The sequence below is a fragment of the Gymnoscopelus microlampas genome (assembly GCF_963454915.1).
Source record: "Gymnoscopelus microlampas genome assembly, chromosome: 1".
Classification (NCBI taxonomy): domain Eukaryota; kingdom Metazoa; phylum Chordata; class Actinopteri; order Myctophiformes; family Myctophidae; genus Gymnoscopelus; species Gymnoscopelus microlampas.
In genome coordinates this window covers 57,014,888-57,086,976 of record NC_139962.1, presented here as the reverse complement: position 1 = coordinate 57,086,976, position 72,089 = coordinate 57,014,888, and the positions used below count along the sequence as shown (strand labels likewise).

Here is a 72,089-nt window from a genome sequence, read left to right as displayed (position 1 = left end):
AGGAGCATACTGTGCACAGTATGTGCCAACGTACAGAATGTATGCATATAAATGATGTGAACATTTGGTAGGCCTACCATTATGTGTACACTAGTCTAAGAGTTAAATTAACACTGGCTTTTGACCATGTAGATCGTGGTCCCAAATGGAGGTCAGTAGTGGCCGAGGCTAATTCTAGCCTTGTAGAGACTAGGTGAGAGATACAATTATCTCTCCTTCATTGCGGGACATTGCAGGACTCTGCAGATAGTAGTCAACAAAAATATACGTCAAGTGAATGTCCATCTTCATAGAGGAAACCGTGCAGTGTTTAGTTTGTACCTGGAGTTTGTGTGTTATCTCCGCCGTGCACAGGGGCATCATGCGCGCACACACACACACACACACACACACACACACACACACACACACACACACACACACACACACACACACACACACACACACACGTTTAAATGTGTGTCCTGTCTGGTTCAAATGGACTTTGTTGCTGCTTTTTTTGTAGTTTAGTAAAGTTTCAAATCAATTCTTGAATTATTCTGTTAACAAATAATTCATGAGTAGTATAGTTGCTCGTCAAACTTATTTAGATATGTATGTTTTTATGTGGAGTTCTCGCCCTGATGAAGACCTTCGAGACCGGTCGAAACACGTTGGCATTTTTATAGATAAAAATGTCTTTATTCCTCTCCTCCACATTTTTTGAGTGCTCGGATCTCCTATTCCTTTTTAAGTCTATTCCCGCTGATCCTAGAAGCATACACTTTTATTATTATTATATTATTGAGCACCTGGTTGGCCTCTGTGTTTTTTCCTTGTATTGTGTATTTTTTCATATTAATGTTACATTATCAATAATAATAGTGTTGCCCAGGCCCGCAGGCTGAGAACCCTTGCTTTATTCTCCAGGGCTGGTTAAAAAAAAAACTTCCTAGGGGTGGTAAAGGTCAGGAACTCCAACTTGATTCAACAGGCTCCTCATGCAGGGCCCTTGGGAAAATCACATGCTCCTCTCTGCCTCCTGGACAACCCTGGACCCTGCCTGTCTCTGTGTCAAACACCTCACACTGTGCTTATAAATAAAATCACACTTCCGCACGCCATGTGCTTTAGGAAATGTGGTCCGTAGTTTCCAGTTGCCTCCCTTTTCCTCCTGACCACCCCTTGACTCTGCCTCTGGCCCTTTCCTTATAAATTATATGATGTGTTGATTCCCAAAAGTTTCCTTGCCAAGGACCATAGCCATAGCCTCTGGTTATTGGTAAATGAATGGAAAAAAACGTATATCAATTGGAAAAATAGACAATCTACAAGCGTTGTGATACCAATCTTTGACCATTTTTGGACAACGACGTGGTCAAGTTGTGTCTATACACTCCCAGTCACATTGGTGACATCAGGGATCATCATATGGGCATAAAAGGGACACAGACAAACAAACACAGAGATTTAGGACAACGGCTGATCGGACCGACTTCACACTGGGCACGGGTCAGGCTACATCAGAGCCTATGGGGTACGTGCCTTAACCACTCGGCCATCGTCTCCTTTCTAATTGGCCCCCCACTTTGAAAACCACTGGTATAGAGCTATACATGTACTGTAATGTGGCACCACCAAATGCATGTGCCCATAGTTCCCCATTTATCCCTCTTTTCGCCCAGTGTAGAGCATTGGTTCTCAAAGTGGGGTCCGGGGACCCCCAGTGGTCCTTGAGGGGGTTCAAGGAGGTCCCCAGCTAAATGATGGATTGTTAGGAACCAAATGGACCCTTATGGGTCTGTAACTCTGAAGGTCCTTACACACCGGGGCGATTTTTTCGTGCGAATAATGTGTTTTTTTTTAAACCTTATAAAGTCAATGGCTCCGTACATGGAGCGAAAAAGCGAAGCGAAAAAGCATATTTTAATTATTCGGAACGAGTCCGAATTTTGCGTATATTCGCTATATTCGCCGGTATGTAAGGACCTTAAGAGTGTATTAATGGAACCGGTGCACCTCGCAAATTAACATTGATTTTACAATATCAGTTGGGGTCCCAGAGATAGAAATGCCATTAAATGGTGGTCCATAGCCTAATGCATGTCAAACTGGGGGTCCTTGAAATTAAAATGGTTGAGAATCTCTGCTAGAGCAATAAAACACAAGCTTGTACATATAATTGACAACAAGTAGGCAAGGCTAAGAGGAAGGGTCAGGGTAGTGTTTCCTGAATACGTTTAAAAAAAATATATATATATATTATTATTTGCTGAAATTTGTGTATTTATATTTGTATGTTTTATTTTTGCATTGTTTTCTATATGCTGTTATGACTTATGATGCTCCATTCGTTCTGAAATTGACATTGTTCTTTGTATTTCTTACTATAATGCACACTGAGTTGCTTTGTACATGAACTCTGCAAAGTTTGACGGCTGACCTCAGCATGAGAATTTCCGTTCTAGCCAACTGTCGGGTGGAGTAGCTATTTCTGCATGGTTCACTTACTGAACGGGTTTAAAACCATCAGCCGCCTTCACACCTGATTTATCAAACCCCCTCGCACAAATCCCCCAGTCCTAACCTCCCTGATGTACTCCAAATGGCTCTGGGAATCTGTTTACTTTTTAAAACATCAGCCGGCTCCTCCTTACTTACTGTGGTTAGGTTGAATTCTGCCTTGATCTCCTTCTCGCTTCTATTTATTTCTCTCTTTCTCTCTCTTCTAAATTCCTTCCACTAGTGCCTGCCCCCCCACACACACACACACACACACACACACACACACACACACACACACACACACACACACACACACACACACACACACACACACACACACACACACACACACACATTTGCTGTGCAAATCCATCATCTGTCTCCTTTGATGAATCGACAGAGTCAGAGTTGTGATGTATTTCGCCTGTGGCCACTATTGCCGTTCCTTTGAAGTGTGAGCATGCATGGACCCTCAGAACAGCTCCATTCCTGTATCTCTAGGACGTGAAGTATGGCTGAAGTGAGGCCTTTGGACAATGTTATGTCACTCATGGTTGTAGTTTAAGCTCACCACCGTTATTGTCTCCGCCCGGCCGAAAGGCATGGCGAGAGAGTATGTTTTGCCCCCTGTCCGTCCGTCCGTGTGTGTGTGTGTGTGTGTGTGTGTGTGTGTGTGTGTGTGTGTGTGTGTGTGTTTGTGTCCGTCCGTCTGTAATCACCTAATCTCCGGCACCGTTGGCATGATCGCAGCGAAACTGTGCACACACACTCCCTGGATACCAATTCAGATGTTTTTTTTATAGCGCCACCAGGAGGCCGCTTTTTACAAAAACACATTTTTTGATTGGCCCCCCACTCCTACAGATTTTATCCAAATGTTACACAAATCGGTACACAATATCTCTATAGTCATTAAACCAGATTTTTCATATTCCATCCTGATTGGCTAAGAATGGCTTCCAAAGTTTGCGCGAGTGCTCCGTTTTGCACAAAATGCCTGAAATCATGAACACAGCATGCAATTTCTGTGAAATTTGGCACGCACATTCTCACTAGGCCGAGGAAGAAATGCCACTTGAAATATATCAAATCAGCCTCATGGTGGCGCTATAACAGACCGATTTGTGTTTTTACCTATAACCGCACCGAAAGTACTGAAATTGGAAATACTCCACTAAGTAAAAATGCCTCAAAATTGTACTTAAGTGCAGTACTTAAGTAAATGTACTTAGTTACACCACTGCAGGTACTATCCCGGCCTGTATAAGTCGCTACTGCAGTGACATTGTGAGCTTGTAGATCAGCTGTTTTCACCAAATGTTCACCTATTATGAAAAGCACAGAATGGAGATGCTGGGATTCAAGTGAATCCCAGATTTAGTGGATCCCCATGAGAGATATGTCGACATCTGTCAACATTTTACAAAAAAAAATAACGCATCCACAAGCTCACAACGCGTCGCACCGTGACACTGTCTCTGTCGGTTGGAAACCTCATACTGTCCAAAACTGTTACTTTTCAGGATTCAAATAAAAAAATAGCATGTTTGTTTTGTAATAATAATCAAAATCTTCAAAGTAACTAGTAACTAAAGTTTTCAAATCATTGTAGTGGAGTAATTGGAAATACTCCAGTACAGTAAAAGCACCTCAAAATTGTACTTAAGTACAGTACTTGAGTAAATGTACTTTTCTTTTTTTTTTTACTGTTTTTTGTCAGCTTATATGTGGCTAGAACGGGCTTTGACAATTCACGGGAAACACGGCTATACTGAGTGACGGACAGAAGGGTTCTGGGGTTTTGTTCAAGGACACGTTGACACATGGCTGAGGCAAATATTGAATCTGGAACCTTTCCATTATGAGCCTATCTCTCCAGGCGTGCACCGGGCCGTCACGTCCTCCGGTTCTGCTGCAGCAAGCATTGCACATCGAACAGAGAGAGAGAGAGAGAGAGAGAGAGAGAGAGAGAGAGAGAGCTCGCCTCTGCTCCACTGCTGATCCGTTGCTCCTACATCTCCCCCGGTCGTATTTGCTCAGATCCCCATCTGATCCCCAGTAGTCCCACAACTCCCAGTTACAGTCCCATTAAAGGCTCCGTTAAGCCCAAAGTCACTGCGCAGCGCGCGCACATTTCTGATCAAAGACAACGTGCGGGGCAAATTTACATGCAGGCCGTGATGACACACATGAACACGTGCGCGCATAAACACACACACACACACACACACACACACACACACTCAAACGCACGCACGCACGCACGCACGCACGCACGCACGCACGCACGCACGCACACTCACACACACACAGACACACAGACACACAGACACATACACACACACACACACATACACACACACACACACACACACACTCACACACACGTGCGTGCGTGTGCACAGGCATGCGCGCGCACACACACATACACACATACACACACACACATACACTCACACACACACACGTACGTGCGTGTGCACAGGCACGCGCGCACACACACACACACACACACACACACACACACACACACACACACACACACACACACACACACACACACACACACACACACACACACACACACACACACACACAGTCACAGAAATGCCTGGCTTATGGTTCACATCAGGATTTGCTAGAAGCTGATCCAGTGAAATCCTGGTATTTCATGGAGAGGAGGAGGATTTGTTTTCCTTGTCTTCCCAGACAGGGCCAGACTGTGTTGCCATGCTGAGGAGTCCACATGGAACACATAGTAACAACACACTTTACTGCAGTGGTTCTCAAAGTGGGGTCCGGGAACCCCCCCCAGGGGTCATTGAGAGGCTTTGTGTGGGTCCCTAGCAAAATGAGGAAAATATTCATTCATCAGCCGTATTTTATATTTTAGCTTTTTGAAAATAGTGAATCTAAATACCTATATGTAAATGTGCTTAAAATGTTATAACTCAGCTTGCACTAGCTCTCTAAACTGTGTCCTCTCTATAAGCTATCATTATATGCATGTTCTTTAGAACCTTTCAGGTGGCAAGGTGACCTCTGCCTATACTGCAGCTGTACTGCATTTACACATCACATTACCATGTGGTGTATAGTCCCAGTGTTGCTGAAAGTGGGTCCCGGTGTCCCCCAGGGGTCCTTGAGGGGATCCCAGGGGGGTAGTAGTTTGATTGCACTGATATACTAGAAGTTACAGACAATGATATGTGATATGTAATGTTATCACATATATTTATTAGGGGTGTGCCGATATATCGTCCCGCAATATATCGCGATACATTTTCGTGACGATAGTGTATCGTTTTGGAAGAAAAAAATATGATTTTGTGGATTATTTTTTTTGCAATAATAATAATAATGCAAAAACAGAAGTATTTGTTTGCTTTTGCTCCCCCCCCCCCCATATATTTTCATAAGCTTCCCCCCCCCCCCCCCCCCCCATATACTTTCATAATAAAAAAGTGCCGTATATCGTATCGATGTCGTGAGCCCTATATCGTATCGTTTCATGAAATGAGTGTATCGGCACACCTCAAATATTTATACATTGTACTGTGTGTGTGTGTGTGTGTGTGTGTGTGTGTGTGTGTGTGTGTGTGTGTGTGTGTGTGTCACATACGCACACGCACACACACACACACACACACGTACACGCACACGCACACGCACACGCACACGCACACTATGTTCATCCAATGAGGCCACTGCTGATTCTAGCAGGGTCACCAAAAATGTCTTTCATATTAAGTGTCCAAAAAGAGTCAGCACCTTACAGTACTTAGGGCTGACTTGCGTTTTCTGCTGATTGCTCGTCTTTTTCTTCTTTTTTTGATAGATTAATCACACTCCAACTTTTCTTTCCCCGTCTGCATTTCTACCAAATCCTCATCTATATTTTAGATAACATTCCAAAAAGGACATTACATGTGTTGCCATGGTGCACATTGTGATTTCACTATACTCATAATCACCCCACAGGGGAGTCCTCACGATTAACCACTTTCAACCTGGCGTCCCTATTTTGGACATGGGCAAACATGTTGTAAGTAAAGAAGTAGGTTGGAGAGGTTTACTGTGATGTATCAGCCGAGAACGCATGCGGTCTATCCCTGTTACAATGCGCTAGACCAGTGGTTTTCAACCTTTTTCATGCCAAGGACCCCTAAATTGATATACATTTGGCCGCGGACCCCCATTTGAAAATGTTTTGTGCCAGGGACCCCCCGAAGCAAAGATATCAGTTCATTTTTGCTTTAAAAAATATAAATGTTCAAAGATATGCACACTTTTTCAAGGTTTTTCCAAAATAGCAGATCTACAAGCTCATAGCGCGGCACTCGGTGCCGCGCTATGAGCTTGTAGATCTGCTATTTTTGAATAGCCAAAGCTAAGTGGTTAAAAATGATTGTGACGCTATGTTAACCAATTTAGCTGGGGACCCCCTGGTACTCCCTCAAGGACCACTGGTGGTCCCCGGACCACCGGTTGAAAACCACTGCGCTAGACCCCTTTACTGGGAGATGAAATGCTGAGGTGGAGCGTCAAACGTACCTTAGCTCCCTGCAGTACGGCACAATCTGCCAAACCCAAACCGTGCCACTCACATGCCGAGTTGGCGGTGCCTGGTCTGAACCCATGACCTTGTGATCCTGAAGGTGGGAGCTCTACCGACTGTCTGAGCTACCCAGAAGCATATAAATTGGCTATTTTCGCAATTCATCATGCAATGAAGTACTGTATATAGGGCTTGGTCATGCATGGGACTTGGTTATGCTGTTATTTATCTGTCTACAAACACACAACGTGTGTGTGTGTGTGTGTGTGTGTGTGTGTGTGTGTGTGTGTGTGTGTGTGTGTGTGTGTGTGTGTGTGTGTGTGTGTGTGTGAGTGTGAGTGAGACATATATTATCTTGAGAACAGTCTGACCGATCAACTTCATGGCGTGTGTATCACAGAGGACCTTGGTGCAAAGCACCAAGTCTGTTGTCCAGATACAGTAAACCCACAAATATCTGTCTCTGTCTGTGTCCCTTTTATGACAGCATAGTACTGACATCATAGACTGGCCTCCAAGTACTATGATAATGGGCATTGCTCTGAGTACTCTGATAACGGGTACAATGGGTATTGCATAAGCACAGGGGCATTACCAACGGGCATCGCCTAAGTATTTTAAAATGCCCATGTTAGAATATTTTCTACACGCACACACGGACAGATAAAGCCATTAAAAATGTGCATCATCATGGTAAGGCATAGTCCAGTGCAGTATGCTGTGATGAGCGTGGTATTGTGACCTCACAAAGCAATCGCTAGAGGCGCTCATGGTTCAGGCTGGCTTGTACCAGTTTATTATTAGCCACGGGTGACACAGTAGAATGTAAATGCTGTGAACTTGTACATCTGCTATTTTTGAATCATCTAGATTTTTTTAACACAAATCTTCTCTTCTGGGGGTCCCTGGCACAACATATTTTCATGTAATATGGGGGTCCGCGGCCAAATACATATTCATTTGGGGTTCCACGAAAACGTTTGAGAACCACCGCTGTAGGCCAGTGGTTCCCAAAACGGTGTGCAGAGACACAGCGCTGCGCAATGGTTCATAACGTACACATCATGAATGTGTTATAGTGTATATATAGGCTGCAGTATACAGACTAGAGCAGGGGTCTTCAACGTTTTCAGGCCAAGGACCCCCTAGCTGAGAGAGAGATGAAGCAGGGACCCCCTACTCTATATTGTATAAAATTGTGTTTCAGATTAAAGGTTCTTTTTTACTTAGTCTGCTCTTTTTTCCCCTCTACACCTATAGCCTCTTTGCCAAAAATAGCCGATCTACAAGCTCTCAACGCCTCGCAGCGCGAGGCATTGAGAGCTTGTAGATCTGCTATTTTTGGCTAATGTTCCCCTCAGAAAAGGAATTCTAGGGTTCAAGTGGTTAATGTAAAAAAACTAAATCCTATCACACAAAGATTTGGCAGACCCCCTGTAGTAGCTCTGAGGTCCCGGACCCCCTGTTGAAGACCCGTGGACTAGAGTATACAGTGTGCTGTATCATGTTTCTGTTTAGATGTTTAGTCTATGGTCATTGGTGTGTTGGCAATGCTACAGTGGTGAGATACCCTCTGTTTATTACCCAGTGTAGCAGAGTGGGAAGAAGGGGATATCTCACCACCCCCCCCCCCCAACCCCCAACCAGTCAGTGTTTCTACACTGGATTATTATTACTGTTTTTTTTATGAAATGATTAGCTATATTAAAAAGCTGTCGAAATGTCCCTTGTATTTTTTTTTCTATCAAATAAGTGCAGCTATTATGGAAAATCTATGTTCACAAATATCACAGCCAATATTTCACTTAACTGAACAAAATAAGGTGTCTAGACCTATGTTTTGAGATAATGAAACTCTTCTCATTTCTTAATGTGCTGACATGTACCTGTGGCATGCTGGTGTGCAAATACGGTAAATGCTGCCATTACAATATAATCAAATGTTTACCAATTATTATTATGCCAATTTGTTTAGCTGTCTGCAAACTAATTGCTTTCTTCACCAGTGTGTTCACAAAGGTGTCTAGTCTACTAACACCTCTAAATTAGTTCCAACCCACCTCCTCTGGGAAACTTTGTGGGAGCCAAATATAGCTTGTGGGATGTCTAATTAGGGGTTTGTGGGGGTGCTGAATTCTTTCCAGCCATCAGTTTTTAGATTCCATGGCCATATAATTGTGGTGGCTACAATTTTGAGTGGTATATTTTGATTCTTGGTGTTTCCTAGGAAGTCAACTGGAAATCGAGTCCATGCTTGTGATGTCCAGAAATTAATCTACAGTATATGGTGCAGTCATGCAAGCTTTCCTCATTAGCATGATTTCCATACATCATGCAAAAAAATATACCATTTAATCAAATGTATCTTGTAAAATAAAGAATGGTCACAGAGTTCCCATATTATGTTTATTTTAACAGCAATAAACTGCATATTGGCCAATTAATATTTTCCACACCAGGCCTTTTCAAATTTTGTGGGGGGGGGGGATTTGTGTGTGTGTGGGTCCAGGACGTGGCGACGGGACACGCGTGTGCGTGTGCGTGTGCGCGTGTGCGTGTGCGTGTGCGTGTGCGTGTGCGTGTGTGTGTGTGTGTGTTTTTGTCCTGGGCATGACGTTAAACTGCCCCGTTGTCCTGGGAGCAGCTACACTACGGAGAGTGATTTGACACCGAGCGGCAGTGCGGGAGTGGACGGGGAACTTTGTTTCCTCTGGTGGTCCAGCCTGGGATATGCCCGCGGAGTGGTTGTTAGAGCGGGGTTCGACAACTTTGGATGCCCAGAAACGAGGCAGGAGGGCTGGCAGAGTGTTGTGCTGTCTCTGCTATGATTGTCAGCCGCCATGCGGAGACACTGCTGCTGGTGCCCATGGAGGGCTGGGTCACATGACATGCTTGTTGTAATCATGAGGACATATGACTTGACTTTGTGGATGTAACCTTGCTGCACCGTAATATTTGTGTCCTTGTATACATTTCCTTTTGTGTGGACATAAATAAATTGCTAAAATGTGTGTGTGTGTGTGTGTGCGCGCGCGTGTGTGTGTGTGTGTGTGGTGGGGGGGGGGATTCGCGTGTGTGTGTGTGTGTGTGTGTGTGTGTGTGTGGTGGGGAGGGGGGATTCGCGTGCGTGTGTTCACTGTGACTGTGGGTCCAGGACACGGCGACGGAACGTGCGCGACTGCGCGTGTGTTGCAAGTGTTGCAGGTACCAAGTCACTTTCCATCCCTGATCTGTGCACAGCGCATTACCCACATTGCACATATTTTGAGTGCTCATTTTGGGTGCTCATATCCCCCTCGGGTATGGCCCAGTAATAAATGTGATTATAATGGCTCATTTGCAGACCAGCATGGCACAGGTACATGTGATCACTTTAAGAATAGTTTCATTATGATCATTGACCAACTGCAGTGTCAACACACAAATGTGTGTGTGGGGAGGAATCAATTGGCATAAGACTAAGTTGGGGAGAAAAGGGGGTAAAGCAAAGCAACCAAAAAAAGTATATTACTGAGGGGATGCATGATAACCCCTTCTTCCCACTAGACTAGGGTGTTGAAGCACTTTGAGATTTGTACAAATGTTAAGTGCATTACAAATAAAATCCATTATTATTATTAATATTTTCACGGCTGTTGGAGTTCAAAGCGATGCAACGTACACCTGTCATATTGAGGTGCCAGCAAACGACATAAAGAATAAAAAGAGCGCCACACACACTCATAGCTTCCGATGCACAGATATATATTTAGGAGGTCGGTTAGTTTTGTTCAGTTTAGTGTGCGGCGACTCTTTCATGTTCTCATTTTCACGGTCGTTACACATGGTGTCCGGCCGTCATTCGCTCCAAGGGGCGAGTTGTTTAAAGTTGAAATTAAGTTTCCATTTGAAGTTTAAAATGAATGAAGATCCTGAAGAAAGTATAGATCTGCATTTGTAAAAATCATTCCGAGGGCAGCGGAGCGCTCTCTTGTCTTCAGAGCTCTGGAAAGGCACAGATTGCACACCACAAGCTCAAGATACTTGAGGTCTGTCAATTTACATTTTGATCAGACTAAATGACATAAACCCCTTTCAACAAACAACAGGTGTAAATGATCAAGTAAATGAGTGCAAAGAACAACTGTTAAGTCTAGGATACCATTCGATAGCAGATGCATGTTAATTGGGAAGAAGGTGAGGTCATATTAAGCTGCTCCTCAGCTGTATGTGTAAAACTCGTGAAAATAGATATATAAGAAACAGGACATTTAGGGAATGATGCAAGTTGTGAACAATGCAAATTGTGAATGCATGCCCCACCCGGTTATGTAATCCCATAGTAGCCATTGTCTGTGTCCCTTTTATGCCCATATATGGAGAGCTCTGATGTCATGAGTATATGCCCATATATGGATCGGTTGAATTGGCGGTTCTGGAAAACTGGATCTCCATATGCCTTCTGGGAATATTGGTCGGGTCGGCAGTTCTGCAAAACCACCCATCCGAACAACTTGACTGTGGGCACCGTACTCGCTCAAGTCCTCACCGAGTTTGAAGTCAGTCGGTCCCATATATGGGCATGACCATATTGTACATGGCCATAGCACATATAGAGTGAACACAGGAGTGTTATCAGGAAAGGAGATGCCACTTAATGAGTGTGTCCGTGGACCAATACCATTGAAAAGGAGAATACTATTTGATTGAAGGGGAGCTCTTTTGGATGCATTAACTGGACAGCTACTGTACATGTATAAAAGCGGCTTTAACCACCTTTTTGGTAGATGGAAACCATCACTGACTGTATTGGATGATTAATTTAGTTTTATGTTCTTTGTAGTTGACGTAGATTATTCACTAAAATATTCTTTGGATTCTAGACTTCAAAGTCTCTCCAGAATGAACGATTATGCCACAGAATAACAGAGCCACACCCTACACTACAATTGTTTTTGTGTGTGCAATTATTCGTATTGGCTTTCCCCCCTCCCCCCCAACAGTTAGGATCTATGAGCAGTTTTACAATGAATCACTACAGTTACCACGCTTGTGTAGAAACAGCAAAGGATCAATGCATGTTATACAACCAGGTTTCCAATGTAAGAAAACAAAGAAAAGAAACGATACTAAAGACAAAAACGGACAAAATAGCAAAACAAACAAGCAAACAAAACGACAGGTGGCGGTGGGTCCCCCGTTCAGCGGGAAGTGTAACTATAGTTCAGATAGCGTGTAACTCTCCACACACTTTGTCCTCCCAGTGAAACCCCTCACTGGCAGGTGAAAATAAATGATGGTGACTTAACTTGTTTCGGAGGAGACACATATAGTTGTCTGAACCAGGGGTTCCCAAACTTTTCAGGCCGTGACCCCCCAAAATAATCATATTTGAACTGGGGACCCCTCACCCTGACAAGCACTTGGAATTGTAGACATTATTTATTTTGACTCGGTTCCACAGATAAATATTTAGCTGAACTACAAGCTCACAACGCCTCGCCGTGCTGTGAGCTTGCAGTTCGGCTATTTTCACAATGTTTGCCTCTTAATTACGTAATATTTGACAATTTGACCAATGTGGTATTACAAAGGTCTTAAAAAGTCCTTGTATTGTAACTTTATAAATGTGCAGATACCCTGTATACACTTATACTGTATGTTGGTTTGTTTATTGTTGAGTGAGAAAACAATGTTGCACATTAAAGCAAATCATCTGTAGCATCATCAGGGCCCAGTATTCAAATATTGGAGACTGTTATTGGTAGTTGGTTGTAGGTCTAACCAATCGCGTCCAGAGGCATTGTTTTGAACCCGGCGCCTTGGAAAAAAAACGTCCTCATAGAGGCACCAGACTCATATCCACGCAGTGATATACTGTAGTCTCGCTACGCGAGGCTAAATCATCTGGGGACCCCCCAAGATAATTTAGGGACCCCCCTCGCGACCCCCAGTTTGGAAACCACTGGTCCAAACCCTCCTCAAGACCAACCAAGTGGTCGCACTGGTTGGACTAAAAGGAGGAAATGGGTTTTGAAATAATGACACATTTGAGGGGGAAGACAGAAGAAAAGGAAAGGAGAAAAAAAAAAGATAATGGAAAGAAATGATTGCTCTGGTTGCTGCAGGTTTTTGAATCATCATGTTTAATCATCTTCCTCCACAGAAATGATTCAAATGACTCAGTTTTATAAAATTGCCATAAAGCACTTACTGTATCCAACTCTAGACAGAAAGTGAGGCTTGTGTGTTATTTATCCACGTATTGAAATTAAACGCTCTTTTTTTTCTGCATGAAGAGCACCAGTTGCTGTCGTAGACCTTATCAACACAGTAAAAGTAATAAAGCATAACACGCAAAATTAATTTCAGCCAATTAGCCTGCATCATAGTAATGAATTGAATTAGAACGGAAACTTCATTGTCTAAATGTGGAGATTTGTTTCGTCTTCACAGTGGTACGAATGACAGTATTTTCTTAGTGGCTCAGCCTTAACTCGTGCGTGCGTGCGTGCGTGCAACATCAGAGTGTCTTAACAAACCATTGTTCATCGTCTCATTTAGTTGCTGTGTTTTTTTCTTAATTTAAGCTCATTTTTCGAAATTCCTGAAAATCTGTAGGAGATGTAATTAAAATATATAAACACATTCTGTTTTACAGGGCAAAAACATCACAGTGTCCTTTTAAACGTGCTGCTCAGCACTGGTTCGCTCAGGGCTCATTTGTCTCCTTACTGTATAATGATAATAAAATAATTAGGTTTCCATAGAGATTAAGGCCGGCTCAACCGGAGTGGAATGTAGCAAATACTGTAATGATTTAATGTCCAGAGTAGACAGGAGTCTGCTCTAAGCATTCCTGAGACATAATCCATTCATTCAGGATCTTCTGGCATTGAATCCTGTTATTTCAAACCTCCTCTTTGTACCCAGTCCTCTGCAGAAGATATTGGAAATCTGCACACTCAACTTCACAGGATCATTCTGCTTTTGTGTGTGTGTGTGTGTGTGTGTGTGTGTGTGTGTGTGTGTGTGTGTGTGTGTGTGTGTGTGTGTGTGTGTGTGTGTGTGTGTGTGTGTGTGTGTGTGTGTGTGTGTGTGTGTGTCTGTCCAAAAGTAAGAGTACTAAAATGTTTTAAAATAGCAGATTTACAAGCTCTGAGATGTATAGAGTAGAAGTAAAAGTATAGACAATTGGAAATACTCCAGTCAAGTAAAAGTACCTCAAAATCTCTACTTGAGTAAATGCTTTACACCACTGCATTTGTGTGCGTGTGTGCGTGTGTGTGTGTGTGTGTGTGTGTGCGTGCGTGTGCGTGTGCATGCGCATACGCGCGCACGTGTGTGTGTGTGTGTGTGTGTGTGTGTGTGTGTGTGTGTGTGTGTGTGTGTGTGTGTGTGTGTGTGTGTGTGTGTGTGTGTGTGTGTGTGTGTGTGTGTGTGTGTGTGTGCGTGCGTGCGTGCGTGCGTGCGTGCGTGCGTGCGTGCATCTTTTGTGCGTGGTCAGGATAATAATGGCACTGCATCCCAGGTATACTGTGAGGCCCATAATCCCTTGGACAGAGAGCGAGAGAGAAAGACACACACTGCAAGGGAAGCGGAAGATTATATCAAGCACTTTCTCTTTATCTGTACGACCTTTTCATTTCCCCGTATCACGTTCTCAGGAGGTGCGATTATGCAGATCTTTATTTAGAAAAGCATTATTCATGTTATTAACCATGTTAGGTAGAAATGTTGGTCATTTAAACCGATTACTCTAATCTGATTACGGTAAAATTGCCAGCTCTTTAGTTCTGCTGTTACAGTTACCGATAATCGCTCACACACACACACACACACACACACACACACACACACACACACACACACACACACACGCTCGCGCGTTCATCTCCGTGGCATAGTGGATTAGAGTCAGACACATTATCCCAGCTGTTCTACAAATAAACTGTGAGTTTCCTCTTGCATCGCTTACACATGTTTCCCTGTAAGCTTAAATAATATCTCAATGAGTTATGTCTTCAAATATATTAATAAATACAGTTGCAGAGTGGGCTTGGTAGATGGGAACCATCGCTGACTGTATCATTATTTTTGTAGTTGACCATATGTGAGCATATGTGAGAGAAATTGTTCTACGTGGTTCCTTTTCCTTTCTTGTCCAATTTCAGTCAAATTGATGGTACAGACCCAGGCCTTCGCTATAGGCAGAATCCAGTGGTGGAAAAAGTACTCAAATTCTTTACTTAAGTAAAAGTACCAATACTGCAATATAAAAATACTCTGTTACAAGTAAAAGTCCAGAATTAAAAATTTACTTGAGTAAAAGTACAAAAGTATTGGCATCAAAATGTACTTAAAGCACCAAAAGTAAAAGTACTAAATATTTGAAAATAGCCGATCTACAAGCTCACAACGCGTCGCGATGCGACGCGTTGTGAGCTTGTAGATCTGCTATTTTCAAATAGCCTAGGTATAAAATAGTTTTAAAGTGGTTAATGTATGTTTCATTATATCATAATTTATATCTGAAAAGTAACTAGTAACTAAAGTTTTCAAATAATTGTAGTGGAGTAAAAGTACAATATTTGCCTCTGAGATGTAGTGGAGTAAAAGTATTAGAAATTGGAAATACTCAAGTAAAGTACAAATACCTCAAAATTGTACTTAAGTACAGTACTTAAGTAAATGTACTCAGTTACTTTCCACCACTGGCCTTCACTATAGGCAGAATCGCAGCTTATTCCATGACTCCATGCCCCCAGGTACACGCAAAATAAATGAAGACATTTGTCAGAGTGAAATGAAAGAACAAACCAAATAAAGTACAGCTGTACCGCTCAATAATGCGCCGTCCTGCAGAGTTTGCTAAAGCTGTGTCTTTTGCTGTCGAGCTTCCAGCGGCGAGGAATGAGTATTGACCAGAATGATTTCCTCTTAGACCCACAAGCCCGTTGAGGGTCTTCCAGTTGACTCTGATTGGAGAAGCTGTCATTCTGCAGACTGTGATTAGATTAGGCTCTGAGCCAGATAGAGGATAGCATGAGAGTCAGACCGTGGTGGAAAACAAGTACTCCATTTGTTTTACTTAAGTAAAAGTATCAATGCCGCAATGTGGAAATACTCTGTTACAAGTGAAAGTCTGGTATTCAAAATGTACTTGAGTAAAAGTACAAAAGTATTGGTATCAAAATGTACTTAAAGTACCAGAAGTAGAAAGCACTCATTATGCAGAATGTGCCATTTCACAAGTTTTCAAATGTAGGCTATACAAAATATTTTGACACTAGCAGATCTACAAGCTCACAATGCATTGTGAGCTTGTAGATCTGCTAGTTTCAAATGGCCCAAATGTATATAGGGCTGAAGTGGATAATGTATGTTTTGCAATAATAATCAAGTGGAGTAGAAGTAAAAGTACTGAAAAATGCAAATCCAGTAAAGTAAAAAAAATACGTCAAAATTGTACTTCAGTACAGTAGCCTACTTGAGTAAATGTACTTAGTTACTTTCCACCACTCTATATGAGACACAGAGAGAGAGAGAGAGAGAGAGAGAGAGAGAGAGAGAGAGAGAGAGAGAGAGAGAGAGAGAGAGAGAGAGAGAGAGAGAGAGAGAGAGAGAGAGAGAGAGAGAGAGAGAGAGAGAGAGAGAGAGAGAGAGTGTGTGTCTTGTCTTATTTATACTAGTGCGCTTGGTCTTGATATTATTCATAAATATGATGTTCTTCTTCACGGCGATGTAGACGATACACATCTTCAGATAACAAAATCTGGGCCTTACAGTGCGGCTGAAAAATGACTTCACAGACATCAAAAGATACATCACAAACGGTTCTTCTTCTCTGTGCAGACATACGACCATGCAGGGATGCTCACTTTTGACTCTCAAGCAAAGAAAACAGTTCTATAATAAGACCTCGCTCTCTTAATTTGTTTTTTTGGTATACTGTATACTTATCCCAAAGGATTCTGACACAAATAAAGCCTTCTCCAGTGGAGCACTCTGCTTTGTGACAGAACGTCACACTGCCTCGTCATACGGGGCAAAAAAAAGTCCAATTACATGTTTCAAAATAGAAAGAACTAGGACAGAAATATATCCCAAGTCCAGCCTCAAGTCCCGTTTTTCTTATTATGATGTTACTGTGGGTGGTTGAACACAAACACTGGGACGATATTCTTCATTGAAGATGTGCTGTGGGATCGGAGCGTCTGTGTTTAATGGCAGATATTTCATGAGAGCACAAAGGACAGGATATGCGCACAGGACCTCTTGAAATAATCTCTTCAAACACAATGCTAATAGGGATTCTTACAAGAATGTAACATTGCCTTGAGCTCGTTTCTGCCTCCGATTGTACCTGGCATATGAAGTATGAAAATGAAATCTACAGTATCTTCACTTCCGTGGGACCGCATGCGTGATATACGGTCCACCATATGCAGTAGCATTGAACTCAATTCATAGTATTTATCAGGTTTAAAAATGATTGACTCTATTATCAGTGGTGGAAAGTAACTAAGTACCTGTACTCAAGTACTGTACTTAAGTACAATGTTGAGGTATTTGTACTTTACTTGAGTATTTCCAATTTTCAATACTTTTACTTACTTGTACTTACTACTACAATTATTTGAAAACTTTGGTTACTCGTTACTTTTTTGTTTTTGATTATTATTACAAAACATACATTAACCACTTCAGCCCTATTTACATTTCGGCCATTTGAAAATAGCCGATCTACAAGCTCACAATGCGTCGCGATCAGAGGCGTCAATTGGGTATGGCAGGGTATTGCAGCTGCCATACCCTGGCTCCAGGGGGAAAAAAAAAAAATCTTGATTTTATCAACTAACTGGCTGTGCGCAGCGGAGGAGCAGTGGAGCCTGTCATCAAGGGGCGGGCCGAGTGTGTGTGTGTGTGTGTGTGTGTGTGTGTGTGTGTGTGTGTGTGTGTGTGTGTGTGTGTGTGTGTGTGTGTGTGTGTGTGTGTGTGTGTGTTAAATCACGTGTCGCCGGTGGAATACAAGTCGGAAAGAAAATAATCAGGAGCTCAACAACATATAAGAGGATACATGAGCTATCTGTGCTAGCTGCAAAGTGTGCATATTTAAGCAAGTATTTTAAAACAGTGAAAGCTACAGAGGAAAAAGGAAAAACAAGTGATAAACCCCCGCCACGACTCAAACTAACGACCACGTTGTGAATAATTATAAACAAACAACCTCCTGGTGCTTCCAAGTTGGGGGGTAATTTGACCAAAACCGAAGGTATTGAAGAGGAGAATGTTATGGTCATCAGAGATCAGAGGATCTAGCAGCTGCCATTCTGATAATGTTAGGAGCAATGGACCAGGCAACAGTGACACTACGAGCAGGTACTGTAGGGTCCCGTCCAAAGTGTTTCTAAATGGACTGCAGTCTGCACAGAACCATATCCATCAGATCCAAAGTATTATTATCATACTCCCATTACAGAGAAGATTTCATACCCCCCACTTTTTTTTCATACCCCCCACTTTTTGCAAATTTAATTGTGTTTAATTTTTTTGATAATAAATCGGTAAAATCAGGCAAAAATAAGAATGAAATAACTTAACCCTAACCTAGCCCGAATCCTAACCCTAAAACCGAAATAAAGTAACCAAAAACTGGAAAAAAAACGAACCCAATCCGCCCAGAACCGCAAACAAATTCCAAGTCACACCAAAGACTATACACAGTATTTGCCACTCAGCATCATAGGGTTGAAATTACAGAGCCAGTATGCGGGGCTCTAGAGCACTGAGCAGTAAATATAAATCCAGCATATAGTCAGCATATGCGTGAGAGTTAAGACCGCTGGCGTGTGTCCGGGAGCAGACGCTGATTCCCGGGGGAGACTCCCGGAACTTTGCCCATACATCCCCACGGGAAGCATTCCTTTGTACAGCTCTTTATTTACACCTCACACATGCATCATATTTAACTCTTTAAGACCGGGAAAGCATCTGTGTGTGCTTTGTAGATTTCTTTGGCTATTCAAAAAAGCAGATCTACAAGCTCATAGCGCGGCACTAAGTGCTACGCTATGAGCTTGTGGATCTGCTATTTTTGAAAAATCATGAAAAGTTGTGCAAATATTCGATTTTTCCCCCATTTTTTTTGCGGACATTTGTAACTCAAATCTTTGCTTCTGGGGGTTCCTGAAACAAAATATTTCACAAATGTTCGCTTTAAAAAATATACAAGATAGCAAGATTTTGCCACGAATTGTTACGATAAAAAAAAAATAGCAGATCTACAAGCTCATAGCGCAACACTCGGTGCCGCTGCCGCGCTATGAGCTTGTAGATCTGCTATTTTTCAATAGCCAAAGAAATCTAAAAATGACACACAGATGCGTTACCGGTCTTAATGGGTTAAACGCACACACAGGCACCTGATTACATTATGCACGCACGCACGTACGCACGCACACGCACACGCACACACGCACACATGCACACACACACACACACACACACACACACACACACACACACACACACACACACACACACACACACACACACACACACACACACACACACACACACACAATGTACGTACATCATTATTGCAGCTATTTCTTATCTTAATGCTTGTTATTCCTAATCATATCTCTGTTATTGTTGTTATTGCTATACTACAATGTTGTGGAAATGAAACCAATCATTTTTACTCTCGCGTATACAGTATATGAGATGAAACAAACACCCCTTTTTATCTTGAAATAACTAATAGCTGTGGGTGTCTGGCTTGGATGTAGGTGGCTGGTTCGGAGTTAACTTGGACACTATATAGCCTCTTCCTCTTCTTTCGTATATCATCGTCAAATGTCCAACGCAGGGTGCCCTTGTCTCTGGGAAGAGGCGCCGGCCTCTGAAAGGTGGTCTGTACACGGGACAGGTGGTGATTATGTGTTCTGGGGTCTGCTCAGGCTCGCCACACACAAGTAACTAAGTACATTTACTCAAGTACTGTACTTAAGTACAATTTTGAGGTATTTTTTTTAACTTTACTGGAGTATTTCCAATTGTCTATACTTTCACTAAAACTCCACTACATCTCAGAGGCAAATATTATACTTTTACTCCACTACAAGTTACTACTTACAAAACATACAGTAACCACTTCAGCCCTATATACATTTGGGCCATTTGAAAATAGCCGATCTACAAGCTCACAATGCGTCGCATCGCGACGCATTGTGAGCTTGTAGGTCGGCTATTTTCAAAATATTTGTTATACATTTGAAAACTGGGTAATGGGACATTCTGCATATTGAGTACTTTTACTTTTGGTACTTTTAAGTACATTTTGATGCCAATACTTTTGTACTTTTCAATTTTGAATACTGGACTTTTATTCGTAACACAGTATCTCTACATTGTGGTATTGGTACTTTTACTTTAAGTACAAAATTTGAGTACTTCTTCCATGAAGCAACGCGTGACCCCCAGTACGCAGGCGGTTCAGCAGAGTCCATTGCCAGCGTGGTATAGATGATGCCATCTCCCGGGTCACTGATTTAACGCTGATATGTGAGGGTCCCGGCTGACTCCCACTCCTGCTTCCAGGATGCCGCCAGACATACGCTTGTAAAAAAGTCCTCAGAGACAGAACGGAGCCGGCTTGTTGTGCGGGTGGTGCAGTTGTCATGGTTGTCGTTGTAGTGTCATGCAGGATATGCCAGTCATGTGGTGTTGATTGCTGAACTGGGGGTCAATGAACAGCATTCTCACACGTGTTCCTCATTTCAAGGTGGGAGAGGGACGTGTTGAGGGTGAGGCCAATGGTATTGTCTACTGACCTGTTTTGTATGTAGGTTAAGAGCACAGGCAAATGACCATTTGCCTGCAGAGGCTGTGAAACAACCTTTTAAATCACTTTTTCAGCAGCCTGTGCCTAATTTAACACGGAAAGGAAAGCACATTTCCGATCTGCTGCCGATCGGGAACGCACTTCCATGTTAAATTTGATTTAAACAGATTCAAACTGTTGTTTCACTGTGGAATATCACAACCTATGATGGTGCAGATAAAATTGTAGGCCTATTTCCATGTAATAGTATTTTTTTTAGTTTTGTCCACACTGTTGGGTGCATTAATGCACTAAATGCATTAATGCACTAAATGCAACACTTTAATTGCCTGCAATGTTGCCAGAGCTGTCTGTCAGGCAGGCAGGCCGATTAAATATAGATGTCAAGTTGAATGTAAAATCTATCACCAGTAATATGAACAACATACATCTATCATCAATGGATGTAGATTATTGACAGTGCATGAGAGGCTGATGAGAATGTCAGACAGTGGGTATACATGTATGGATAAATCTAAGGTCAAACAACAGTGAGAGAGTGAGAGGAGAACAATCTATCAAGAGTAAAACATTGACAGCAGTTACCCTAAGCATCTGTCATGGTCTACATTACATTACATTACATTACAGTCATTTAGCAGACGCTTTTATCCAAAGCGACTTACAATAAGTGTATTCAACATAGGTAGGGAAAGAAAACTACTAATCACCAGAAGTTTTTAAGTGCATTTCCTGCAAAAACAAGCAACCAAGAGTATACCTAGCGCTAAGGTAAAAGTGCAATATATCAGCTACCTACTTTCTTAAACAGATGAGACAAAAATGGCAAAATCAAATGAGCACGAGCTAAAACAAATAAGTGTATCGACTAAACAAGATCCAATAAAACAATAAAAAAATAAAACAAGAGTTCGTACAACTAGTTAACAACAAGTAGGCCAGGCAAAGAGGAAGGGTAGTGTTTCCTGAAGAGGTGGGTTTTCAGCCTGCGGCGAAAGATGGGCAGTGACTCTGCTGTCCTGACATCAGGAAGTTCATTCCACCACTGTGGGGCCAGAACAGAAAAAAGTCGTGACCGTGTCGATCGACCAGAAGGACCGTCTAGTGTACTGTAGGCCTATATGGTCTCTGTCGGGTGGAAACCTCCCTTATGTACAACACTGTTACTTTTCAGGATTCAAATTAAAAAATAGCAACAGCAGCTTGAGCTCGTAGATATGCTACTGTTGATGCTTTTGTGTGACATTGTAGTATGATCAAGTAGGGCCTTAGTTTACGAAAAAAGTTTATGGAATTTGGAGATAAGAGGTTTCTGCCCGACACAACAGTAATATCCCAGTAGTCAGTAAAGTAAAGCAGGAGTCATTAATCCAAGAACAGAACAGAGTGGAGAGAGGCTTTGTTATGTGGCTTGATGGCTGCTGGCACAAAAGACTGACCAAGTCGCTTTGTATTTTTCAGCTAGCATTCGCATTTATCCTCAAGTTCAGTTATGTTCTCCAGCACTGGACTAGTCGAATCGCGACACGTTGTGAGCTTGTATATCGGCTATTTTAGCTATTTCTAAAATGGGCCTGAAGTGGTCACTTTTTTTTGCCATTCTCTAGTTTCCAGTACTACCGTGTTACACTATAGACGTAGTGTGACCTGCAGAACATTTTCGTAGCCAAGCGTAGCCATCCAAAAGCGGTCTGAGAAAGCGTATCTGATCCACAGGAGGGGGCAGCAAAACATGTAGACTTCAGTTCAAATAGCCTTTTTTCATGTGATAATGTGGCGTCTGAGGTGAAGGCTTATGTGTGACTATTGTCTTGAGGTGATAATGACCACTGGCCGTTGGGAGTTTTGAAGTAACACTTCAACAACAATAGAGTGGTTATTTCATTCAGCGACCATGCGCGCGTGTATACACACGTGCATGTGTGCGTGCGTGTGGGAGGGAATAATTATCGTATGCCCTCCGAAAAAACCTAGAACACACCACTGCTAGTTTCCCACTAAAGATGCCTCTTGTCAGGTGATAAGAAGCGGCTCGCTAGCTCTCATGCATTGAAGGAGGCATGAGCTCGGCTCTAGGCTCTCCCCAGGCTGGCAGAGGGAGTGTAGCGCCCAGGATTACTTAGACAATTGGCACTGGGTGAAAAAAATAGGTTACAAAAATCGTGGGATAAAAATGTAAGAAAAAAAAAAAGATGCCTCTGGTGGAAAGGGGTTCATCAGGATAGCTGCCGCCTTCCTCCTCATCCTCCCCTCCACAACCACCTCCAGATTGTCCAGTTTAACTCCAACCACAGAGCTACAGACAGAGTGTGCAGTTGTCGCTTGACAGGGCACCGCCACCCCCTGCCTCCCAACCTTTTTATCCCCGCGATAAGAGCATCAAACCCAGACTGCACTGTCACAACCAGAACTGGTGGGCATGTCTCAGAGGAAGTGCAAGAGAGAGAAAGAGAGAGAGAGAGAGAGAGAGAGATGGAGATGTTTGGGGGGTAGTAGCGAGGGAGCAGGCGGACAAGAGAACAGGCTGGCAAGTCACTGGAGCCTGGCCGGCACTGCTGACAGCTTATCAGGTTTAAGTATCAGGGGTTCTGTATAGCGAATCACTCTAAGCACACTGACTGACATTATCTCTTATTCCCAGGAGTCTGTTTCTTTAGGATGAGGCGAGGCCTCCACTAACTTACACATTGTACAGCAGCTATAAGGATGCAGCTATATCAGTTGATTTAGTTTTTATTGGAAACTCGAGACCTACTTTCAAAATTAACTTTACCTAGAAAATGTTTTATATTTATTGATATATTTCTATTTTGTCATTTGAATGTATTTATTTTTTTCACCAGTTTTTGTCCCTTTTTTCCCTCACCGGTCTGTCTTTCTCTGCCATAGTATTGAGATGTTATTAAACACATCGGGCCAGTAAGCATGTGCAACTGTACATTTACATCTTTCTTTGTGAAATTGCAGTTCCTTTTCTTCCATCTGCTGTTTTAAGAGGCAATTGCTATCTATTATTTATTATCTATTAGTGCTGTTTTGACAGAGTTAATAACCACTTTCAACCTGCCGTCCCTATTTTAGGCATGTCATTATAGTCAAGATGGTCAGAAATAGCAGATCTACACGCTCACAACACGTCATGATGTGACACGTTTTGAGCTTGTAGACTATTAGGTTATGTTTCACTGTGCGTGTGCAACGGCAAAATAGGTCTCAAGTGGTTAATGCTGGTTCCTTTGTCTGTTTGTGGGGCTTCATTGTGGCAGCCAGTGGGTGCACAGCAGATAGCTGCATTGTGCGCCACATTATACTTAGCAGTGTGTGGGCCCGTTACAGATTGGTTAAAGAGCTGGTGCCATGGTTTTGCACTTTTTCTGTTTTTCATGTTGATAGAACTTCATTAAGCCCCCCTGGTGGTGTTTTTATGGTGTTTTATGTCTTCTCTGACTATTTTGAGTTTCTTCCTGGAGGCTGAAACCTTGAGGGTCAAACGTGCCAATAGAAAAACAGCCATTTAATGACACAGTAAAAATATACCCCCCCCCCTCATTATCATAACACAACAGGTGTGGGCATGAGGAGGAGGAGGGACTAGGACAGGTGGGTGGTGCTAAGGTGGTGGAGGAGGTGCTAAGGTGAGAACCAGGTATACTTAATGAACTGGAGGCGTGCCCACATAAAAACATAATTTTAACACTTTCTGTACACTTTTTTGAAAAAAATCTTCCTCCTAGTATAACCATAATACCTGATGATTATGTTTTTTTGGGGGGGGATCACTGAAAATCACGGCACCCCGTCTTTAACTGTGCTGTGAGTTATAGATTAGAATAAAATACTGTACCATCTTACAAATGTGGCGTACAGCCAACACGATCTCACACAACTTCGTATACATAGAGCACCGAAGTCTGACTTAATTTACACATCCTAGGTTTGTCTACCTGGTTCGCGGTTTTCCACCCCCAGAGACGTATTTAATATCGCGTCAAATAAGAACTGTGTTACAAAAATAAACAAATGACCCCGGCGGTTTTACTCTTATGGATATGAAGCATCAACTGACGGTGAGAAAACGCTAATGTTACTTGCACCGAATTAGTTAAATTTTCGCCAGAAACAGACTGTATCAAATATAAGTGACTGACTATCATAAACGATACAGAACCTCCTCCCTGACAATATCGCCAAGACAGTTTGTTTATTTTTGGACCACAATTCTTATATGAGACGATTCTATGATGACCCAATGTTATTCTCCATAGCGAAATTACTTTACGAACCTGGGGATGAACGAGTGACGTCAGGACTTCTGTACTCTATTGCACAGATGTCATTCCGTGCATAGACACCTAGAAAACCCGAATATCCGTGCATAGCCGCCTCGCATCTCCTCCATTGACTAAACCATTTCGGAGGCGCACAGTCTCAAGCGAACTGGAGCCGATTGCGACGTTCACTTGAGCCTACTCAGCGCCATTTGAGTTATATACCGATAGGCACAGAATCGTACATTATGTTGTGGGGACTGCTCTGCTTCCGGGTTGCAACCCGGTCACGCCCACCGTGGGATTCTCGGCTCATATGCACGGGTTTTCGGGTTTTCGAGGTGTCTATGCACGGAATGACATCTGTGCAATGTATTCTAATTTCTAAATTGTGTGAGATCAGGCTGGTACAGCCGAGGCCGTAAAATCAACTTTGGTTTCAAAATATACATTGCAAACATCAAATTCAATCTACTGTATACAGCAGACCTCATCACGTAACAACAATTAAAACAACATCCACACAGTGTACAGCACAAAACCATTAGAATGCAATTAATGGAGGTTGTTCATTACATGTATCGTACTAGGAACAAAAGTTCCATTAAATCTTCCCGCCGTTCTCAGACGAGCCCTCCATCGGTGTCTCCACCCTGCATCGTCATCCCAGTTCTCCATACATCTGGCCAGCTCGTTTGTACTTTCCGCACCAGCGTCTTTCTTTAGCACATCCACGTAGGTATAGGTGTGGGACGTGACGTCCTACTAAATGACGCCCGTGTGTTGGTTCCCACAGTACAAGCTTTCTTGCAGGAAGTTCTCCGTGTCGATGGCAATGACCGGCTAGGCTCATCGTCCTGACCTGAGTACATTTACTCAACTACTTTTTGGAGGAATTTGTACTTTACTTGAGTATTTACAAATTCCAATACTTTTACTTCTACTCCACTACATCTCAGAGGCAAATATTGTACTTTTACTCCACTACAATTATTTTAAAACTTTAGTTAATAGTTACTTTGTAGATTTTGATTATTATTACAAAACATAACCACTTCAGCCCTATATACATTTCGGTCATTTGAAAATAGCCGATCTACAAGCTCACAATACGTCGCATCACGACGCATTGTTTCAAAATTGTTTCTAATTTCAAAAGATTTTTATACAACTGAAAATGTGTGAAATGGGACATTATGTTTACGTTTGGTACTTTAAGTACATTTTGATGCCAATACTTTTGTACTTTTACTCAAGTAAATTGTCAATTCCGGACTTTTACTTGTAACAGAGTATTTCTACGTTGCATGTAAAGGTAAGTAAAACAATGTAGTACTTCTTTCACCACTGGGAGCTACCCGTACAGACGTTTGTTGGTGATGCGTTCGTCCCTGTTTGATGTTCAGTACCACACAATCCAGTGTAGCGCCCATCCAAGGACTAGAAGATGTTTTGGTTTGTCTGGGGTACTCTGTAGTGTCGCTCTGGGGGAACACATGGTGGAGTTATTTTTTTGTGTCACCAATGATGAACAAAGCTTTCTTATGCACAGCTGTGCTTTGAAGGTCATCCAATGCCATTTGTTGGCAGCTTGCTACCATCTTTCCTGCTGTTTTTGGCGATCCTGCCAGCTTGTTATTAAATGTCCATACCACACAGTGATATAACACAGGGATACAATTGTCCCAAAATGCTATGACTGACCCCAGTCCCCTTCAATTTCCTAATTAAAAACGGTCCTTGACCGTCTTTCTTTCATACAGAATCAACATTGTCTGTGAAACTCAAATTATCTTCCGCACATTTTGGAAGCCAATTACAGGTGGAATGTATAAAACATAATCAGTAGACAGACAGACAGACAGACAGACAGACAGACAGACAGACCTTGATTGATCTCAATTCAGTTGTCATGGTAGTACTGTCGTTATGAAACACAGGACAGATACAGTATAAAAAGAGTAAACAGGTAGTAACGCACATGGATTTGGAATAAAGTACCAGTATATAGCTCTATATTCTGATCGTACTCATTGCCATCAAGTGTTTGTTCAGTAACAGAGATCTCTCCAGCTCTTTTTCAGGATATAGGATATATCCAATCACGACTTCACAAGAGAAAACCCCACAAAGATGTATCAGTTTTAGTTTTATAGTGTTCCGGTTAAATTTGGTCCACTCATTTAAACATTATTTTTTTTGTGTCATCACTTCCAATTTCACTTGTTTGTCCTGTATCCTGTATGAGTTCTCTCTCCTGATTGGATACATTGGTATTGGTAATGTATAGAGCTGGAGACACAGGGAGACTCCCTGTTAATGAACAAATATGCTATAGCAATGATTACTCATATAATATCGTTGCTGTCCGGAAACTCCATTTTGGCGCTTTTGCATTTTTTTCCATAAATCAAGGCCATTGAACACACTTTACGTCTGTGTGTTGGTAAAAAAAAATATTGAACCAATGAAAAGTATTAAAAAGTGCTTCTGACACAACCAGCTAACTCCATTGGATCCTCAAACTTTCTGCTAAACCAGCTAACTCCACCGGAGTTAGCTGGTTTTGCTGACTCCAGGCTCCACCCCCTTTTGACCTCCAACCTCATTGTGAGCTTGGAGATCCATTCAGCTGTTCTTATCAATGATGAGCAAAACCTCCTAACTCCACTTTTGGAGTTAGCTGGTTCCTGCCGGACAGCAGAGATATATAACATCTAATTAATACTTATTTATGAATCAATCAATCACCCCCTCTTTAATTCGGCCAGGTAATATCCACTTTTTAAAGGTTTTTAAATTCCTACACAGGACAGATCGTGACAGAGGATGTCAACCTGGATACAATGATGGTCGTGCCAGCACAAAATGAAAGCCTGGGTGACTATGAGTCTATTCAATAAATGTCTGAAATGCCGTGGCCAAGTTTGTTTTTGCAGCCGAGCTACAGATTACACGGTCAGACCCTCGTCTCACCTGAAGAACCTTTCATCAAACCATCATCATAACCTGATCATTCACAGGAACCAGAGTATTATGTGGCAGTAAAGAGTCATCACAGTCTCGCAACGCTCCTACCTGAAAGTCAGCTCGCACTTTTGTGAGAATTTTAATCTTTCATTACCCTTGGTTAGAATGACTGTTTTTCGCCATCAACTTCTGACATTATCTGTCCCCTGGAGGAGTGTGTTTTCGCAACAAGCTCTTTTTCCAATTCTCTTTATCTATAATTGCAAACAGGCCAAGTCACTGTTTGAATAAATGATCCCACGGGACAGGAAAAAAATAGCATTATCCTCGGAGGAAAATAACAGTTAGCAGGACTTAAAGATTGTCTGGACAGCCAATGATGTTGTTGGGTTATTTAGAAAATAGTTTTACCACTTTCTGGTGCCCCTATTTTGGGCATGAATAGGCAAGAAAACATACATTCATTTATAAAACAAAACCTTCTAAAAATGCAATTTAAAACTTTTTTTAGAAATAGAAGACGACATGTCATAATGCGACACATTGTGAGCCTATTCTCGCTATTTGTCGAACGATGAAGTATATGGGGCTTAAGTAGTTAAAGTAAGCAATTAACCGGCTTACAAAAGTAAAGTTATCAAAGATTTCCCCTCAGCTTTGACAGCATCTATCCTCACAACATCGATACATCTCAAATGTCATACTGTAACAAGGAAACACGTTGTCAAAATTAATCACATTATCGAACCTTCGGGCTCAAGTAAATGTGATGTAACTCATACTGGAGGACATGCTGTTTCAATTCATTCCAACGCCGTTGTTTTTGCAGGTAATGATTCTCACTCATGTGCCGTATCGATAACCCGCCTCCACGGGCGTAATATCCAGCTCAATGAGTGGCTGATCAATACCGCCGCTAGTTGACTGATTAAAATGTATTTGGTTGCCCTCACATATGCCATCCATCATATTTGGGATACAAAAGGTTTCGTGGGTGGTATGTGATAGCTAATCATTCCATTTAAGTGGATTTAAATTAAAAATCTATTTATAGCTTCCAGAAGCCTTACCCTTGGACCCTAATGTATAAACACACTGTATGTTTACAAAACAACGACTATGATCATTTTTCTTTGGTATATACTGTATATGTTTTCTTTTTCTTTTGCCTATAGTCTTTAATCACTTAAACCCTATATCCCTAATTGACCGGGGTCCCCCAAGGCTCTGTACCTGGGTCTCTCCATTTTCCCCCTGTGCAACAAATCTCTTCTCTGTAAATAGCTGATACAAGCCTCATACTGGCAACCTTTGTCCCTGCTAACTGTTTTTGTTTCTTTTTTTTCTTTTCTTCCTAGGACGTTATATTGTTCTATCCTGTTAGCTTATTGATCTGCTATATTCACCAAATCCTATTTTTGTGCCCAGAATAGGGACCCACACTAGAGTTCATGTGGTTAACATGATTCATCGCTCTGCATATAGTTACAGTACTAATATCGGGCCCTTAAAGAACAAGTCCCCTCGGGTTGCTGTGAATACCAGCTTTCGAAGCGGGACACTTCTCTATACTTATTATTAGGCCATCAAATCCAACGTGAAGAGACAAGGCGTTTAATTGCATACCAGGCCATGAAGTTACTTCCGGAAGAACTGAGTTTAGCACTGTGGCTGTGGGCACAAGCTTCTTTGAGTATGCATGTGTGTGTGTGTGTGTGTGTGTGTGTGTGTGTGTGTGTGTGTGTGTGTGTGTGTGTGTGTGTGTGTGTGTGTGTGTGTGTGTGCGTGTGCGTGTGTGCGACACAACGTAATGACCCGGCAGGCTCAGTCCATCTCCATGCCGTAAGACTTCTGAACTAAAAGTGGTATAAACTGTAAAAGGACTACATTTACAGCTATAGATTCCATTCTCACTTTATATTGCCATTTATGATTTTCTTACTACTGTTTTTCAGTATTATATTGCACTTTAGAATGATCACTCTACTGTCATCACTGCAGCCAAATAGGTGCTATTTATATACTGTGTGTGTGTGTGTGTGTGTGTGTGTGTGTGTGTGTGTGTGTGTGTGTGTGTGTGTGTGTGTGTGTGTGTGTGTGTGTGTGTGTGTGTGTGTGTGTGTGTGTGTGTGTGTGTGTGCGCGTGCTCGTGTTCGTGCGTGTGTGCGCGCGCGCGCACGTAGATTGCAATTAAATGTCACACTTGACACCAGTGTGCATTGGGAGATAGTGACTTACACTGTAAACGGAAAATATTCATATAATGTTCAATAGACTTAGAATAACATTTCCATAATAAACGTACAGTTGATTTGGTATGTGTGTAGGTGTGTACAGAGAAAGAATGCAGGTGCAATGCTCGCCATTGGGAAATCTATTGTTCCAAACACTATTGTATAGTTCAGTGGGTCTCAAAGTCCTTGCAGGGGTCCTTTAGGGGCTTCCAGTGTTCGTAGCTAAATGAGTTAATATAGCATCAAAATTCAGTTTAACCAGTTTAACAATTTGTTTTTATTTTCAAAATCTTGTTAAATATGAAACATTTTAAGAACACAAATCTTGTATGGGGGTCCCTAGCACAAAATGTTTTTAGATGGGGGTCCACGGCCAAATACATTATTAATTTGGTGGTCCCATGACATGAAAACGTTTGAGAACGAAGGTTACGTATGTAACCATGGTTATGTGATCGATTGGATCACATTGGAGTGATCCAATATAGCGCTACATAACCACTATATAGTTCCAGCGTTGAACCCCATTCATCAATGTTTATGAAGCACGCTCGATATGTGAACCGCGTGGGAGCGGTGAGGTGAGATCAAAGATCTCGTAACTCTGTCTTTCAAAGGGATTCTGTATTGGGGGTACTCAAAAAACATAAAACACAATAAAAGGCAAAGACCACAGTTCAGATTTGTAGTACTCGAGTGGAGACAGACTTACATGGTACAGTGCGATGTAATGGAACGTCCTGTCTGACTCAACACATGTCCTGTTTCTCTACGGCTTATATACTGAGCTTACAATCTATTCTTGACGTCAAAGCTTCCTCACATGGTCTTACAAGCTAACACAACTCAACTCATGGCAGTAACACATATCATAACTTTAAGTTCTGGTTACAGGTCACCAGTGGTGGAAAAAAGTACTCAAATGTCTTACTTAAGTAAAAGTATCAATTCTGCAATGTAGAAGCACTCTGTTACAAGTAAAACTCTGGTGCTCAAAATTCACTTGAGTAAAAGTGCAAAATATTGGTATCAAAATGTACTTAAAGTACCAAAAGTACTGAATTTACATTTATTGAAATGTTTGAAAATAGCCTAGGTATAAAATAGGACTATTATAATATGTTTTTATAGTGTAATCATTTATATCTGGCCTCTGAGATGTAGTGGAGTAGACGTAGAAGGCAATTGGAAATACTCCAGTAGAGTAAAAGTACCTCAAAATTGTACTTAAGTACCGTACTTGAGTAAATGTACTTAGTTACTTTACACCACCGCAGGTCACTGAACTCCAAGTTTATTTTTAACTGCATACTGGTTAAACAAATGGATAAGAGTTCTCTAAATGAATAAAATAACTTGCTCTGAAGTCCTTAACACTGCTTTCAGACTAGCCTGCCTCTTTAGGGTCTTGACCATGCAGTGCACGGCAAAATCCTCAGTGTTCATTTAACTCTGAGGCAGTAGAAAAGGTGTCCGCTCTGAGTTATAATAACACTGAGGACTTTACTGTGTAATCCTCCTTCAGCCGGGGGGGTCAAAGGTGAAACTGTCAGCCTTAATAAGTGGTGAGCTTCATGGGAACCAGTGGGGGGGGGGGGGGGGGGCTGTACCAGGAGTATGGGTGTCTCCTAAAAGCCACCTCCAGATTACTTTTTTAAGGGATTACATTTCACCACGTTGCAGTCGGGCACAGACCCTGTATCTCCATATTTCACCTTTTTATGTATGTTTGTAAATGAACTACTTCGTCAAACTGCAGTGTCACAAAAGTAGCGAAAAATGTGACACATTGTGAGCTTGTGGATTGGCATTTGTTTTGCTATTTGGGAAAATACAATAAAGTGAAGATGAAAGTGGTTTCCCAAACAGAATCAGAATCAGAAGACTTTATTGCCATGACATGTGAACATGTTAGGAATTAGACTTGGTACAGCGGAGCACAGTTTACAACAGACAGAAACAACACTCCCCAACACCACAGCAGCCATGGGCGGCGCTATCTTGGGCGGGATGCCCGTTCCCTCTTTGCGACCGCCTTCGTCAGCAAGCAGAGAGAAGCAGCAGGGTTAACCCATTAAGACCTGATAAACAAAAGAAAAAACCTTTAACAAATAACAAATCACAACTTTTCATCAATTCAAAACTATTTATTCAACATTTCAACCACATTTCCATTTCCTGAAAAGTGAGAGTTTTGGACATACAAGGTTTCCACCCGACAGGGACAGAGACGACTATAGCTACTGTACCACAAGGATAAGTGTGAGAGAGGATGTGAAGTTCACACGGGCTCCCTGGAGACCATTGTCTGCTACCAACGTGGAGCTGCTTATTCTAGACGTGTCAGTAGGCCTGCAGCTGTCTGGACTGAAAATGAGCTTCAAAGCGTTTATTGTGGCCTCATTTTCTAAATGGAGATCTCAATTTACCTCAAATGAGTGTTGCCATATCTTTAAAGGACCACGTCACCCATTTTCAACCTATCTTCATGTGGTGCTCAAACTAATGCTCATTATAATACGGTAACATGTTATCTATCACTCTGGCTGTGTCTCAGAGGAGGGCTGTGGACAGTTCAGAAACCTGTGACATCATCGTTAGGCAGGTTTGGTAATTCCAAACTTTTTATTATTATTATTATTAGTAGTAGTAGTAGTAGAAACTACTAGTAAGAGAAAGGCGGCAGAAAGGCGGCAGTTTCGATTCGCTTGGAATTCCCACTGATGACACAGAGACACACAAAAATGGTACTGTACCATATTATTATAATAATAATACAAAATAATAATAAACACATTATATGAAGATAGGTTGAAAATGGGCCATTGATCTTGATCAATTTTGAATGCTGAGACAGAGTGGTAAACATGACAATGGATGGGGCGATATTGATTACTGATTGGTTGGTGGCAACAACAGCACAATCAAGTAAGGGGACAGCGTTCAGCTAATTGATTACCGATTTATTTGCTTATTCGAACCAGATTGAAGGAAGTGGGTGAAATTGCATCTTACAGTGACCAAGTTCCACCCTTTAATATTCCCTGTGCTTCTATGTGACACCACCTTGCTACACCGTAAAATCTGTTTGCATTCAACTCTGTGTGTTACAATATGTTGTAGCATATGTTTTACAAACAACCAAATCAAATAGTTTTACATGTGTTTGGTTTCATACGCTCTCAGTGTTACACATGGATGAATTGTCACGATTTTAGCCATAATTATGGCTTTTGCCAATTCAGAAAATCTTTAGGTATAGGCCTATGTCATCATAGGCAACATTTAAAAAAATATGCAAACATAACAGATCTACAATCTCTACAAACACGTCACATCAATGCATTATGAGATTTTGCAAGATACTGTTGTACGACCAAGTATGAAATAGGGCTTAAACTTTAAGGGGTTAATGAACCGTCCTATTAGACTCTAGTCTAGAGCAGGGGTCTTCAACAGGGGGTCCTCAGAGCTACTATAGGAGGTCCGCCAACATTTTGTGCGATAGGATTTAGTTTTTTTACATTAACCACTTGAACCCTAGAATTCCTTTTCTGAGGGGAACATCAGCTGAAAATAGCAGATCTACAAGCTCTCTACGCCTCGCGCTGCGAGGCGTTGAGAGCTTGTAGATCGCCTATTTTTGGCAAAGAGGCTATAGGTGTAGAGGGAAAAAAGAGCAGACTAAGTAAAACAAAACTTGAATCTGAAACACATTTTTATACAATATAGAGTAGGGGGTGCCTGCTTCATCTCTCTCTCAGCGAGGGGGTCCTTGGCCTGAAAACGTTGAAGACCCCTGGTCTAGAGCAACCTTACCAGACACTTAATATGACATTCTAGACCAGTGTTTCTCAAAGTGGGGTCCCGGGACCCTCAGGGTTCCGTGAGAGGGCTCCAAATGGACCCTTGCAGCCAGGTCTGTAACTCTGAGAGTGTACAAATGGAACCAAATCCATTTGTACACTCTCAGGGTTATGGGGGTCCTTGAAATTAAAACGTTTAGACTACTATAGAAAGACTCCATTCAGCATGTTAAGGTTCAAAAAACGATTTACTCCACAAAATGATGGGCGGGTGGCGCTTCTGCGATGGCACCCCACTAACGCACCACTTGATATATGTTACGGTTAAGGATGGGAAGGCAGACTCAGGAATGTTGAAAAAGGTGAACTTTTATTTCCAATGCGCGTTGACCCATTCAGACCTGGAACGCATCTGTGTCATTTTTTGATTTGAGCTAAAAAGCATTTATTTTACACTTTGGCTATTCAAAAATAGCAGATATACAAGCTCATAGCGCGGCACCGAGTGCCGCGCTATGAGCTTGTAGATATGCTATTTTTTGAAAAATCGTGAAAATGTGTGCAAATCTTTGAATATATATTGTTTAAAGCGAACATTTTTAACTCTATTCTTTGCTTTATGGGGGTCCCTGGAACAACACATTTTGAGATGGGGGTCCGCAGCCAAACATATCATTTTGGGGGTCCTTGACGTGAAAAAGTTTGAGAACCACTGATATAGGAACAGGAAACACTTTTAGGATTTAGATGATATTTTGTAGAATCGCTCTCCGGTCTTAATGGGTTACGGGTTCTGGGTCAGGAATGTTGAAAAAGGTGAACTTTTATTTTTACTGCTGCCTTCAGCACGTTAACTTAAAAAGAGTGAAAAGGAGCTCAATAAATCAAAATGAACATCAGCTGCACAAAACTACATGCTGACGCCCAAATGTAACAAATTAAGGCCCCATGTGTTTTAACATAACAATGGAATTAAATTAATGAAGTGCCATGTGATGTGGTGAAGTGTGCTTCACTCAGGGGTGAGACTGCAAATTAAATGTGTTGATGCAAAACTCTGAATAATGAAGAAAGTGGTGGTGAACTCGGTGCTCTGCTGGATATGGAGAGGATGCCTGTAACAGGGCTTTTCACAGCGGGAGCCACGGCCCCCTCAGGTGGACCATCTGGAAAGGATGGGGAAATGGATCAAATAACATAAATCATGAACAAAAAAAAAGATAGGCCTGTAATATGTTCAAACCCATAGTTCACTATAATTCATAATATTGGTCATTATAAAAAAGGTTTTCAAAAATCAACATTTTTCATTAACATGTTAGAAATATTTTGAATCGTGAAGAGCTGTGAGCTTGTAGATCTGCTACTTTGTTTTCTTTCTTTTTTAAGCCATTTTGACTATGGCTATTTGTGGGTCCTTGGCATTGGACATGTTTGGGAACACCTGGCCTATGCTATGGAACATTCTAGACACTCCTAGACGCGCCTTTCGATTTGAGCTCAACATGCTTCCGCGTGAATGAGGTGGACTGAATGTGAAGGAGGTGTTCTTTTCTTTTCAGTGAAACCACTGAAGGGGATTTGTGGAAGAAGCGGCGCAAAATGTCAACAGTGAGTTGAAAGATACGGCCGTGAGAGGGTGAAGCTCCACTGTGCTCTCGACTCCATAGATCAGAAATGTCAATAGCCTCCATGGTCTGGCGGAGGAATGTGCTAATTCAGTTGGAAATGATTCATTTACCGGGAACGTCCCTCACGCTGTGGCCTCGCGCCTCACTATATGGTGCATCGCTTTGTACAGCATGGCCCCCGTACAGGGATGCACCGAATCAATGCGGTATGATGGCTTAACCCCTTGAGACCTGAAGCCGATTCTACATGTCTCCTAAATCGCAACAGTTTTCTGAAAAACCTATGTTTCTATATCAGTGGTGCTCAATCTTTTTCATGTCAAGGACCCCCAACATGATATGTATTTGGCCGCGGACCCCCATCAAAATATTGTGTTCCAGGAACCCCCAGAAGCAAAGATTTGAGTTAAAAATGTTCGCTTTAAAAATATATATATTCAAAGATTTGCACACATTTTCACAAATTTTCAAAAATAGCAGATCTACAAGCTCGTAGCGCGGCACTCGGTGCCGCGCTATGAGCTTGTATATCTGCTATTTTTGAATAGCCCAAAGTGTAAAATAATGCTTTTTAGCTCAAATCTAAAAATGACACAGTTCCAGGTCTCAATGGGTTAACTCTGTGATTCTCAACCCTTTTTCATTTCAAGGACCACCAGTTATATATCGTTGTTGTCGGGCGGAAACCTCTTATCTCCATATTTTTAAGCTTGAAAGCTCGAAACGCGGCGCGAAGCGCGTGTTTTGAACTTGTCGATAAGCTATTTTTGCATTTTTTTAATTTGAAACCTGAAGAGTAACAGTTTTTGACATATGAAGTTTCCACGCATTAGGCCTCGGACCCAATTGATACCATCTTAATCTCGGGGACCCGATCTACACTATGTCTCTGGGGCTCTTTAGCAAACAGAAAATGCATTTTCATGTTGGGATACCAATTTTATCAGAGAGAAGTCATACAGTACACAGGATAAACAAATGAAATTGGAAGTGATGACACAAAGACATGAGCAGAAAAAAATGGAACTGGAACACTATCAAATTTAAGCTGATCAATACTCTCTTCTGAATGGATTAAATTAGCAACAGTTTATTAAAGAGCTGGAGAGACATGGCGACCCCTGTTACTGAACAAACACTCTACAGCAATGATTACTATCTGAATATAGAACTTTTACCTTTTTGTTTTAAACATAATATATCACTTACACTGCCTTTAACTATAATTGACCCCAACAAGGCCATTGGACTTGTTTTTTAGCATCATAAACTATGAAACTATCACTTGTGGTGTTGTGTTTTGTATAAGCACTTGTGTTGACAATTGACCTCTAGTTGAGGTTAGTTAAGGCTGACGAGAGAGCCAACCTGCCCTGACAGCTGCTGGAGAACTTCCACTTGTTAGACCAGTGCTTCTCAAACATTGTCATGTCAAGGACCCCCAACGTGATGTGTATTTGGCTGCAGACCCACATCTGAAAATATTGTGTGGCAGAGCATTTCAAAATTATTCAAAATGACTCACAATGTTTCAAGATTTTTCAAAATGTTTCAAAAAATATCCAAAGTATAAAAGAGGGTTGAAGTGGTTAAACGTTTCCTCATTATGCTGCATGGGCACCCCCAGGAAACCCCTCAAGGACCCCTGGGGGTCTCTCCGGACCCCACTTTGAGAACCACTGCGTTAGAGGACACTGGCATACTGCAGTAAGGTGTGTATTATGTCACTGAGTGTACTGCTGTTATGTTAAACTCTGCATCACAAACCCTGCAGTGCACTGGACTTGCATGGCTAGACTATCAGACCCCACTCACCTGAGCCATGCTGTTTGCCCTCCCACCAGCAGGTAGGCGCTACAGCATTCCTCCAGAATGACAAACAGTTCCTTTCCCAGTGCTGACCTCACAGCTAAACACTGCCTCCAAACTAGAAGATGACTTTATTGTCAATGTACACGAGGCAATTGAAATTTGTCTTTTCGCATATCCCTCCTTAGTTACACATCTTCAAAGAGGTCAGAGCACAGGGTTGCGCGCGGTTGTTTGGGGGTTCAGCACCTCGCTCATGGGCACTTGGCAGAGACTTCTCGGTCACCAACCCATAATTGGAATACACTCTCCTGTCGGTGGTGGGGATCAAACCAGCGACCTTTCGGTTACTGGCCGGCCACTTCAACTCAACTTCAACTAGGCCATCTTGCCCCCCACAACCCAGTCTGTCTACCCCCTTGATCTCCCATGCTCAGTATAATGCCTCTCTCTCTCTCTCTCCCCCTCTCCCTCTCTCTCTCTCTCTCTCTCTCTCTCTCTCTCTCTCTCTCGACTACACCACACTTTAGAAAAGTATACACTATACTCTACACTACTCTACACTACCTGGCTTGAACAGTTTGCTCAACTGTTACCAATACCCACACTGCACTGTTTGAGACCATGTTCACTTTACATCTGTGCATTCTTTATGTCTTTAACTTTTTCTAGTTTTCTTTAATTTTGTGTATTTTACTAATTTCCCTTTTTGTGCATGAGACTCAGGGAGTGGCGAGCTATATTTGTGTTGCCCTTGCAGCGACTGTAGCGGGTCACTGGGGTTATCAGGTAGACGCCTCCCTCCACAGATAAGAGTTACATAATACATGGTTTGTGCTCCCCTTAAAGCTACAGTACACATATTTTATGGTCCTCGGAGAGAGAGGTGCATGGGTGAGCAAACACCTACCGCTCATACAAGAGGGAATCCCCACTTGGCCAGGGGAGATGTTGGGCTTTTTAATGTCCTTCAGGCATTGGCAACCAGTCCTACCCGACACAGGGCCCAACTCCAACCAGTGCAGCTGTGCTAAATCATACTCTCACACAAATTGCTTAAAATAGGCTTTAATCACATAGATAGACACCGTGTGTAAGGGCAGTGTGCAGTGTTAAAATAACATTACTGTGGCCTCCAGCACACCTGGAAACGTTGGAGGTTGGCACGCGAGGCTGTGCAGTGTCCACATGATCCATCAAAATGAAACAACTGTATATACACGGTTGCCAGATCTGCTTATTATAATTTCCCAGCAAGATTTTATTTGAAAATAGCAGATCTACAAGCTCACAACGCGTCGCATCGCGACGCGTTGTGAGCTTGTAGATCTGCTATTTTCAAATAGCTGATGTATATGTTAAAGTGCTCATGCGGCCCATAGTCGCTTCTTTTGGGCTGGTTTTCCTAGACCTGGTTGCTTGTTTCTCTCACAGAATCTGGCAAAACTGACTGTATACTGTACTTCAATGGAGGGCTAGACGTAGCACCCCTGCTGCTCAATACAGTAAAGTTAGTCACTGTGGTCCCGCTGGTCCGACTCCTACTCTGTGGAGCAACCTTGAATTCAAAGTACTATTTACTGTTTACAAGGCTTTAAATCTAGCACCGATTATTTTCTTTTGAAAATAGCCGATCTACAAGCTCTCAACGCGTCGCGACCTGTTGTAGATATATTCACATTCACGTTTTGATCAGTTTTTGGGCGGTGTAACCGCCCCTATATGTGAGGTTTGGACATTGACATTCGCTGCACTGTGATTGGCCACCATTGTACCCCCCTAACAATGCACCGTGATTGGCCACCATTGCACACCCCTAACCCCTACACATTCAATGCAAATCTATACTTTTCTTTAAGTGAGCTTCCATCACTGTGATGACCACTAGCTGTAATATGATTGGCTGACTTTATTGGCTGACTCTATTCAGGACTGTGATTGGCTAGTGAAACACATGTGCATAGCCCTATAAAGGACTATGCACTTAAAAAAAACACATTTATGTTTTTTTTTAAGTGAATCACACATTGTGGGTGGAAGTGGTATTAAAAAAAAACACATTCTTTCTTTAAGTGAGCTTCCATCACCGTGATGACCACTGTACCCAGTACTGTGATTAGCTAGCAAGACGCATGATGAAATTAATAACTATAAATAGCACCACACACTTCAGACCACTGTGACCACACCGCCCACTTCACACTGGGTGTGATTTTTTTACATTTCACCTACAGAAAGACATGGCCATGCAGTCAGATACCACCAGAAAAAGGCTCTGGCCACGGCCCAAATGAGCCTATTGATTACCATGGCAACCCCAGCCTAAGCTTCACTTGGCTGATTCCCCCAAACCCGCAATTTGATGCACTCGTCCAGACATTCTCCACAGACTTGCACAAGGACTTTCCAGAACCGCCAACCCCCCCCGATATGCCCATTTATGGGCATGCCCATATATCGTTATGACCATATTGATAACATCAGGGATCTCCATATATGGGCATAACAGGGACAAGGACAGACAGATAAAGAGATCTCCACATATGGGCACAAAAGAGACAGACAGACAGACGGTTACAACGGGTACTATGACAACGGGTATAACGGGTATTGCATAACAGGCAGCGGTCATCAATGTGTCCGTACATGGACAAGTGGGTCCGTGGCAAAGACTTGGTCTTGTCCGTGGCAAGTGTTAGATTTCATTATAATGTTCTTATTTTGATCATAAGACCCAATTACTGAATGTCATTCTCCAGGTTTTCTTCAGAATATGTATGACACTTATTTACTTCGACACTATGGCACATTAGGAGTCCAACTAGTACTAGTGATTCTCCAATGTTTTATTTGCGAGGACCCCCTTAACTCTGAGAGTGTACAAATGGAACCAAATGGACCTGTAAGGGTCCATTTGGTTCCATTTGTACACTCTCAGAGTTACAGGCCTGTTATGGTCATTCGGGGCTAGCTCTTTATGTGTTTCTGGTAATATTATTGTCAAGCATGCTGATGACCCCTGATAACAGGATGGGGCATGGATTCCCTATTTGCATCATTCCCAACTTTCATCGTTCCCGATTAGGCCGGTGCCCAACGGCCACCTCGATTATAATTTTTTACACGATTAAATTAATTAGTTTGATTAACTGGTGGACCCCTACACCTAAATACATCTCTGAGCTGCTCATTATACCTCTAAACAAATCAGAACTCTCAGATCATTAGACACCAGTCTCCTCCTAACTCTACATCTGAACATCTAAATCTGGTGAAGGTGCATTTATTTATTTATTAATGGTGTACCATGTGAATGTGTTTTTTAATGCTTTATTTTGTGTGTGAGGGGGAGAATGATTTATTTTGTATGCATAGTGTTTTGTGTGTGAATATCATTGAGTTTACATTGTATGCAATATATCAAATTGACTTCACTTGACAGTAAATAACCACTGACCTTTATCTATAGTATTAATTTGATGCCATAATATTGATATATATCAATTTAAAAAATATGTCATGCACAAAACTTGGACGTATTATTATAGTGAAAGATGTCATGACATATTTACTGGCCTATAATTACAGCAAATGTGAATTTAAAATCAAAATACATTCCAAAACTCCATGTGTATATTTTTGCTATGTTATAGGATTTTAATATATACACACTCACTAGACTAGAGTATTATTAACTATATGTGAGAAGAGAACACCGTAGCTCTATATAGGGAGCTTATGATTAGCAACAGGTTGACTGTTATTCTGTATGTCAGGCTACTCTTTTAATGCATTTATAAAATGTATGTTTGCTTCCGTAAACAGTGAAATACAAGAACAAAGGGGCCAGCACAATCTGCAAGGGGCTAACGGCTAATGCTAGAGGTGAAAAGAAACCAACTGCAATGATCTGTTTCCTTTGTGCAAAATGTGCACTATCTTTTATTCAAATAAAACAGGAATGGAGTTAGTTCTCTAAAATATAATATTCATGAGACACTGTTGAAACTGTTGAAGTTTAATTTGCAGCTTGAATGCTTCTATTTGCCTTTATCAATTAAATAAAAATAAAAACTATTGCAGATGAGCTCTTAGAATTATGGACCTCATAATTCATCTCATACCACGCTGGATATTTATGAATATTTATTAAGCAAGAAAATATAAAAAAGGCAAACAAGTGAGTGCAGTTAAAATGGCACATCAGTGACTTAATCACACAGCTTGTAATTTTATAACCAGAAGACAGATAATTGTGTCCTTTAAATTATCATTCAAACCTGGGCAGTACATCACAGCTCATTGATTTTGCTTGTGTCATCATGGACAAGTCCAGTGAGTTGGGATTCTCACACACACACACACACACACACACACACACACACACACACACACACACACACACACACACACACACACACACACACACACACACACACACACACTCACACTCACACTCACACTCACACTCACGTCATGTATTTTTTTCATGATCATTATTTGTATACATTTGAATGAATTTATACATGTATAGTTCAATATTTTTTTATATAAGAATGTTTTATATAACTAAATAAATACATGCATGTATGTATGTATTTATTTATATAAAATGTATTTATTTATATGACATGTATTTATTTATTTATATTCATTTATTTATATAAAATGTGTTTATTTAAATAAAATGAATGTAATTACTTGTTACTTATTTTTAGTGAATAAACTTGAGTTTAACATTGTCACGTCGATTTGATTCACATGTAAATCAAATCAAAGCACAGCACAGCGTTGCCATACTTTGTGAGAGAAATAAGCAACCAGGTGTAGGAAAACAAGCCCAAAAGAAGCAATTAGGCCACATGAGCAACTTTAAAACTACAATAGCAGCAGTACAAGCTCCGTGAGCTTGTAGATCTGCTATTTTCAAAAACTCTTGCAATAAAATGTGGAATATTTGAACACAAATGCTCCCTGGCACGAAACATTTTCATGGAAATATTTGAGAACCAGTGGTTTAAATAATAATAATAATAATAACAACATTTGGAAGCAACTCAAGCAAGCTTATATAAGCAAACATTTTAGTAACAAACCCCCAAAAAACGTAACCCGCTAAACCATCAAGCAACTTCACAGAAAAATAAGCCCAAAGTCGCTTATAATAAGCCGACGTGGCAACACTAGCACCATCAAGGGAGCAGACAACCGCATGGCACGTGACGTATCCTACGTAACAACGCACGTGCCCCCCGCGTAATGACGTAGACCGGTAACGTACTGACGTCGCTCCTCCCTCCAGCCAGCATCCTCCATAGCCTTTCCTCCACAGTAACACAACAAGGTCGTATCTCTCGCCGCCAAACATGATGTCCCTCGCCGCTCGGTCGGGGTCTTTCTCCCCGTACATGCAGGCGACCAACCACGCCGTCGCCGGGCCCCTCAAGGCCCTCGTCCCCGGGGTCGTGGTGAAGACGGAGAAGATCACAGTGGACGTGAAGAAGCCGTTCCTGTGCCGGGAGTCCATGAACGGCCAGGCCCCGAAGACAGGGCCGGCCATCACCGTTAGCATCAACGGTAAGTCGACCAGAGAGACTTCAAAACCCAGAAATAGCAGACCTACAAGCTCACTAAGCGTCGCGTCCGCGACGCTTTTTTGAGCTTGTAGGTCTGCTATTTCACGCCGTATGTCGTAGTAGCATTCCAGCCTGCTTCAAGGCTAAAGTTAGCCATGTTTCAGGCCTAGGCTAAAGTTAGCTATACTTGTGTGTGTGTGTGTCCTCTGTTGCACTCTTTAAGTATCAACAGTATAAGCTTGTAGCTAGTGCTGTTCCCAGGGCCGTGCTGTGCTGTAGGCATTTAGAATAAGTGTGTTCTTATGTGAGAACATGAATCGTGTTATTAAAGTAACTCCTGGCCCTAAATGAACCTAAATACCTAAAGTTAGCTTAGCTTCCTAGCTGACACCTCAAATGGCCTCTGGTTCATTTGAGGTGACAGCTGGCTATAGGTGTCAGTTGGTTTAAAGTTCAGTGATGGAAGAAGTACTCACATGTTTTACTTTAAAGTATCAATACTGCAATGTAGAAATACTATGTTACAAGTAAGAGTCTAGTATTCAAAATCTACTGTGAGTAAAAAGTGTAAAAGTATTGGCATCAAAATATGCTTTAAAGTACCAAAAGTAAAAGTACTCATTGCGCAGAATGTACCATTTCACAAGTTCAAAATAGAAAAATCTTTTGGAAATGGCAGATCTACAAGCTCACAATGACGCACTTGTGAGCTTGTAGATCGGCTATTTTCAAATGGCTGCAATATAGGGCTGAAGTGGTTAGTGTGTTTGTTTTAATAATAATCAAAATCTACAAAGTAGCTAAAGTTTTCATATAAATGTAGTGGAGTAAAAGTACAACATTTCCTCTGTATTGACATCTTTAAATACTGAAAAAAGTATACCTACACATTTTACTTGAGTACATACATGGACTTAGTTACTTTACACCACTGGCAATTCTTAGCTCGACACAAACAGTGTCCTCTGTTAACACTAATACGTATGAACTTGTTGGTTGTTGTTCTTATCTGAGAACATGAATCATGGTATTTAAGTAACTCCTGACCCTGTTTCTTGCTAACCGCCTGCTAAATGCCTGGTATAACTTAGCTTCCTAGCTGACAGGGTGGCCTGAGGCCTCTGGTTCATTTGAGGTAACGGGAGTCAGTCAGTTTAAAGTTGGCTAACTGACGTATGTAAGGTCATGAATTCCTATATTGTGTGTGTACTTTCAAGCCTTGACAAGGTCTTATACATCGTTAAATGTTAGTGTGTATAGGTTTTAAAACCCACCTAAGTTCAGTGACGCAATGTAAGCATTACATTTGCTATTAACCTATACTCAACCAACAAACCTCCATCACATCATAAAACAACTTTCAGAAAGCCATCAGTAAGTCATGAGAGCTAGGATCCCCCATAGTTATGATGACATGAGTTTTGGCAATTAGGTTGTTTCATCTACTGTGTGTGTGTGTGTGTGTGTGTGTGTGTGTGTGTGTAGTATTTCAACACACCCAAGTTTCAAATGCATCAGTGTACTAATAGGCGAGTAAGTGAAAATGACTAAAAAGGTTTTCTCAAGGTGACCCATTTTCTCACTGTCTTGAGCCCTGCCAAAATACATACATGTTAGTAGGGCTAGTGATATGAGACTTTTGATATGAGAAATTGCACAATCGTCACAATATCTAGGTATTTGGTAAAACATATTGTCCGTATCATATGGTTCAGTCCTACATGTTGAGACTTACTGCCCTGCGCAAGGCACTAGACTTTGACCTGGAGCTGGTCTCTGGGTGCTGCTCAGTGACTGCCCACTGCTCCTAATAGTTAGGATGGGTCAAATGCAGGGAATGAATTTAAAGGAAATATAAGTACAATAATCTATGTGCAGTGATACTGTGTGCACTCTATGGTTTCAGCATCAACCAAGCAGTGTAAACGTGCAATAATGACATAGCAAAGGATAGTTAGAGGAAATTGGGCCAGTCTGCCCCATTGTACTAACACAATGTTACTTCTTCTTGATGGAAAACAAAACTATGAAGGTTCCCATATTTCATGAATAATCCTTTGTGAAAAACAGTACAGTTAGTCTGATGAATAACATAATGATTTAATGACTTCTTGGTCACTGGTCTTGTTTTGTATGTATCTTCAGAGGTGTCATGTTGAGTCCGCCAAGGTATTCTTCCGTATTTATTTATTTAGGTAACTGACAGACTACTACAGATTACTACAGACTGGCAGTCGAATGAAGCCAGGAGATCAGTCGGTTTGAAGGTGTGAAAAAAACGTTTCTGAGAGCCGACACCGGCGGACTGCTGCACTGCAGGGCGCTGCTTAGGGCATGGGCACAAGGATATCTGTATTTAGACACTGTCGGTGTATCATAGCTTTAATATTTAATTTTAATTAAAACAATATACACTGCGTGCCTGGCTGCAGCAAACGGTAGCACAATGCCCACACGGCCATATCATTTTGCTAACTAATGATCAATTAGTGATCTATTGAAGTTTACTACATATATGCAGATCTGAAATCAAGTCCTGCTTTTTTTTAAATATTGCAATGCATAGGCCTATTTTATTCTTTTTAAAACATAAAAAATATTGCAATGTCTTTTACACCCCTATATTGTTTCAACCCTAGTGTAGTTTGATGTTACCAATAGCGGGAACAAGTGAGGCTTAAATTGACACATGATTACAAATGTGGTCAAAGGATGTGCAAACAATAATAATGTGTCTCCCCTTTAGTCATTGTTGGTGTATTTGCTACAGCACATGGATAGCATTTGTCCCCTGTATTTACCCATCCTAACTATTAGGAGCAGTGGATGCCACTAATATGACACCTGGGTGCAGTTAAGCGTCTTGTTCAGGGACATTTCGACACATAGACTGGGCAGCTGGGAGGAGAACAGGTGACCTTCTGATTCCCAGACGGCCTCTCTACCCACTCAGCTCCGGCCGCCCAGATAGTTATTGCTGTGACACTGTCACTGTTTCACACACACTGGGAATCGAGGTTGTACCTTTTTTACTTAAATGGCATTTCGTCTTATTGGATGGTACAATAGCAAAATGTTGGCCAGATATGATCCGCAAGACTGTGCAATAATAGCAATATTTCACATAAGATGATGATAATATTATTATGATAATAATTATAATAATAACATACTGTATGAGATTATTTAACCCATTAAGACCTGAAGCCATTTCTACAAATGTCTTCTAATTCCCAACAGTATTCTGAAAAAAAACGTATGTTTCTATATCAGTGGTGCTCAAACCTTTTCATGTCAAGGACCCCCAAAATGATATGCGTTTAGTTGTGGACCCCCATCTTGTTCCAGGGACCCCCAGAAGCAAAGATTTCAGTTAAAAATGTTAGCTTTAAAACAATATATATTCAAAGATTTGCACACATTTTAACGATTTTTCAAAAATAGCAGATTGCCGCGCTACGAGCTTGTAGATCTGCTATTTTTGAATAGCCAAAGTGTAAAATAGTGCTTTTTAAATCTAATTCAAATCTAAAAATGACAGATGCTTCTCCTGGTCTTAATGGGTTAATGTACCGACATACTGTATGCCTTCCCTATTGTATATAGGATTGTATATCTGCTATTTTTGAATAGCCAAAGTGTAAAATAATGCTTTTTAGCTCAAATCAAAAAGTGACACAGATGCGTTCCAGGTTTTAATGGGTTAAGGAAGGGAATACTAACTTTGAAGTGATTCAATATTTCTGTAGATTGGCACTTAGAGGGCAGCTTGCTATCCCCAATTTCCAGGCAAAGATTTGTTTTGTAATGTGGCTCTACAACCACAAAAAAAGCCAAGTTAAATTGGCTTAAAATCGATAAATAACATTATTCACCACATGTATTTGTAAAAAAAAAGGTCCAATTAACTTAGAGTATATAGTATGTACATTATATGATTGCAGACATCAAAATAAATAATCGATAATTCAGGTGTGTTAATTGAGACATTGCCTTACACATGGTAGCTGTCTGAGCATGCTGGAGAAATAATTATAAATGAGGACAATGATTGTAAACTATGTTTGTAAACAGGATGTCAGGGACAGGTCATTTGTTGAAGAATGATTTTAAAATAACATAAATTGTTCGTCTCAGATTGCATTTTGTCACTGTTATCCAATTTAATGTGTGTGTGTGTGTGTGTGTGTGTGTTTGTGTGTGTGTGTGTGTGTGTGTGAGTGAGTGAGAGAGAGAGCAGGGACGAGAGACCAGCAGATATGGGCAGTTTTACTGTATGTTTTGAAGATCGGTAGAATTAATCTAATCTAATGTAGATTTTATGTATGAGTACGTAGGAGGTGTATGCATTTCTGTGCCCACAGTACAGTTCTTCTACTGTACATCCTATACTCATTGGAAAGTTAGCATACATGACGGACAAAAATGCAAAGTTAATAATGATGATTAATATGGAAAAGTTACTTTGCACTTCACATAAACAGAGATGGACACGAACTAAAGAATGAGGCAGACAAACAGTATGTGGAAGGATGAAGATAGACGGAACAAAAACATTTTGAATAGAAGAAAGATAGTGATATTTACGTGAAATTGCACCAGTAGCCTCCCTAGTCTATTGATCTGGTATTTTTTACTGAGGGATTGCCTTCAGAATGATGTATTTACTTTTTAAACCTGACTTCGTTGTACCCGAAGGTAGCCGATCTACAACCTCACAATACCTCGCAAAGTGATGACGCGTTGTGATTTGTGAGCTTGTAGATCAGCTATACTCCGTGCACGACACTTACTGTCTTACAAGTAAATATAAATAAACATAGCCAGCACTGAGAGGGAATGGGGAGGGGACGTAGCCTTGTGTGAGACCCTCTGCAGAGAGGGAGCCCTACTGTACTCTACTGTACTCTATCATGTGAGTGCATGATAGATAAATAGACGGACGTTCCGTCAGCCAGCCACTCCTTCCCCATTCTCATCACTGTAAAATGTTTGTGGGAATGTCCCGCATTATAATTGCTAAATTTGAAGGAATCAATAAAATCATGCTCATTTCCCGCAATCCCCCACCAAGGCCTGAATGTAACCCACCTTCCTTGTACAAAACCTCTGTACAATACTGTAAATGACTAGAAAACAATTAAAAACAATGCAAGACTTGACCACGCTGTTTTAACCCATTAAGACCTGAGGCCGATTCTACAAAATGTCTTCTAAATACTACAGTTTTTTTGAAAAACGTATGTTTCTATATCAGTGGTTCTCAAACTTTTTCATGTCAGGGACCCCCAAAATGATATGTATTTGACCGCGGACCCCCATCTCAAAATATGTTGTTCCAGGGACCCCCAGAAGCCAAGATTTGAGTAAAAAATGTTTGCTTTCAAAATATATATATTCAAAGATTTGTGCACATTTTCACGATTTTTCAAAAATAGCAGATCTACAAGCTCATCATTTTTGAATAGCCAAAGTGTAAAATAATGTTTTTTTTCCCTCAAATCTAAAAATGACACGGATGCGTTCCAGGTCTTAATGGGTTGAAGTGCCAGCATACTGTATGCCTTCCCTATTGGGTTCAGTAGCTCTTTGAGTGTTGATGTTTGAGCCTGTGTTTTGTAAGAATGTCAATATACTGTATATTATCAGGTGCATATAATTGAACCAAGAGATAATCTTTAAATTGGCCATATGGTTTATTCAGGTGTGGGTCTGTGTAACTGATGGGATCAAAATTACCTCTATCTCTGCAGGACTTTGCATAATAAAGTAAACAATGGGGGAATTGAAGTTCTAAGGTGGTGATTTTCAAACTTTTTGTTTACAGGGCAAAATTTCAAAGCATATAGCATAGCGTGTTGTATTTACTAATGCCAAATAAAAACGTAAAGCACTTAAGCCCTAGTTCACACTTCAGAAATAGGGAAAAAGGCCTATAATTGCATGTCCAAAACGGGGATGCCAAGTTGCCAGGATGAGGGTTAGGCAATAGAATTTGTCTCTGTATTGGTAAATGAGTGCACAAAAAGTACTCGTATTGTAAAGTAAAAGTTAATTACTTTTTGCATAATTATATATATTGCACTGCACTATGTGTGGTTGTCACAAAATCCCAAGGCACACCTGGGCTCGTTTGGGAAGTGGAAACCACTGTTCTATGTGCTTATTGAGATCAACCGTGTGCCTGAAACTTTAATCTTGCAACAGCCGTTTGGCCATGTAAGACCCCTAACGAGCTTAGTCTCATATTTTTTTCTCATAACTCGTCTGTTCCGTATCCACAGGCCGCACAGGGGTCCGCTTCGCCCACACAGACATCAAGGTCCCAGACTTCTCCGACTACAGGCGGCCCGAAGTGCTGGACCCGCACAAGTCCTCGCAGTCCAGCAGCGACGGCAGAAAGGCCTTCTCCTACCTCATCACCGGAGCCACGAGCGTCATAGGCGTGTACGCCGCCAAGACCGTGGTCACCCAGTTCATCACGTCCATGAGCGCCTCGGCCGACGTCCTCGCGCTGTCCAAGATCGAGGTCAAGCTCGCCGACATCCCCGAGGGCAAGAACATGACCTTCAAGTGGAGGGGCAAGCCTCTGTTCGTCCGCCACCGCACGGAGAAGGAGATCGCCACCGAGGAGGCCGTCGACCTCGCCGAGCTGCGCGACCCGCAGCACGACAAGGACCGCGTGCAAAACCCCAAGTGGATCGTCGTCCTGGGCGTCTGCACCCATCTGGGCTGCGTGCCCATCGCCAACGCCGGGGAATGGGGAGGCTACTACTGCCCGTGCCACGGCTCCCACTACGACTCGTCAGGCAGGATCAGGAAGGGCCCCGCGCCCCTCAACCTGGAGGTTCCCTTCTACGAGTTCCAAGATGAGGACACGTTGATTGTCGGATAAATGACCAAACCGACCTTGAACTGAGCTCTCATTTCAGATGGCCGGTTTGGGTTTTCTCCAAGCGTGATGGCACTGGGGTTTTTAAGTCGTCTTGTGTATTATATAAAGGTGTTCTCGGTGCAATGATGCTTTTGAGAAAACCCTGATCAAGAAAGTTCCAATGTACAGAAAGAACCAGTTTGTTTGTCATTCCCTCTATAGACAAAAGAATATTGCGTTCAAGGGTGGTCAGTTAACTGTAATAAATGTAAAATGTAAAAAGTGAAAGCCCCTATTTTGTGTTATTTATTCTTTCATATGCTTAGAGTTGTCCGTATAACTGCCCAAAAAAACACCTTCCTATTTGTTTATAGACTTTCTGTTGACCACTCAATGGAATTTAGTACTGAAACATTGGGTGATGCAGTTAGAGTATAAAATACTGAGATGATGAATCTAAACGAAGCCAAGATTTTACTACTCAATCAGATGTATCTATACATATTTTGAAGACAAATTAATAGATTATACTTAGTTGCACTGCAGTGAGTGACACACACACAAACTAGCTGATCTACAAGCTCACGTGTCGTGGTGCAACTTGTTGTGATCTTGTACATTAGCCATTTTTGGTGCCACACACTGGCATGCAACTAAATATAAATCTGGCGTAATGGTGATCCTAGAGAATTGAAGAGGTACACCAAGACTTTTGATGTGTGATTTTCTTCCTTCGTGATTGGAGCATTACTTTCTTGCTGGGTGATTGAGGCATTGGCTGGTGATGGACGCATTGCACTGGTAACCGCAAAAGCTTCTGGATATAAGAAAGAGGAGATGTATGTAGGGACTGGTGGTGGTGTAATTTCAGCCACAGGATGTGCACACAACAAATAAAATAGTCCAGTGTGGATATTATTACTTTTGAGCTGTCCATTCACATGCAAAGTGTAACATATGTTATCTAAGAAATAAAGGCTTCACAAATGTATTATTTATCAGGCCTGTGTCGATCTGTTGAGAGAACATTTATCTGGTATGCATGTAGTATATAGTCTTGCATAGTCAGATGATCAGAGATCTCCTGCTAAGACCTATGAAGCTAAAACCTAAGTAGACTGAAAGATTCATATGAATTCTTGTATCAATATGAAATTAATAAATCTTTGAGCTTTAAGTGCAAAGGATACCGCTCAAGCCTGACCTGTAACCTATGGTAGGGAATTTTTAAATGCTACGAAATAACAGTATTTGAAATGTAAAGGTGCTGTGAAGGGATGGGGATAAATAGGACAATAAGCATGGAAAGCAAAAGGATTTTAATTAACTTCAAGCCAGACATCTTGAACTCTAGATAAACTCAACCGGTGCAGCATAACAGCAGGATGGTAGCAACGGAATGTGAAAGTGATTATTTTCACTTCTAATGGACAGTTTGCTTACAATATTACCATAGATATTTCAAACATTTAATAAGGACCCTGTACAAAATACAGATAGCACAGCTCAGTTAGGAAGGCGCTGGGTCATTTATTGATTTAACACATCAGAATCATAATTTTGAAAGCTTACAGTGTACAATTACATAACAGCAGGGGTATGTGTTTATTTTTCATTGTTGAAGCCTGGCTGCTGCATTCTGAGCTAGTTACAAACAAGTGCCTTGCATAATGTAAAATACTGCTACATCAATATTAGATTAAATAATGGCATCAGTGTTTTTCTGCAATGATACAAATTACTGAAAAGTATTCTATTTTGGTAAAATGTTTGGGGGATGTGATGAGACAATGACCAGAAGAATACATATTACCCTCAAAAGAATAAAGGAACATTCTCAATTGGTGAGTTAACTGTCATTTAAACCACAAACAGGTGCTGTAGTCTGATTTCTTTGTGCGTGCAGTTTAGTTTTCCAAACATAAAAATCAAATTTGACCATTATTATCATATCAATAGTAAGTAGCATTATCACATCCTGTCTATGCTGCAGAGGATTCTTTTCTGATACCTCCCAGAACGATTTGGGTGAAAAAGGGAACGTGAACTCAGCAGTGGCCATGAAGCAGTGGTGGACAAAGTACTCAAATGTTTTACTTAAGTAAAAGTACTCTGTTACAAGTAAATGTCCGGAATTAAGAATTTACTTGAGCAAAAGTATTGGTATAAAAATGTAAAAAAAAAAGTAAACGCACTAAAATGGTTGAAGATAGCCGATCTACAAGCTCTTGTAGATCTGCTATTTTCAAATAGCCTAGGTATAAAATAGGGCTGAAGTGGTTAATATATAGCCTGGTAAACCCTCCGGAAATCTCAATGAGATTTCCGGAGGGTTTACTAGGCTAGTTAATATATGTTTTATGATATAATAATTTATATCTGCAAAGTAACTAAACTAGTAACTAAAGTTTTCAAATAATTGTAGTGGAGTAAAAGTACAATATTTGCCTCTGAGATGTAGTGGAGTAGAAGTAAAAGTACTGAAAATTGGAAATACTCCAGTTGTTACGACCCCCTGTCTAGGGTAGGGGAGGTGACATAATAATGGAGGACAAAGTCGCTTTCAAAAATGAATTGTTTCTATTTCCTTTTTTTATGCAGAGATTTCAAACTCTTTTTGTCTTTTTTCACCAGTGCCAACGAACTTCAGGGTGCCGGTTTACAATTGTAAAAAGGCTGCCTAATAAAGAAAATACCCCTAACCTAAACCTAACAAAAGAAAAATATACATTTACTAAACTTACTTACCTAACTAAAGAATATACAAAAACAAAGTGGTTTAACCAACAAAAAGACCAAACACCCCTACAAGGCGAGTGAAACTAAATACAAGAAATAATGGAAGTGGACAAATAGTTACAAGATAATGCTTAACTCAAAACAATACTGGGCAAAAAGCAACAAGTTTAACTATAATTAAATTATAGATTAAACTAAGAAACTGAAAAGTATAACTGAAGGGCAAACAAAAGTAGCTAAAGAACAAACAAAATAACTGATTGAATCAAAAGTCACTGATGGACAAATGAACAAACAGAAGGCAAAGAAACAGAAACAAAACAACACAGAACAGATCAGACCAGGCTACATGGGTTCGGGGAGACAGAGGGATTGAATCTCTGCAGCTCTTTCAAGTGAGAGCAACCAGTCCCCATGACAGACAGAGCAGAATGAGCTTTTGTAGGTGAGCTTCAGAGAACAGCCAGCCCTGGCTAGGGCGGAGACAAAGGGGCGACGAATGGGAGCAGGAGAACAGGGCCAGAGGCTGGACCTGTCAATCTGGACAGCTGGAAGGCAATCACTCACTCACTCATACCAGCACCACACCCAGACTCAGACTCACAGCTTCCACCACCACTCATGACCTTATATGGAACACAGAAAGACAACAATATAACACAAGCCACACATAGCACAGACATATAACCAAAATATAACCACACATAATATAACCATACGGCTAGGGCCGTAACACCAGTAAAGTAAAAAAATAGTACTTGAGTACGTATGCACTTAGTTACTTTACACCACTGCCATGAAGTATGCCATTGATTCATGTCTCAGAATTCTATACAGGGGGTCCTTGACCTCTCAAACAGAAGGATCAAATCCTTATAGCAGTATGTGCCTAGAAGAACAAGACAAATCACTTCTCTAGTGCTGCAAGTGAGAGAACAATGAATAATCTACCTGCTATTGTGTGCTATAGTTGATTGTGCTGAAGCAGTAAAAAAAAGTTCCTAATGTGCGTCACTGACTCAGTATGCCCGGGTGCCTGCTGCCCACGTAGAATTTATATAATCCCTACGAGCACCACAACAGTCCTAATGGGATATTTACATTAACAGTGATCAGTGAATCATCACACAACCACAAAGGTTCATGTTTGTCGCTGTCGGTTGGAAACCTTGTATGTTTGTCCATGAATTTAATTGAATATCGTTGTTGTCAGGCAGAAACCTCTTATCTCCATAATTATGTTAAAGAGCTGGTGCCATGTTTTTGCACTTTTTCTGTTTTTCATGTGTCTATGAGGTTGATAGAACTTCATTAAGCCCCCCGGTGGTGTTTTTATGGTGTTTTATGTCTTCTCTGACTATTTGGAGTTTCTTCCTGGAGGCTGAAACCTTGAGGGTCAAACGTGCCAATAGAGAAACAGCGCTTTAGTGACATAGTAAAAACATACCCTCCCCCTCATTATCATAACACAACAGGCGTGGGCATGAGGAGGAGGAGGGGCTAGGACAGGTGGGTGGTGCTAAGGTAGTGGAGGAGGTGCTAAGGTGAGAACCAGGTATACTTAATGAACTGGAGGCGTGTCCACATAAAAACATAATTTTAACAATTTCTGTACACTTTTTTGAAAAAAATCCTCCTAGTAGAACCATAATACCTGATGATTATGTTTTAGGGGGGGATCACTGAAAATCACGGCACCCCGTCTTTAACCTTTTGTGTTTTTCCGTAAATTAGCGCCTTGCTTGATCATACTACTGCGTGTCACACAAAAGCAACAAAAGTAGCAGATCCACAAGCTCAAAACGTGGCGCAAAGTGATGCATTTTGAGCTTGTTGATCTGCTACTTTTGATGCTTTTTTATTTGAATCCTGAAAAGTAACAGTTTTGGACGTATGAGGTTTCCACCCAAGAGAGACGATAATGTTATATTTAGGAAATGATTTATTTCTAAAAGTACAGCAAAATGGTCACTTGTCAGGAAATGGAAGGAAAAAAAAGAGCCTGTGTTCCAATGTAGTTATTATTTAGTCTGAATAAAACTTGTAATTGGTTAACTATTCATAAAACCCACAGACTCTAAACCTGGTTCCCATATGTGGGGCACGAATGTCATTATCATCACAGAAAATGTTTTTTAAAAATATTCAAAAGTAGCAGATCTTAGAATGTTTGTGAAGCCTGGTGAGGTTGTGGATCGGCTATTTTCACTGTACTTTTGTGTGACATTGTCATACAAGGATCTGAACGAAGCCGTTCATTTATGAAAGAAAGATGAATCATGGAGAAGGTTTCTGTCCAATAGTGATGATATACTGTTGTATCATGAGTGAATCATCACTCACTACCACAAAGGTTCATATTCTGTCACCATTCTCCCATTTCATTCGCCCCTTAACAGGCTGGTGGCAGTTATCATTTTGTCCTGTCAATGGTGATGACACACACAGTGCAGTAGTTTCCTGGGCTGTTCGCTTCACATCATCATACACACTCCTGCAACCTAGAAATGTTGCATTATTTTTAGCCCTGTTCCCTGAGCCTGTGAAAGACAACTGATGCAGTATATCTGCAGGCCACACTGTGCTAGCTGCCAGCCTCCTCACTGAGCAGGTCAATGACTCACACGGTAAATACGTTATGGCATAATTGTGTCATTCAACATTCATTGGCCTGCTAACAGTGCTTAGCATTGAACTCTGTGAATTAGTGTTTAGTTGAAGCACTATTTACAAAATGTGTCCATAAAGTACCATTGTAATGCACTCATGTTATAAGTAGTAATGACATGATAAGTTTTACATTTTACAATTTGCAAACACACTTATCCAGGAACGACTGACAAGTGTGAAAGCAGAGCCTGAGCGTGAACCCTATAGTCAACAAGTCGATTGTCACATAAGTAGAATGCGAAGAACCAATCAAGAGAATCAAGGGGGTTTTGTTTATCGCTCACTCATACAAGCGGTGACATGTTGGTGCGGCATGTCCCTACCAGACTGTGCAACAACAGCAATGGAGTTGAGTAATACACAAGATAATAGTGGATTTTAATGAAATAAAGAATAAGAAAAGTAAGAATAAAATGTACAGGCAAGAGACCCACACTAATCATTCAGTAGAGGACCTTTAGACGTGAAAAAAAAGCCCTTAAGCAGCAGTGGACTAAAAAAAGGAAAAATAAAAAACGAATATAGAATTTGTGCAGCATGCATTTGCAGCTAAAAACATGAGCAGTAATAGAAGGGTCTACAATGGAGAAATATTTTAAGAAAATAGCAGATTTATAAAATGTGCAGTAAGGTACAATATATGTACATCTAAACATTCAGCGTCCAGGGATGGTTTTGCAGTCCTTTGCTTCTGTTGTGTAGTATAACCACCGTACCACTGCATTTAATTCCCTCGGGAGGTACAATGGATGCCATTAGAGCGAACGCTAATCCATATCAGTTGAAAGCAAATGCATGAGAACCATATATTTCCATGGATTAGACCTGTTATTTCAGTCATAAAGCATACACCTATCCCCTGGAGTGGTGGAAAAGAGAACAATGTGCTTCAAAGAAACTAGCATACCTTGTAAACAACAAAACCACCTGTCTAAACAACATGTTATCTAAATAACATTTTTAAACATGCTCTAGCAAAACAAATAGAATAATATGAACAAGAAACCAACATCATATCTGCATGTATCAAACAGTGTTGATTTCATCGACTAAAACCATAACGAAAAATGTTCGTCGACTACATTTTTTCACTGCCGAAAACGAAATATAAACAAAATAAAAACTAAGCTATGATGATTAAAACTAAGACTAATTATATTGACAATTTCGTCAACAAATAAAAACTAGACTAAAATGTTAGTGGAGAAGAGATCCAGTAGAACTAAAAGACAAGTCATTTTATGTTCGGAAAATAGCAAGTATTGAAAGTATTTTCAGCATGCAACCAAGTGTAAAATCAGCCATTACGACGCCATCAAGACACCGCCAAAATACATTACAGTCGACTAAATCAACTGTAGATTTAGTCGACTATAATCTTATGATATTTAGTCGACTAAAACTAGACTAACAGTACACATTTCAGATGACTAAAATATGACTAAAACGAAATGGAATTTCATTCAAAAGACTATGACTAAAACGGAATCAAAATCAACACAGTATCAAAGAAGGGTTACAAGGAATGAGGAGTGCTAGAGGTGGAGACTGAAGAGGTGAGCTTTCAGACTGCTTTCAGACATGATTAAAAAATGAAATTAAAAATGCCTAAGGTAAGGTCGGGCTGTTAAGAGATGATGGCCTGTCCTTTTTTTCTTATTGTCAGCCCTGTTTTGAGGTTACTTCTCGTATAAAAGGAATGAGAGAATTCAGAAAGGAAAAAAAGTGTCAAGTCATCTTCCTGATCCTATACTGTCACATTAACATATTAATTGTCCCCTTTTGTCTGGAATGATTAGATTTTGTGGAAAGATTTATTATGATTGCAGCATTAATGTGAACTTGTTTCTGCATAATTTTGCATAACTTTGAGGGGATTCCATAGGTTTCATAGTTTTGCACTATAGTAGCCTTGTTTCTTTTGTCCTACAATTTTGATCGGACATTTTTAAGCTATGGGTTGTTGTCTCTAAACTAAAATAGATAATTTATTTTAAAATCTTACAGTTTCTGTCTGAGCATCTAAAAGAATGATTTTGGGGGAAAGTATTGAGTAAGCCTTATTCATTCTGTCAAGAGGGAGATCCCACCAGAAGTCCTAATCATTAAAACATCTCTTGATATTTCTCAGGGTATAAGAACTCATCTGCAGCCATTTAAATTCACATCAATGTGTATATTGACTTGTGTCACTTATAGACGCTATAGCTGTTTATAAAAGAGAGTTTGTCTGAAGCTAATCCTGCAAACCGCTGGGCCGATCAGTGCCAAAACTAGTGAGAAATGCTAGCAGGTCATAGAAGTAGCCTACATACAAGTACCCACATGTTTTATGCACTTAAAAAAAAAAAAATATTACATTTTATATTGGAAGTCAGTGGAGCTGAAACGTTGCCTAAATTCATTCAGTCGTATGTCCATAGCTAGGTCATAAGTGACTGATGTGATGTCATAGATCAGTGGTTCTCAACCTGTGGGTCGGGACCCACATCATTCTGGGGGGGGGGGATCTTTATAGTAACTCAAAAAAATCACACCCTGTGTGAAGGAAGCGGTGCCTTTGGGGCGGGGCTTAACTCATTTCAGTTCGTCCCTATTGGTGGTCTGAGTCCACTTACCAAATTTTTAGTTGGTAGCATGCTGCAAACTGGAATGATGGCTGTTTGAAGCCCAGCCAATGGGCAGACAGAGGGGGCGGGGCTTAAGTAATAACAGTTTGTGCCTATTGGTGGTTTTAGTCCATGTGCAAAATGTGTACTCCCTAGCATGCTGCGAACTTGAGTTATGGCTGTTTGAAGGCCAGCCAATGGGAAGACAGAGGGGGCGGGGCATCAGCAATTCATGCTCGTCCCTATTGGTGGTCTAAGTCCACATACCAAATTTGGACTTGGTGGCATGCTGCAAACTGGAGTTATAGCTGTTTAAAATCCCGTGCTCATCCCGTGCTTACACGGACGGACGGACATAACATACGCTGGGGGTCCCTGGACCCCTCTTTGATAACTTCAGCAATTCATGCTCGTCCCTATTGGTGGTCTAAGTCCACATACCAAATTTGGACTTGGTGGCATGCTGCAAACTGGAGTTATAGCTGTTTAAAATCCCGTGCTCATCCCGTGCTTACACGGACGGACGGACATAACATACGCTGGGGGTCCCTGGACTCCTCTTTGATAACTTCAGCAATTCATGCTCGTCCCTATTGGTGGTCTAAGTCCACATAGCATATTTGGACTTGGTGGCATGCTGCAAACTGGAGTTATAGCTGTAGTCAAGCTTAGAGCGGTTGGAGTTATAGCTGAAGTCAAGCTTAGAGCGGTTGGCACCGCTAAAAAGAAAGAAAGAAAATAAATAAGACCATTACTGCATCAAAAGTAATCAACAAACTATACTATAAAAACTGGTCAAACCTTGGCCAAATTGTCAAATGATATAAGAAAGAGGCACAAATTGTGAAAATAGTCGATTTACAAGCTCACAACACCTCGCAACGCAAAGCATTGTGAGCTTGATAGATCTGCTATTTTCGACAATATTTATCTGTGGAACCGAGTCAAATACAATGTTATGCCTCGACTCCTACAATTCCAAGTGCTTGTCAGGGTGTGGGGTCCCCAGTTCAAATATGATCATTTGGGGGGGTCACGGCCTGAAAAACTCTGTCATCTATGACATAGCTGACTATTACTAACCACATGAAGTCTGAGATCCACATTGGAGCCACGCGCGGTTCCCCCGAGATCTATACATGATCCAACGTTTTATGGCGCGCGCGCTCGCCTGTGCGAATGTTAATTCCCTCCTCAGAGAGCTGGCCTCGGCGCTCGGCTCTGTAAATCTCAATGAACGAGGCCCATGATTGAGACATGAAACAGAAATCGCCGGGCATTATCTAAAAGTGATGCCCCGGCCCTCATCTTTCAGGGTGACTGCGGTGCTTCGGGTTAACATCCGGTAGGTGGGATGACAGAGCGTTAGCGCTCAGCCTGCGGTTCACAGTGTCTGCAGATTGAGATGAAAATGAGACCCTCGCTAAGGAGGAGGCGCGGCGCGGAGGAGGGCGCCGGAGATGGGAACCGATATTTCATAATGGCACAATAATGACTAATATAACTTTCCCATTCTCTCTCTCTCTCTCTCTTTCTTTCTCTCCATCACTTCTTCTTGGCATTCCTCTCATGCAGCTCACAAGCGGCTGCTGCTGCTGCTGCTGCTGCGAGGACGTGTTCTGCAATTGTAGCCTTATTAAAGTTGCCAGTCATGCAACACAACAGTTTTTAGGATCCTCCCGCCTCCTCTTGGGAGCAAAGTGTGTGTGTGTGTGTGTGTGTGTGTGTGTGTGTGTGTGTGTGTGTGTGTGTGTGTGTGTGTGTGTGTGTGTGTGTGTGTGTGTGTGTGTGTGTGTGTGTGTGTGTGTGTGTGTGTGTGTGTGTGTGTGTGTGTGTGTGTGTGTGTGTGTTTGTGTGTGTGCGTGTGTGTGTGGGAGGTGCAGTGCCACACAGTTGCACTCTGAATAGGCAGTGATTTTTCTTTTTTGTATACACTCTCGTTGAGGATTCAACTGTGTTTCTTTCAGACACTATTCCCTTCTTTTTTTACACACACGCACGCACGCACGCACGCACGCACGCACGCACACACACTCGCACACACTCGCCTCAGCATAACACCATCTGGCTCGTCTCTCTCTCGGGTGGTCTCTCATTCATCCTTCCCATGAACATTTCAACTATTTACAAGCCTTTAATTATGCACAGACAAATGCATGCATGTTCAGAGTAACTGTGTAGGCCCACCCCCCGGGAGATCAATCATTCTGCCTTCTCCTTGACCTGCGTCAGTAATTCATAAGCAATTACCTGTCATTGACTCTGTCATGAAGCTTACTGTACGTTTTCACCCGTTGGTCTGTCTGTGAACACAAGGTTTATCACGCACAACAATTTAGCGGATTCTACAACTCCTTTTTGGAGCAGGATTCTCATTAACTTGAAGGTAATTATTACCCTAGGTAAATAATGCTTGATTATTACCTGAAGGTAATTAACGTTTAAACCTGATTACAGGTCCATTTGTTTTTGGTTATTTTTGTTTGGTTTTATTTGTCTCTGAGTTAAATTTGGTTTCATTTGTACACTTAACCCATTGAGGCCTGAGGTTCTGATTCTGCAAAACGGTTTCCCTGAAAAATGTATGTTTCTATATCAGTGGTTTTCAAACTTTTTCATGTCAAGGACCCCCAAAAATGAATTTGGCCGCGGACCCCCCATATTTTGTCCCAGGGACCCCCCCAGAAGCAAAGATTTGAGTTAACTTTTGCTTTAAAAGAATATATATATTCAAAGATTTGCACACATTTTCAAGATTAAAAAAAAAATAGCAGATCTACAAGCCCGCGCTATGAGCTTGTAGATCTGCTATTTTTGAATAGCCAAAGTGTAAAATAATGCTTTTTAGCTCAAATCAAAAAGTGACACAGATGCATTCCAGGTCCCTCCCTTTCCCACAGATTTTACAGATTTTACACAGGAGAACACAGCATTTTACAGTATAGAGACTCTAGGCTCAGAGTCTACACTAAAGCTACTGTCTAAACCAGGGGTCTTCAACGTTGTTCAGGTCAAGGACCCCTTAGCTGAAAGAGCGATGAAGCACGGACCTCCACTACATAAGGCCTAATTGTATAAAATGATCTTATACATTCAACCTTTTTCATAGATTTCATAGTTAGATTCATAGACTTGTTTAACAGCACTATCATCAGTGTTGTGTACGTTAATGTTGTTTGGTTTGTTGACATTAATATGTTGGATTGTTAATGTGTATTGTTCAGATCTTTAACCACTTAAACCCTCAATACTAAGTATACTTGACCGTTGGCTCTGTACTTTTTTTTGGCTCCTTTTCCCATCTACACCAAACCACTTAGAATATCCGATCTACAAGGTCACAACGCCTCACAGTGCTAGGCGTTGTGAGCTTGCAGATCTGCTATATTTGGCTAATGTTCCCCTCAGAATAGGGATGCTAGGGTTCAAATGGTTCATGTAAAAAAAAAAAAAAAAGGTCCTATCACACACATACCTGTAGTAACTCTGTGGACTCCCTATGGGTCCCGGACCCCCTGTTGAAGAACCCTGGTCTAAATTAAGGTCTGACTTGAGTCGAGAGCTGTCCCGGTGACACCGCCAGGATGCTAAGAGGATAGCTTGGATTGCTCTACAGTACCACACTGAGGAGGACCAGCATCAGCCCAAACATATAGTAGATCACCTTAACAAAATGAACCCTAGCGTCCCTATTCTGGGGGCAAACATTCGGCAGAAATAACAGAGATTTAGTGTACAGGGCCGGGCGATGGCATAAGCAGTCTATGCGGTTGTTTAGGGCCACAACCACTATGGGGGCCGGGGAGCCCGTCATAGTCATGCACAGAAATTGTTCAGACTAATTGAGAAACCTGTGAACGTTGGCACCTCAGAAGATCACACGTCTTGAGAAACTTTCTTTCTTTCTTCCTGTGATGTCTGCTCCTATTCAGTCATTTCTGGTGATGGCAGATCAGCTTTATTAATTTCCAAAGAAGACCACACCGTCCTGGCACTAGACAGAGGGAACTAGCCCAAGCAGGGTTGAGGAGAGGACTTATATAGGGGAGTAAATTGGGCATCACACTCTGTGATGATCGTGATCGAGGTTTCTATGGTTTCTGCAGGAGCAGGAAGAAAGGCCAAACTCGCAGGCAATCAAAAAGTGTGATCCGATGTTGTATAACTGTCACTGTGACTGTGACAGGTACTTCAAATGGCAGGTGAGAATTATAAGCCTGGTCAAATTATTCAAACTTGCAGTTTTGGACAGTCACAGTAAGTACGCTTTTGGAGTGTCAGCTGATAACAGCTGATACTTTACTTAAAAGTAATGACAACGTAATGGAGTAAACGTAGTGGAGTTAAAAGTATAATATTTGTCTTAGAAATGCAGAGGAGTAAAAGAAAAAAGTAAAGTGGGCTTTATGGTATATTTACAGCACATTTATGGACAATTAATCGAATAATCGCTTACTGATAATAATAATTATTATGTGTGTGTGTGTGTGTGTGTGTGTGTGTGTGTGTGTGTGTGTGTGTGTGTGTGTGTGTGTGTGTGTGTGTGTGTGTGTGTGTGTGTGTGCGTGCGTGCGTGCGTGCGTGCGTGCGTGCGTGCGCGTGATTGGGAGGTTGTGCTGGGAGTGTTTTGAGGCCACAAACAATGTTGCTTAGGGCCACCAAAGTCCTAGGGCCGGCCCTGTTAGTGTAGAGGGAAAAAAGAGGGGGCCTATAGAGCCCTAAGTATATACTGTAGGGTTTATCAAGTGCAGTTTCAGGACTATGCAAAACATAGGAACAGAACCCGTAGAGAGTGAGCAATGTATAACCTTATAAAACAAAAAACTAATCTTTAAAAACAGAAAGGAAGAATGTCTAAAGGACTTCAGACTTCACATCAACTGTATTAGCCCACGCCACAGGGGGGAACTTTTTTTTGGTTAAGTACGTCAGATATATTTAAAAAAACATCATAAAAGCCACAGAAAAACAATATAATACACAGACTATACAGCGTAGAGATATCAAATCACTTCCAGACAGACTAAAACAATAAAATCAAATAAAAGCAGCTAACCAGTTAATAAAAGCCACACCAAAACAATATAATACACAATAAGGACTACAGACACATTAATTCACATTGAGACGGAGTGAAACAATAAAATACAAACAGTTAATCCGTTAATAATTGCAGTTTTATTTACAGCACAGATGTGCAAGTGGCCAGTATTTTTTTTTAAATGTGCATGTTGTACAGGCTGATGGCTTGAGGAATAACCTTCTATGTACCGAATCTACTACGTTTTTCTTTTTTTCCTCTTTCCCTGGGTCGGGTTGCTGCGACTTAATTTGGAGTGAAGGGGATGGATACTGTCCCGCAGAATGTTATCGAGTTTTCGGAGGACACGTTTGGTTCGACGGGCTGATGTCTGAAGGGCAGGAGAAAGGTCTCGTTTTGTTAAGGATTTCTGTCAACATGGGGGCAGAAATTGTGTTAACCCATTCAATCCGGGCGGGAACGCATCTGTGTCATTTTAGATGTCTTTGGCTATTCAAAACTATAGCAGATATACAATCTCAGGAGCTTGTGGATCTGCTATTTTATACAAGCTTTTATTGAGCTTGTAGATCTGCTAATTTTCACGAAAAACCTAAAAAAAGGGGTGCAAATCTTTGAATAGATATTTTTTAAGGCGAACATTTGTAAAATATTTTGTTACAGAAGCAAAGATTTGAGTTACAAATGTTGTTTAAAGAAATATATATATATATTCAAAGATTTGCGCAGACGTTCAAGAATAAAAAAAAATAGCAGGTCTACAAGTTCATAGCACGGCACTCGGTGCCGCGCTATGAGCTTGTAGATCTGCTATTTTTGAATAGCCCAAAAGTATAAAATAATGGTTATTATAGCTCAAATCTAAAATGACACAGATGCGTTTCCCGCATTGAACGTGTTAAACGAGCACAGAGAGGCAGTAGCAGTCAGGCATACAAGCTGACAGTGGATTTTCTGGTGGCCTGATGCCTGATGTGAGACATTTTCAGGGTAAAATGTCTGAAAACTCAAACTCATTTCCGCGGAACCATCAACAATCGAGCTGGGGGAGGGGTGAGGGAGGGGGGGCAGTGACAGGACAACATTAACCACTTAAGCCCTATACAGTATACTGCATACTTTGTCCTATGAGGGATAGCAAAAATAGACAATCTACAAGCTCACAGCCCGTCGCACCGTGACGCGTTGTTGTACAGTTATTCAATAGCATTATGATGATGATTATTTAATAGCACATCAGCAGAAAAATGAGGGTTCTGTATTATCAAGAGAGATGTTAAAGACAGCACTGAATGTGGCAGCAGAGCGTATATAATCAGCACTGCTTGATTATGAGAGCTACTAACACAAAGAGGTGAAACCATCAGATAGCCTATACAAAAAGCACTTGATTGATTGATTGATTGATTGATTGATTGATTGATTGAATACTTTATTAACAGTTTGCAAAGATAAGCACAGGAAAGTACAGTTCAATACAAGGTCTGTTAACCCTTCCATTGTGTTAGGGTAATGTTCGACCCGTTTTCAAGTTTAAATAGGTAAAAAGTACCCTTTACATTTCTTTATTGGAACAAGACTTCATGATATCCTCGGAAACAGCTATTTTAACGCAACACAATGAATTACAGTGTACCACCATTTTAGTTTATTCTAATGGTCTCTATAAAAAAAGAGAAGTGTGGCTCAATTCCCCCCAAATTGTTATTATTCAACGTTTACATGTCTGAGAGAGAGAGAAACTTGTCCTCAATTTGAGTAAAATAAAGTTTGGGTTTATGAAAAATGAATGACATTTTAACCTTGTTTCCTGACATAAATGTATATGGGTACATTTTGACCCGTAACATTGCGGATGTCACTATTGTTAATAATATTAAGTTAAACAAAAACAAGTAATTTATTTTTGGAAGTGTGTTCTAATTAGTCTATTATAGCCAGATAACATCATTATCCATTGTTTTCATTATAGGAAATGTAATGAGTGATTTTTTATAATTGATCGAGGCTTTGACTTTTTACACCTCGGTAATAGCGTTAAGCCATACTACCTAGAATCACTCCATGTTTACCTCGGCCTCAAGCTCAGGGGGGCCGTTCCCCATGCAGACAATCAAGGGATGTCAGCCAGAAAGCGCTGTCCACAGCCGGGGTCTCTAATGAGGAGCAGGCAGGCTGAGTGGGTGCGCTGCAACCCACCGCGTTCACCCAGCTCCTGCTCCCTGCTTCTCCCACGCCAACACAACTGCAGTGGGTGTTTTGGCCTTCGCACCGCACCACGCATTACTTTGATCTGTTTTATGATTTAACCAGATTATTAAGAACAAATTCATATTTACAACAAAGACCTGGCAAGGGCCATATCGGCCTCTGTGGCAGAGTGAAACTTGTTGGCAGGAAAATAGACATATTGAAATAGATAGTATAGCGTAATGTTACCTTTAGATACTAATTAAGGTTGAGTTCCGTTCAGGTCAAACTAAATCATTGCTGCTGCTATTTTGCATGTTGAGTCACTGGAAAGGCTCTATAGCTGCTACGTTAAACGGAGCAGAGCCTCAAATAGTATCATTGGTAACACCTGTGTAAGTAACATTGCACAATTAATCATCAGTATGACTGCCATGAAAAAGGTCTATTGGGCGTGTTAAGTTAACCCATTCAATCCGGGAACGCATCTGTGTCATTTTAGATGTCTTTGGCTATTCAAAAATAGCAGATCTACAAGCTCATAGCGCGGCGCCGAGTGCCGCGCTATGAGCTTGTAGATCTGCTATTTCTTTGAAAGACTGTGAACATTTTTGAATATGTATATTTTTAAAGCGAACATTTGTCAAATATTTTGTTCCAGGGACCCCCAGGCGCTATACAGTAGTTGTGGTGTGGACTCTTCCATCCGCTTGAGTTAGAATGATTTCTTTTAAAAAACATTATATTTATAGTTATAGTTATCGTGCTTGCTTGGTGTGTGGATAGCCCATTAGCCAGGGCTGACCGAGCTCAACAGTTGCTCAACAGTTGTTGTAGGAACAGTTCTAGGAGATGAAACAAGGTTTATGGTCATTGGTCACCCATGTGGGCCGTCATGGTTTAGCCTCTGTGAGACCTAGCAGAGAGGGTAATTGTCAAGGTGCACTCGGACAAAATGTCAGAGATAAGATTTCAACACGGTGTTGCCTATTTGTCATGGTCTGAGGGCTCCGGTAGTAAACTCGCCAAAGTGGAGCGGCTGAGAGTGAAGCAATGGCAAAGTAGTACTTTGTGTCATCTGTGCTAATATACCTCAGAATGAACTGATCCTTGACTTGAACAAAATGCTGCTACTTGTTTCCCCCCAAAAAAGCACTTTCGGTGAGACTGTGGTAGTTGATATGTCGGAGAGTACCTCTGCAATCATGGAAGAGTGTCTGGGTCACCAATGTAGAGGTTATTTTATTTTATTTATTTTTTTTATCCCACAATTTTGTAGCCCTATTTTTTTCACCCAGTGCCAATGCCTAAGCTTGTAATCCTGCATGCACGCTACTCTCCCTCTGCCAGCCTGGGGAGAGCCCCAAACTGAGCTCATGCTTCCTTCAACGCATGAGGAGTGAGCAGACCGCTTCTTATCACCTGACAGGGGGGGGAGTTTCCCCGGTAGGACGTAGTGCGTGGAAGGAACACGTTATTCCAACCCAGTTCCTTTCCCCTCCATCAGGCGCCCCGGCTGACCAGGGGGAGGCAGTATAGAGACCGGTATAGAGACCAGGATTACTGCATTCTATCTCGTGAAAAAGGCCATACCAATGTAGAGTTTTGAGGAACAAACTTAAAACCTTGATGTTTTTTTGTTTTTTTTTTCGTTTTTCTTTCCACTTGTTTGTTATAGGCTATTTTCTACCTACAGTACGTGTCTGTCTACCCGATATTCTGACATTTTGTCCACATAAAGTATAGTGATTTTTTGACCACGCACCCGGCCTGCATAATCTCTGCTCCCTTTGTCTTGCATTCTCTCTCCTTCCTTCTCTCTCTGTCTCCTTTCAGAGCGACGTTGGCAACTTGGTTTTATTGCACCCAGGCTGGCCTTTACATCACTGCCTTCACTGCTCCATGACGCCCGCAGCAATCAAACCATCTGTATCTGTGACCTTCACAAAAAAATGAAAAGGAAAAAGTCACTCTATACGGTTATATTAAATAAAGAACTGAAGAAATGTTACGCTATACTGTCAGCAAAAATGCGTACTATGTGATAAAATAAGTCATACTATGTTGTCCAAAAATTAAGAGCCATACTATGTTGTCTTAAAAGGTTATACACTACACTGCAGTATCCTATCCTATATTAAAATTGGCTTAACCCATTAAAACTGGGAAAGCGTGTCAATTCAGATTTTAGCGTTGGCTATTCAAAAACAGCAGATATACAAGCTCGTACATCTGCTATTTTTTTAAGTCATACTATCTCGTCAAAAAGGCCATTCTATACTACAGTACATTACTACAGTATTAAGTGCATTACTACTTATATGAAGTATAAAACGTCATACATAAAAGTGTCAAAAAAGTAATATGAAAAAATTTAAGAAAAAAGAATAGTCACAATTACTGCAGTATATATAATTTAAGATTCATCACGACTGCTGCTGCTACACTATACCATTTATAATGTATCATGACTACTCCTGTTACACTGCATGTATAGTATGAAAGAAGTATAACTTACTGTACATTGAACCTTAGTGTTGAAAGACAAACAAAAAGCAAAGACAATTATCATAACATAATTAACCACTTAAACCCTATACTTCATTGACCAGAGTCCCCAAGGGCTCAATATTTTAGGCCCCCTTCTTTTTCCCTCTCTACACCAAATTTCTTCAAAGAAAATAGCCAATCTACAAACTCAGAGCGTATCATAACGCATTGTTAGACCGCAGAATAGGGACGCTAGGCTTTTACAATTTACAATTTAGGCATTTAGCAGACAGGAGTGTTTATATGGTTAACAACCAAAAGTTAAGTATTATCACCCCGGCATTAGTCATTACCTGAGCTCGTACAACGAAGGGCAGCCTCTGATAGCCATGATGCCCAATCACATAGCTTACTCACTATAAAACATTTTTTATACAATTTAAGAAAATAGCATTTGATCAATGCTATGGTCATACATTAACATTACTATAAATGAGGAAGACCCTCGGCGGCGGCGGATAATTGTATAGTAGTACCACTGTGATTTTGCAACAGTTTGTATAGTTTTGGCTCAGAACTCAGCCTCGCCTTTATTGCTATGATATGAAGCCATTTTATGTGATCCATCAAAGGTCACTCTGTGCTTTGGTTCCTTTGCCCCAAAATAAACCCCAGTGTGTCCTCAGCCGTGAACTCTGCCAATATCATCCATCCACAGTAACAGTGTTTTGGTGGCTGAGGTGGTCAACTGCTGTGTTATTATAACCCCCAGGGGAGGGATTGACAGCTGAGCAATCAGCGCAAGCTTATCACATGTGGTCCTTTTATCACTCCCCTCAACCATGGCAAGTAAAGGCTGGGTATGCGATCAAATTGCTAGTACCTTACACAGTACATTGCCCTATGAAGTGCTTTGAGAGGCTAGTTAAAGATTACATCTGCTCCCTTCTCCCACCTTGGAGCCACTGCGGATTGCCATACCACCGTTAGAGAAAAAACACAGAGGTGATCGTGGACTTCTGCAATGGCAGAGGTCCCCCTCACGATCGATGGGACCAGTGGAGAGGCTCAGGAGGAGCTTCATGTATCTCTCGGGGTACACATAATTGTGTACTTGTCATGGAAAATGCACACAGAAACTGGCAAAGAAGGCTAGACAACACCTCACCTCAGGTGACTGAGAAAAGTTTCAGAGAAGGTCCTGAAATCCCTTTACATTGCTACCACCCATCAGAGCATCCTGACAGGGTCCGTCACCATAGGGTTCCCTGTTTCCCAAATTGTAGGTCGCAGACCAATTTTTATGGGTCGCGACTAACCCCTTTTTTGGTTTCCTACATAAAAAAATATATATAAAAAATAAAAAATAAAATAAATATATATATATATATATATATATATATATATATATATATATATATATATATATATATATATATATATATATATATATATACTGTATATAATTTCATCAATTAAAAACATTTCCAACATTTTTCACAAGTATTTCATAATTTTTTTTTAGTAGTGAAAATAGCAGATCTACAAACTCACAACTGGCACGAAGCAACGCGTTGTGTGCTTGTAGATCTTCTATTTTAACTAGTTTGGGTCCCGGACACAGCTTGTAGATCTGCTATTTTCTTTTTTTATCGTGAAAATGTGTGCAAATGAACATTTGTAACTCAAATCTTTGAGTCTGGGGATTCTACAAATTACTTCTAAATCCTAACAGTTTTTTTAAAAACGTATGTTGCAATATTCAGTGGTTCTCAAACTTTTTCATGTCAAAGACCCCCACAAATATACAAATATACAAATTTACAAATTTACAAATATACAAATATACAAAAATATTTTGTATAAACAGTGTATGTTTGTTAGCTCATCATCACCATCATATGATGCATCGAGTGAGACTGGCTTTCCTTGACATGATTTACACATGCTATAAGTCCCGCTAGACAACCAGAAGGTGTCCCTGTCTCGCCAGCGCCGTTCACAGTTTCACTGGCTCGTTCACGTGTTGCCTCTGGAGGACAGTTGGCTCTAGCGGTACTTAATTCTGACCTGTGGCCAGTCTGACGGCCCACTGGGCCGAAAGTGGTGCCAAGATAACATGACTGGACAGAAAGCCTTCGCCATCTGTCTCCGATACCGGTCCACCTGAGACTCATTTAGGAACATAGCTCACAGCCATACCGTGTCGGGGTCTCCACGCCGTCTGCGGGCATCACTCCTGATGCCACGTGGCCAGTGCCATTCGGGAATGCCCAGTGGCTGCGCTTATACCAGGGAGGGAGGAGAGGGGGACTGTTGCTGTGGATTTCCAGAAGCGCTGGAACTTCCCTATATCCTCCCTTGCTGTTGTGCCATTGAGAGATAGCATGTGCTTCTGAAAAATCTCCGGCCAAATTCAGGATCTCAGTTCCACCAATTACAAAGGGACGTATTCAATTGTTCTCCAGGCTGTCGCGGGATGCCCAGTGCTGCTTCAGGGTAATCAACGTTGGGGACTTTGGGAGGACCAGTGATGGTGGAATCCCATCCAACTCTACGTTTGGAAACCCCTTGAAGCTGGCACCCTTCACCTGCCTTCTGACACGCCGCTACCTGGCGCCGAGCATCGGGGACCACAGCCATGCACGTCTTTGTTGCTGATGATACCTTTCCACTGAGGAAGGAACCTAATGAAGCCTGGCCCTGGACAGAACCTGGCAAAAGAGCTGCATATCTGCTATTACCAGCTGTAATGTGCACAAAGGATTGCCGAGAGTGCTTTCGGCATTCTTTCGTCACAGTGGCGTGTGTACAGACCTATACAGCCTGAGCCGAGGTCTCTCCAGATGTGTTGGCAAAGTGTGTGGAATTGCCACCTGCGTTCCGCACAACGTTCTGCAGAGAGCAGCGCCACATCTGTCAGTGTCCCTGACAGAGAAGTGAAGCTGTTGGCAGGGATTATAAGAGAGTTTGTGCCAACGATGCGTCAAGAGACGCAAGCAGAGTGAGGCCTGATTTATAAGTTGTTGTACAACGGTGTTGTGCGGTGAAAATAGCCGATCTACAATAGCTCATGACAGCCACGTCGTGGGCTTGTAGATCTGCCATTTTCACCGTGTGACACCATTGTACAACGGGGCATAAATTAGGCATGAGGCAGATATTTTCTAGCGGGTACTGCTGTAACATAAGCAGCCACAATACGGCTCTTTTAAGAGCCACCCACAAACAAATCATTAAAGAGTGAATTTCAACCAGCAATTACAGTAGCCACCACACAACTCAATATGCCAAACCACATTTTTTAATCACATAACAAACACATAAATAAAACAGGTATGGTAAAGTAGGTTTGGTTTATTGGCCACTGGAACAAACAGGGTAAGCCAAGCACGGCAATTTCAGGAATCTCTTATATTTACAATGCTAACACCAACTGTGTGTCCAATCAACTCAACTCAGTACAGGGGGGGGGGGGGGGGGGTGGGGGGGGGGGGGTAGCCTACCCATATCGCTCATGGGTTCTCCACTAAACACAACAAGATAAACGAAGAATAAACAATGTAACATAAAACGACAAATGTACACATTCCCCATGTACTAACTAAATAATGAAGACAATAAAACATGAAAGACACAAATGCCTCCCGAGGCATGCTGGGAATCGCTCCTCAGCCATCTTAGAGCTCAGGACGCTACACTTTCTTTTACACCTTGGGACTATTACCCCCGCCCAGAAGGAAGGAGCTGAAATTCACTGCGATGGGAGTCCCCAGGTAAATGAGTTAATATGTCGTCAATCATTTTAACCACTTTAACCATATTTTATACTTTTGAGTGCCAGGGGGTTTTCAAAACAGGGTACCTCCAGTGCCTGGATTTTTAACAATTTTTGGACCTTTTTCAAGTAGTCACAAAATATTTTCAGTGATCACCGTCCTCACGGTGATCCCCTCATTACACACACAGGGGTCTCGTACAATCCGGGGAAAAACATTAAAAACATTCGGTAATCCGTTCCATAGTTGCAGCCAGTTGAAAATAGTCAAAAATACATACTAAAAAAGAAAAGTACACAGGATACAGGCTTTTGAAGTCATACGTTAACCAGGAAGTGGATTGGAGTCTAAATCTTTTTTTTTTTTTTTTTCATATTTTTGCCCAAAAACGGTCATAACCGTTTTTGGCACACCTCGTTTGGATTATGGAAAACGGTCCGGACCGTTTTTGGCACTCAATGTGTTAAAAAATAGCAGAACAAGCTCATAGCCCGTCACTTAAAATATATATATATATTTTAGATGGGGCTCCG

At 41.4% G+C, this 72,089-nt stretch overlaps 1 protein-coding gene across 1 annotated transcript; it reads left to right on the top strand.

Annotated features, from left to right (window-relative positions):
* Window positions 1–42,893: 42,893 nt before the first annotated feature.
* uqcrfs1 (ubiquinol-cytochrome c reductase, Rieske iron-sulfur polypeptide 1) lies at window positions 42,894–51,029 on the top strand. Its single transcript, XM_084047993.1, has 2 exons — window positions 42,894–43,165; window positions 49,449–51,029. Exons 1-2 carry the CDS (start codon window positions 42,955–42,957, stop codon window positions 50,057–50,059), a joined length of 822 nt encoding a protein of 273 aa, XP_083904119.1. The 5' UTR covers window positions 42,894–42,954; the 3' UTR covers window positions 50,060–51,029.
* Window positions 51,030–72,089: the final 21,060 nt, after the last annotated feature.

Excerpts from the sequence above, each read along its gene's own strand:
- uqcrfs1 (XM_084047993.1), top strand. The coding sequence starts at position 42,955 with ATGATGTCCCTCGCCGCTCGGTCGGGGTCTTTCTCCCCGTACATGCAG. Across the intron at positions 43,166-49,448 it reads CATCACCGTTAGCATCAACG|GCCGCACAGGGGTCCGCTTC; the intron begins GTAAGTCGACCA and ends CCGTATCCACAG.